Genomic DNA, 72,089 nt, shown 5'->3' with positions numbered 1-72,089 from the left:
GTGTGTTTATGGTAATTTGCATTTATGGTAATTTGGGGTTTAGGAGCTTGTGGGACAAGGATACAGGAAGTCTTGGAGGGACATTTGGAAATACATTTGAGGTCTGAGGCTCAGTTGAGCCATAGATTTTGCCCTACAGTTAGACAGTCCCTGAGCAACTAAGAGCCCAGGTCTGAGTCAGGCAGCCTGGGGGTAGTACTTAATACTGTGTGACCCTAGACAAATTACCTTCACTGTGCTCTAAATTGGGTGTCTATATAATAAATAAATAAATAAATAAATAAATAGTGTCTATGTAATGAGGGACATTGTGAATATCAAAAGGAACAATGTGCATAAAACACACAGAATACCACCTAGCACACAGCTAATGCACGGTTTTAAGTTGATATTATTATTACAGAATGAGCTGAATTAGATGCAAGACAGAACTAGCAGGATCCTTAGAATCATTTAGTCCAATGTACTAATATTATACTAAGGAATCCAAGCCCAAGGAAGGGACAGTACCTGCCTAAGCTTCCATAAAGAGGTGGGTGAGAAGCAGTCTGGAGGCCCCGTGAGGCTGGTGGGTACAGAACATTCCAGGCCCATCTGTTCTCCTGTGTCTCTCGAGGTATCAGCATACTAGAGCTGGTGAGGCCCATTTGTTCCACATCACTGAGGCCCATGTAGTTCTCTGTGGTCTTTGTAAATGAATAACTGGACCTTTGGCCAGGTCCAGCTGTGGGCTTGGGGTATGGGGTGGGGGTGGTGCAGACATAAGCTGGCATATGGGGTAAAGGTCAGGAGGAGGGAGAATGTTTCAGGCACCCAGGGATAGTGAGCTGGAGCAAGAGGCTGGAAAGGGACTGTCCTCAAATCCAAGCCCAATGATGGTGGCAGTGATGGTTTTCTCAAGGAAGCTGAGGGTTCCTATGTGGTGTGTAGGGTGTTTTCTGATTGGAGCCTCATAGTGATCCTTCTGGGTGGTTGTAACTAGGGTTGTTTTTTAGAGGCAAGAATACAGACTCAGAGAGAGGGAGGTACTTGCTCAGGGTTACATAGCCAGTTAGTGACATTGAACTTGGTCTTTTGACTAATCCTACCCCAGTATAGGGATCTCTGGTGTGTGTGTGTGTGTGTGTGTGTGTGTGTGTGTGTGTGTGTCTGTGTATGAAATGAGTAGCCACAGTGTGCGCTGAACTTTCAGTCCTTTTGGAAAGTTGACTTTCCAAAAGGGTCCCTTCGAGAATCTAAGAGTAGCTGTCAACATTTGCTGTTTTCATCTCTGTCTGTCACCCCCCCCCATGTCTGAGCCTTCTTTCCACCTGTGACATTCCACCAAGACTGATCTCATGGGGCTGGGGTTTTAGCTCAGTGGTAGAGCACTTGCCTGTCACGTATGAGGTCTTGGGTTCCATCCTCATCACCACATAAAAATAAATAAATAAAATAAAGGTATTGTGTCCATCTACAATTAAAAAATACTAAAAAAAGACTGCTCACCAGTTCCACCCCTTGTTGGAAGATGCAATGATCTCTCAGATTCTTCTAAGTTTACTGTATTAGATAGTACCCCATTTTCTCCAGGAAGATGTTCCTGAATCTTGGCTCCTCAAGCTCTTCCTGGCCCATTGATGGTGTTCTCCAGGGACACATTGTGAATTTGGAGGCAGAGTTATCTGAGCACAGGCCACATCCACTGGTTTATCATAATGTCCTAAGTGTCCAGCAAAGGCTTGATATAGTAAATATTTGTTGAATGATTGACATGGGGACCTTCACTCCATTCTGTTACATTACTTCCTGTGAAGTACAAACAGAAAAGCAGCACCTTCAGCCCCTTCCCTCCTGTAAAACTTCATAGGCACTTCAGGTTCCAGGTGGAATTCTTTTTATGGGGGGTGGGGTACTGGGGATTGAACTCAGGGGCACTCAACCACTGAGCCACACCCCCAGCCATATTTGGGTCTCACTGAGTTTCTAAGTGCCTCCCTTTGGCTGAGGCTGGATTTGAACTTTCAATCCTCCTGCCTCAGACTCCCAAGCTGCTGAGATTACAGGCATCTGCCACCATGCCCCACTCCAAGTGGAATTCTTAATCTTTCCCCACCTCCAGCCCCCAGTTCCTGTAAATGGCACCCATCCACCAAGACCAGAGACAGGGAGACATCTGGAGTGCCCCCCACCTCAGCTTCACCTAGTTTTTACTTTCCAACAAATCATCCTCCCGTGCCTGAGGGCTCCTTGCTTCATTCAGGTCACTGTCTTGCCTGGATATTTGCAGCAGTCTCCTCCCTCTTTTCCTGGTATGTATTCTTCCTTTATCCTGCCACATTCGGAAGTTTAGAGAGACCTCTGTAAAACGCAGATCCAACCAGGATTCAGCTCTTTGCATCTGCAGGGTGAATCTTACGTTTTTTGAGGCAGGTGTAGCCTTGGCTATGTGCATAGACTTGAAGTCCAACTTCCCTAGGCTAATTTTATATTAGCAGGATGATTGGTAAGTTATTAACAATGTACATAAGCACCTGAATATGCAATTAGGAATAAAGCTATGTCCATCTGATAAGATCGTGGTGAGGAGTAAATGAGTTCATCTACAGAAAGCCTATGGTCATTACTCGTGGAATGTTTACCTGTCTTGCCTGCAATATCTGAATCAGCCACTAGATGGCCACACTGCAACTCTGCCTCCTTCCTCCGCAGCCTTTGTTTTTCCATTCTTTGCCACACGCCTCATAGCAGAAGTTCTTCTACCTCCCCTCCCAGATCAGTGCCTCTGTTGTTCATATTCAGGGTTCATGTTTTTCATTCAGCCAGCTTTAACTTCATGTTGGGAACGTCTAGCAGAGGGACCGCAGCTACTCATATACCCTTGACAGAAGAACGGTGGTACTCTACCGCGGCGGGTTGATCTCTTACACTGGATGCACAACTTCGGGAGAGAAGCTCGCGGATGGGGAGGGAGGTAGAGGACATCTGTCTAGACAGCCAGACCAGCTGAGTCATCCCTGGTGATCAGTTAGGTGACAGACCTTACAACCAGATCGCCCTCACATCTGTCTCACCTCCTTCGGGAAAGGCTCTCCAACATCTCTTTGCACCCCACTATCACCATCTGGGCTATATTCTGGGTCTGTGAGGGGGGCTGGCCGTCTCCAGAAACACTGGCACGACACCTGCCTAGAGCACTTGCTAATGCATGTGTGTTAGTCAGTTTCTGCTCAGCCCTGTTTCCTGGCCCCACCAGGTGAAGAGTCCTTCTTTACTAGGAGTGGGACACAGCTGGGTCAGCTGAGCTAGGGGGCTCCTTAGCCTGGAAAGCATAGACTGTCTCCTCTTTCCTTAAGGCAGTAAACCTCCTGGATTACTGGGTGCTGAGGCCTCTTTTAGTTTACCCCAAGTAGGGCTGAAGGCTGTTTTCTGGCCATTCCCTGTGGAGCTCTGTGCCTATGTCTGGATGAACCTCATCATTGTACATATTACAGTGAAGCCCTGGAGCAATGGCAATGGCTAAGGACTAATTCCCAGGAATGGAGCCACTCCATCAAAGAACATGGGAGTTTCTAAGGCTCTTGCCAAATGAACGCTTTCTATTGCTTCCCTTAAGGGTTGAATCCATTTACACTTAATAAACCTGCAGTGTAAGAAGCATGTTTGTGTGTGATTTAAATCTGTGTTGAGGCCAAATATTTTTCAAAAGGTTATTCACAAAGCATGTGCTTTTTCTATGTGAAATGTTTCTTTTCTATGTATTGATTGCAGTATTTTGAATAGCCACCAGATGGCAGAGAGTACACAGTCCCTGGGAAGATGAACCAGCAACTCCACTTTACCTGTGCAAAAGGGGGAGTCTGCCCAGGCTTGAAGGAAGTGACCATTGATTAGAATTGCTGGGGGTGACCTTAATAGAGAGAGTCCTGGTTGGAAATCAGGCATTCGGGATTCTAGAATTGGCCCCACCCTGCCTCAAGTCTAGCTTTCATTTATTTGTTGAGGTAAAAAATAATGAGGATGCCTCATGACTGTAAGCACATTTTAGCCATTATTAGAAAATGTGTTCAAAGGATTTAAGATACGAGTCTGGGTAGTGATCCCCTCCCTTTTGTCTTGGAAAGAGATGTGAGATGACATCATATAAAATGCTCATCTGTATCTATCTGCTCCTTCCCTGCATGTCCCTTACCTTCTGACATTTATGGGCACCTTTTTGAAAAGCTTCTTTGGGTTACGAAGTGGGGAGAAATGGAATAAAATAAATGTTCTGTATAATTGCAGCTGCTGTAAAACAAAGCAATCTGCAAGTCCTGAAAGAATGCTGCATCTGATTTGCCTACCTCCATCAACCACATCACCAGGCTGTGAAAGTGTTTATGTGGCTGCCAGAAGATATTTTAATCCTCTTTAGCTGAAGATAATGCCAAGCAGAGCCTCTACAACACATCATACACAATGTTCAGCATTCAATAAGAACTCAGTAGGCATGCCAAGAAGCAGTCCAAATGACCCCAAGAAAGCAAAAGAAAAAGAAGGAGGGAGAGAGAGAATAAAAAAAGATAGCAGAAATAGTCCCACAGGAGATTCAGCTATGGAGTAGCTAGACAGAAATGTTCAAACTATGATTAACGTGCTTGGGAAAATAATAGGAAAGAAGATCTCATAAAAATTTAATCCATACAAATGAGTGAAATGGAAATTCTGGAATTATTTAGCAATGTTTTATAGTTTGGTTTATAGGCTTTGAACATATTTTGTCACTTATTCTCACAAATTTTATAATTTTGGTTGCTATTCTAAATGAAATTATGTTTTAAATTTTATTTTGCAACTGTTTGTAACTAGTATAGATGCTCCTTAATTTAGGTTATGTCCTGATAAACCCATCCTAGGATTAAAAAAAAATCCTAAACTCAACCATCTCAAGTCAGGACCAATTGTATATACAGATAGATAGATTTTTGTATATTTATGTTATTGTTTGCACCCAAAATGTTCCCCAAAGGTTAGTGTGTTGAAAGCTTGGTCCTCAATGTAGCAATGTTCAATGGTGGGGCTTTGAGAAATGATTGGATCATCTCCCTTTTTCTGTTCCAAGATGCCATATTACATTTTGTTTTCATGTATCTTAGGCTCCTCTTGGTGGAGGCAGTTTCTCAGATTTTCCTTGTTTTGATGACCTTGGCAGTTTTGAGGAGTACTGCTTTGGTATTTTGTAGGATGTTCGTTGGAATTGGATGCTCTTTTCTCCCTAAGACTGGGGTTATAGATTATTGGAAAGTTGACTACAGAAGTGTTTCATTATATCATATCAATCCTACTTTCTGTTTCTATGAACTGGACTACTTTAGATACCTCAAATAAGTGCAATCATATTGGATTTGTCTTTTTGTGACTGGCTAATTTTACTTATCATAACATATTCAAGATTCATCCATGCTGTGGCATGTAACAGGATTTTATTCCTTTTTAAGATGGAATATTAGATTGTCTGTATACACCACATTTTGTTTATCCATTCAGTCAATGGGCATTGGGTTGCCTCCACTTCTTGACTATCATGGATAATGCTGCTAAGAACATGGATGTGCAAAGAGTTCTTCAAGATTATGCTTTAAATCTTTTGGATGTATGCCCAGAAGTAGGATTTCTTGGTGGTAATTCTATTTTTAATATTTTGAGGAGACACAATACAGTTTTATATAGTGGCCATATTATTTTACATTCCTGTCAACAGCACACAAGTTTCCAATTTCTCCACATCCTCACCAACACTAGGTATTCCCTGTTTTGTTGCTGTTGTTTGTTTTGAGAGTAGCCATCCTAATGGGTGTGAGGAACACTTAGGATTTTTAAATGAATATTTTCTATGTGAAATAGAGATTTAGGTCTGGGGATGTGGTTCAGTGGTGGAGCACTTGCCTAGGATGCAGAAGGCCCTGGATTCAATCCTCAGCGCCACACACACACACATAAAGGTTTAAGTATTCCTTATTCATCATATATCTTTTCTTACATTTTTTTTGCAACAGTTAGAACTTCCAATACAACATTGCCAGGAAGTGATGAGAGAGGATATCATATTCTTAATCTTAGGGAAAAAGTATCTAGAATCTGTACCATTCAGTTGAATATTAGCTGTGGGTTTTTAAGATCGTAATAACACATGTTAAGTTTATAAATTTATGGGATTTTCTTTGGTATTTCCATACATGTATACATTATGTGTTGTTCATTCCCATCCTCCTTTTACCCTCAACCCATCTCTCTTCCCAGCTCCATTTCAACTCCCTACTAATCCCTCTGGTCATTTTATTTTTAAGTTTCCAAATAGGAGAAAGAATATGCAATACTTGTTTTTCTGAGCCTGGCTTATTTTGCTTTATATGATTTCCTCCAATTCCATCCATTTTCCTGAAAATTACCAAACTTCATTCTTCTTTATGGTGGAATAACAATACTCCACTGTGTAGGTATACTATATTTTCTTTACCCATTTTTCTGGTGATGGGCACGTAGATTGATTCCATATCTTAGGAATTGTTTTAGTCAGCTTTTGCATCACTGTGACCAAAAGACCCGACAGAACAGTGTAGAGGAGGAAAACTTCATTTTGGTTCACAGTTTCAGAAGTTCATTTCATGGTCAGCTGACTTCATAGCTCTGGGCCCAAGATGGGGCAGGATATCATGGCAGAAGGGTATCATGGAGGAAGGCTATTCAGGACTTGGAACAAGGAAGCAGAGAGAACTTGTTCCTTTATTCTGTTGAGATATTAGATTATTCTATATCTAATTTTTTTAGGGCTTTCATCTTGAAAAAAATGCGGAATCAAATGCTTTTTGTGCATTTATTGAGATGATAATGTGATTTTTTCCTTTAATCTATTTGTCAATTTGCATATGTTGAACCATGTTTCCATTTTTGGTATGAAACCAACTGGATCATGGCATAGGATCATTTTGATGTGCTGTTGGATTCAATTTGTTAGTATTTTGTTGAAGATTTTTGCATCTATGTTCATCAGGGATATTGGTGTATAGTTTTTGTTATTGTTGCTGTTGTGGTCTTGTTAGATTTTGGTGGTAGGGTAATGTCGGTCTCATAATTCTCTTCCTTTCAATTATATGGACTAGTTTGAGAAGCCTTGGTGATAGTACTTCTTTAAAAGTTTGGTACAATTCCTTAATCAAGCCGTCTGTTCCTGGGGTTTTCTTTGTTGCGAGAGTTTTCATTACTGATTCAGTCTCATTGGCTGTTTTTGGTCCATTGAGTTTTTTCTTTATAGTCTCTTGGTTCAGTTTTGGTAGGACATATGCACCCAGAAGTTTGTCATTTTCCTATTTGTTACCATATAGTATAAAATAATCCCTACTGAGCCTTTGAATTTTTGTAATATCAGTTGTAATGTCTCACTTTCATCTCAAATTTTATTGATTTGGTTCTTTGCTCTCTTTCTTTGATTAGTCAAAGATTAGCTAAAGGTTTGTCAGTTTTGTTTATCTTTTCAAGGAAAAATATCTGTGCTTCATTGATCCTTTGAATTGCTCTTTAAATGCTACTTATTTTTATTCTGATCGTTATATTCCTTTCCTTTTACTAATTTGGGGTATGGTCTGTTTTTGCTTTTCTAAGATCTTGAGAGGCATCACTAGTTGCTTATTTGAAATCTTCCCCCCCTTTTTTAAGGTTGGGAGAATATATTTGCAATATCGGAGACTGATTAGAGAACAATGCTGGAACATATGAGCAACTCTTGGGAATCAACAATGAGAAACATGATGGAAAACCTGATACATGATATAAACAGGACATTTCCAAACAAGGAGACCCAAATGAAAATTATGTAGACACTGCAACTACTAGAAAGTAGAAAAATGTATAGTATATTAAAATACTAGGATATTGGTTTAAAAAAAATTAAAAGTTTGTGAAATCTTCCTCTTTTTTAATGCAGACACACATGGCCACAAGTTTCCCTCTTAGCCCTGCTTTTGCCACATCCCACAGGTTTTGATATGTTGTGTTTCCATTTTCATTTGCTTCAATGAATTTTTAAATTTTCATTATGAGTTCTTCAATATCTCATTTCCATTTAAAGTGTGTTTTTCAGTCTTAACTGTTTGTATAATTTCTGAAGTTTCTCTTCCTACTGATTTGTAGTTTCATTCCTTTATGATCAGAAAGGATACAGAATATGATTTCATTCTGAAAAAACTTAAAACTTACTTATTTTGTGGCCTAATATAGGATCTGTTTTTGAGACAATTCCACATGATGATGAGAAGAATACATGTCTGGCAGATGTTTAGAAACATACAGATAAGTTTGGAGAACTTTCTATTTTGTTGAGGTCTTCAATCTCCAAGGAGCCTTAGGGTAATAAGAAAATAGAATACATAACTTATGCATTCTTCCGTCTCTGATTGCCACGTGGAAAATCTACAAAAACACCTAATGACTGACTCAACTTCAGTAGACTTCCTGAAAAAAGGAAAAGATTAATAATTGTCTTCAACTGCTCTGACTGTACATTCTTACCTTCTCTATATCTGTCTTCCCATCTCCAACTGATGTGTTCCAAAAATAATAAGTAATTCTGAGCAAGGGTCAAAATATTGCTTAACAAGATCAGTGAAAAAAGATTATGCACCATCCAGAAAAAAAGTGATAACTCTTTATGGAATCTCTATATTTTAGGGGTCACAGTCTGCCAATAGAAAGAATATCCTTTATTTTCTGCCAAAACAAGGATTCTTTAATAGTACCTAAGGCTCTAAAGAATAGTTAAAATAAAATTTTTAGCCTTTAAAAGATAAAATAAAGTCTTTTAGTATGGTCTCTTTGTTATAGGTGATGGGTGGATACTTTCCCTAAAACAGTCAGCCTTCCCAAACTTACAAGACCATGATTCCTGCACTTCTTCCAATGGGATTCAAATGTAGAGGCACCTTCTCTTCCCTGAAAGTTTCCCTGTGAGCACACGCTTTTTAATCTGGTAATTTCTCCTCCTTTCTTATTTTCACAAGTTTGTTGAAATCTCTTTTTATTGATTTGTTGGTTAAGTGTTTTCCCTCCATTCTTTTAATTTTAAGGGATTATTTCTTTTTGCATTTTAGTATATGCATATATACTAAAATATAAATCCAGTAGGATTTTAGGGTGGATCAATGGCCAACACAATCAGTCAGGTGGCCTTCTTGTACTGGAGTTTAGAATTTACCCAGGATTATGATTTTTCTCTTTTATAGGTAGATAGGTTGGTACATAGCTAAGTACAGAAATATAAAAAAATAGTTAGGGGACTCTGGTAGCATACAGTGAAAAAGGCAATAATAAATCATGAAAGCAAGGTTGTTGAGGAGAAAAGAGCTGAAATTCTAGGATGTGGATACTGTCTGGGTCAGAAAGAGGTGTTTAGGATGGTGATATAGGTGTTTAGGATGACTTCTAGTTTTCTGACTTAAAATCACACAGGGATGATGGTTCTATCCATTGATATAGGAATCCAGGAGAACGAACAGGTTTAGGGGAAGGAAGTGGATGATGAATTCCCTTTTGGAACTTTTGTTCACCAAAATATGCTCAGAACAAAGGAAAGTACCTTGAGTAGACACTCAGTGGACAATTGCTAGACAAAGGAATAAAGAGAAGGGTACATATAGTAGGTTTCCTGCCAAGAGTCATTGGGTGTGTAGCTCAGTGGCAGAGCATTTGCTTAGCATGTACAAGGTGCTGGATTGATCTCCAGTACAGAAAAAAAAAATGTGAATTGGGATATGGTGCAGTATCAGCCAGAGAGTGATGAAAACATGTGGCCAACATTGTGAGTTATGGGATAAAAAGCAGACATCATAAGCATGTTCTGTGTTTTCTTTGAGAAATGATCTTAACTTCTAATGAGGAAGAAACAGGATTTCTGGGTAATATAAAGAAAGAGGTGAGTCACGCTTTGATGTCCTATAGCCACATTCAATGGCCCATTAGCAGGGCAGAGAAAATACCTAGAATAATTAAACACTTGTTAAATTATTAATGAGTGAGAACAGTGAAGCAGGAAATATTCAGGGGAGTTGAAGGAATTGCTAAGAGCAAAGTTAAAGTGATGGGTCCAGGTATTCAATCTAAAGGGAGAAGAAAGTGGAGTTTTGGAGTGTTTATGAGGAGCAGGCATGGTGTGGGCAGAATGGCTTCCGTGATGCTCCTGGCTCTGAGTGTGAGGGAGGGGAGGAGGCAGGCTGCCTGCTGCTTCATATCTGCTCTTCTCTCTGCACGCTATGATACCTTTTTCACCTTTGTAAGGATGCAAATCTCCTGGATGTCCAAGGTCTAATGCTGAAACCATGGTGCTCCATTAAGTCCCCCAACCTCCCTGAAGTCGAGTAAGGATTCTACATCTTTTCACCTTGAAAATCCTGTGTCTGTGTGGATGGTCCTGAGAGCTCTCTCCTCTTTCCTTCTGGAACTTCACAGCCCTGGGTTCCACAGATTCTAAGGAAAAATGATGGTTGGAGACACAGTGTGCAAAGAAGTTTCAAGACTTCTGGTAAAGAAGGTCCATCTGAAAAGTAATGAGTTTGTTGAGCAACCAGAACAAGTTTGTTCCTGGTAGGTAGAGGCAGGCACTGTGTGATGCACGGGGTTCTGTAAGGTGCCTGGCCCCGGTGCTCCCTGGGTGAACACAGAAGGGAAGAGAAGTAACCCCCTACCCTGACAGGTGAAGCTGGGGGCCTCTCTAAGGCAGGCTAACTAAATCTTTATGTGTTTATTTCCCGCCTTTTGTCTCACTTCCTTGTTGCTGTGTCTTCTTCCTGCTTTCTCTCCTTTAAAAGTTCTGCTCAATTATGACATTTGCAGATAAATGATTGTAGCTGGAGAATAACAATCTAAGCAAAATAAGCCAAATCCAAAAAAACCAAAGGCCAAATGTTTTCTCTGATAAGTGGATGCGAATCCATAATTGGATGTGTGTGTGTGCAAATAATGAAGGAATTTTGGATTGTGCAGAGGGGAGTGAGGGGAGGGGAGGGGGTGTGGGGATAGGAAGGAGGGTGGAATGAGACAGACATTATTCCTCTATACACATGTAGATTACAACTGGTGCAACTCTGCACCATGTCCAGCCAGAGGAAGGAGAAGTTGTGCTCCATTTGTGTACAATGTGTCAAAATGCATTGTACTGTCAGGCATAACTAATTAGAACAATTCAGAAAAAGAGAGAGACAAAATTTCCCAAAACAATAACAACAACAACAAAAAAAGTTCTCAATTTCAGGAAATCCAAATGTGGAAAATTTTAAATAATTAGGTTTCTTCTATCTCAAAGCTGGCTTTTAATAAAGTCTATTTTCCTACCAATTTGACTCTGAATATTTTTGGGGCTGCAAAAGCATTGTAGCCTCCCCTCCCAGGGTGGGGCTGCATTAGAGCGTCTTTTTTGCAGACATAGGGCCTGAGTCCTGAGACATACTTATTTCAGGGGCTTTCTGATCACAATATCATGCACCTGTGAAATCTGATTAGATTTGTGTGTTCTAGAACGGTTTTTTTCCCATGAAGAACAAATAAGTATTTCTAGTAATAGTGTAATACATATCCAGTTTTTTTTGACTAAAAGAACTGAAAAAAGTTAGGAAACATTTAAAAATATTCTTAAAGCATCAGTGACTCAACCAGTTGTGAGGAGACTGTGGAGAGGATAAGAGTTCACAGAAGTAAGCAGATGCTTTTTGAGCCAGAGTGAACATCTGGAGCAACAAGTTGAGCTTTTGGGAAAACAGAAGCAAGGGGACATGAGCCTGTGTAGAAGGCTCACTGCTTGTAAGGACAGTGGCGGACCACACTCAGCCCTGGGCTGGGACTGCAAGGAAATGCGTCCTGGAAATAAGTACGTAGGAGGCAGAACAAATGCAAAGAATCAGAAGAAAAAAGAGTGAAATTAAGAGTAGCAACCTTGGAGATAGGAAAAAGCATAAACAACAAGGGCAGCAGTGCTACACTGGGATTCATTGAAAAGATTAATAAAATCGATAAGCCTTCGGTGAGAATGTTAAGAAAAGCAAACAAGCATAAATATCCAGAATTAGAAAAAAAGAATAACTTAGAATTTTGTTTCTGGTAATGATATACTAAATATGACAACCAAAGAATCTGGAATACATATGCATGTGTGCATACACATGCTTACGCGTGTGTGTGCGCGCACACACACACACACACACACAGCAATCTACTTGAGCACATCAGAGAGCTAATAATACAGTGAAGAGATGTTGGTCTTGGGGGGTGGGGAGGGGGATGGAGATTCAGGAATTTGATCCAGGGATTCAGAGATGTTTTTCTGCTGGGGGGCTTGCCAATTCCAGAGGGTTAACTCAGAAGTGCTTTGGGTAGTTTAGGGCTCCAGGGACTAGAATCAGATTCTAAGGCTTTCCAGGGGAAGGTGCCTGTGGAATTCATTTACTTTGTATTGGAAGCTCAAAGTTAACTTCCTACTAAAAAGAGTAAACTAGGGGGAGAAAAAAGACAGTTACCAGAGCAACGGCTCAGCTTTTAATTATCCAAATTCCCTACATTTGGATTAGGGGATTCTGAATTGGGTGATTATTGGTACCTGGCATAAACAAATGTAAATCTTCTCTGGAAGAAGCTTACATCAGCCCAAGCCTACAAGCAACTGGGCCAAAAATCTGGTGCACAGTACAAAGGAGGCAGGTACAAAATAAGCCCAGATGACATGGTGGGACCCCCCCCCCCCGCCTCCAGCAGAAACAGTACAGCATAAAATCAGATTCATAAGAGTTCCAGATATTGGGATTATGAGACTTAGTTTTAAAATAATTTTTTCTTACTAAGTACATGGAGATAAAACCCATGACTGAAAATTTTAGCAGGCAATCCCAAGTTATAGAAGATGAAATAAAAGTTCTACAACTTAAATTATTGATACCAAAAAAGAAGATTCCTGTGGGTACATGGACTTCAGATTTGACAAATTGAAGAAAATTAACAGATAGTATGTATATTACATTAAGATATTCTGATTAAGGCACAGAGAGACAAAAGATAGAAAACACAGGAAAAAGTGTAAGAGACATTGTGATAATGGGAAGAGGTCTAGTACCTGTGCAATTGGAGACCCAGAATTAGAGAAAAAATTCTGAATCAAAGTAATGTCTAAAGAGATAATATTTGAGAAATTTCCCCAAACCAATGAGATATAAAGCCATAACTTCATTGTGTCCTGAAACCAATAAAATAGGATATATCTACAAATTCTTTGACAGTCTTCTTTTTCAAATATGGGGCTCAATTCCCCAACCCTGTTCAACTTTCCCAGTTTCCCTAGATTTAGTGACTATCTTCTAACAACAAGAATAAAGCAGAAGTGACAGTGTGTGAGACTTCATAGGTCATAAGAGGTATTTTGGCTTCCTCCTTTCTCCTCAGTCTCTCCTGGATCACTTGTTCCAATGGAAGCCAATCAACATGTTGTAAGGATGCTCAAGCAGTTTATGGAGAGACCCAGATGGTAAGGAACTGAGATCTCCAACAACAGCCATGTGAGTGAGACATTTGAAAGTGGGTACATTAGCCCTTGATGAAATCCTGACCAGACTTCATGAAGGACTTAGAAGCACCCAGTTAAGTTTCTTATGAATTCCCGACCCTCAGAAACTGTGAGGAATAGACAATTGCATTAACGGGCAAATCTTGGGATAGTTGGGTATAGGATGCACATAATTAATGTAATCTGATAAGGAAATTTTATAAAAAAACCCAAAGCAACATTATACATGTTTAGTCAGTTTTTGTTCCACTATCACCAAAAGACCCGACAAGAACAATTTTAGAAGAGGAAAGTTTATTTGGTGCTCATGGTTTTAGAGATCTCAGTGCTTCGACAGCCAACTCCATTGCTCTGGGTCCAAGATGAGGCAGACTATCATGGCAGAAGGGCATGGCTGAAGAAAGCAGCTCAGGACATGATAATCAGGAAGCAGAAAGAGCTCTGCTCATCACAGACAAAATATAAACCCCAAAGTGACTTATCTCCTCCAGCCACACCTTACCTGCCCTACAGTTATCACCCAGTTAATCCATATCAGTGGATTAATGCATTGATTAGATTGAGGCTCTCATAACCCAATCATTTCACCTCTAAAGTTTCTTGCATTGTCTCACACATGAGATTTTTTTCATTTCTATACCATAATGATATTTAATGGTGAAATACTGAAAGATTCCTGTGAGATCAGGAGTTAGACAAAGATAGCCGCTACTATATCTACTTCCATTTAATATGCTGTATTTCCTAGGCAATGCAGAAATGCCAAAAAAAAAATCCACATACAAAAGCTGCTTGCAAGTACATGTGCACAGCATAAGGACTGGAAAGAAAGGAATAAAACATTATTTTGGGATGATGTGGAATAATCAGATAGAAGATCTAGAGAAATGGATAGATAAGTAGCTTAACCAGGTGGTTGGCTATATCATCTACAAACAGAATTAATTGTGTTTTGTATTTCAACACATTCTCAGAAATTAAACGAGCATATAATTTATTTTTTTTCACTAAAAATGTCAAATATCCATGAATAATGAATATGGTTTCTTCATAAAAGCTATCAAATATAATTGAGACAAACTTAGGAACATCAAAACAGGTGGAGGGATATTCCATCACTATGCATTGCAAGACTCAATTTGGTGAAAATATCAGTTTCTTCTCACATGTCTATAAATTCATGAAACTCCCACTCAAAATAGGAGCTATGATACTGTAGAATTTGGAAAAATTGATTCTATTCTTTATATGAAAGTATTAAGGTCTGAGAATATCAAGAATACTCTTAAAAAGTGACGAGAGATGATATCTCATCAGTTATCAAGTTTTTATAAAAGCATGGTACTCAAAATAATGTAATATTAGCATGAGACTATACAATAAGAACTTAGAACAGAAAGCCCAGAATCAGACCCAATATATATGGACTCTTGATTCAGAAAAATAAGCCCCTGGGAAGCACTGGGGAATAAATAGCTTATTCAATAAATGGGGCTGGGTTAGTTGATTATCCAGATGAAACAAACATTGAAATGTAATTCATACCTCAAAGTATTTAGACAAATCAGTTCCAGGTGACTTCTAAATCTGTAAGTGAAGGCCAAAAAATAATACAACCACCTCCCCAGGGTTTATAAAAGATCAGGAAGTGGAAGGACTTCTCAAATGGGTTTAAAAAAACATAGCTATAAAAATTTTGATTAATTTGGATATATGAGGTTTAAGAAGATATGTTAATGAAAGGATGCTCTTTGGACATGACAAGATATTCCACACAGTGAAAGGAGGTAATTGCAAGATATTACTAACAAATGGATCAATGTCAGACTGTATAACAAATGCCTAGACATCCATGTGAAGAGAAAAAACTCAATGGAAAATGGGCAGGACCAAACAAGGGCATTGCAAAGAGATTGCCAATCGACCTAACACATGTGAAAATGTTCAACTTCATCAGCCACCAGAGAAATAAAAATATCTAACCGTGAAGAGATACACTCTCACCAAATTAAGTTAAAAAAGTCAGGCAGCACCAAGTGGCAATGGTGGGGTTTTGTGGATCAGTGGGAAGTTCCATACATTGTTGGAAAGATTGTAAATATATTATATACTATATTTGAATATATAATTATGTTATTCCCTATCAATTCCACTGTTAAGGGTGTGAGTGTTTGTATACTAAGATACATATAATGAGGTTGCTTTATAGAAGCATTATTTATACTTTCAAAAGCTGAACCAAACCTGGGAATACCCTAAATTTTCATCAAGACTGGAAGGGATATATGAATTGTGGTGAATACATAATGGAATTCTATACTGCAATGAAAATGACTGAAGAACAGCTACTCTAAAAAAAAGGTGTGAAATGGATATAAAACAAGCCAAATTAAAATTATGATTTTATTCATGTGTACTTCAAAAGCAAGAAAAACTAAACTCCAGTAATTTGAAGTTGCATACTTAAGCATTAAAACTATACTCTAAAACAAAGGAAGGTATCACAGAAGTCAGGAAATCTTGACCTCTTGGAGAACACGAAGGGTTTTTGGAATTGGAGGAATATATTAATTTAGGTGAAGGTCAACTAGTAACAGAGCTCCGAAAGACCTGATTATTTCTCACATCATCAATCATCTGGACAGTCCAGGCTGGTGGAGAAGCTATGGCCCATGAAGTTTTCAGGAACCCACCTTTCTTCCATGTCTATCTACCATCCCTTAAAATATCAATGTCACCTCTAAGTCAAGACTGAGGTTTTGCCTTTCCAGCTCTTGGGAAGGTGCTATTGTTTGGGGTGTTCTCCAGAAAGTGTGTGTTGGAAACTTAAATCACTCAAATCATCTGTTAATGATATTTAGAAGTGAGACCTTTTGAGGGTAGTTAGAATTAGATGAGGTAATAAGAGTGGAACCTCTAAGATGCAATTAGTGGCTTTTTCAGAAGAGGAAGAGAAACCCAAGCTATCAAATTTGCTTGATCTACCACGTGATGTCCTGTGCTGCCTTGGAACTCTGCAGAATTGCTTTCAAAAAGAAGACCCTCATCACATGCAGTCCCTTGACCTTGGGATTTCCAGCCTCAGGACTTTAAGAAATAAATTTATTTTTTAAATAAATTACTTAAGTCTGTGATAGTCAATTATAGCAATGGAAGACAGACTAAAACAGAAAAGGAGAAAAAAAAATCCAGGATGAGCAGCCGGGTTGCACACATCAAATTTATTTATACCCATTGGCCTAAACTTGGTTACACAGTCATGCATAGCAAGAGCATTTGGGAAATATAGTTTAATGGGATAGAGTTGGGAGTTTTCACTGCAGTTTCTCTAACTTGGCTCTATCATGTATATTGGGAAAAGGGTGAAGATACCTTGTCTTTTTGTTCATAGGCCCCTGGAACACAAAGAGTCACATCCAGGCCTGATGAAGAGAAATGTGCATAAGTTAGAGATACTGGTCCTTTAGCTAGCTAGACATTTTGTTAGCATCCTTGAGGAAGGGGTAAATGTCTTATATTTGGGAAGAAAATAAACCCAGACATTTGGTGGCCCAAGGAATGAGCTGGTGAAGAGAGAGGTAATATTGTAGTCTTAAGGAGGTGGGAGGCCCAGAGGTAGGAAGGTGGTTTGTTCTACAGGGTCCTGCAATCATGAGGCTCCTTCTCTCTAGTTCTGTATCTTTAACACAAAGCCTCAGCTAATGGTCTGAGCTAGTTGTTCTACTCCTGTCACCACATCTGCCTTCAGTAAAGTAGGAAGGCAGTGGAGGGGAAAGAGAGATCATGGACCTTTTATTTTTAAGGTATTAGCTGGAAGTTGTGCATATCACTTCTGCTTACAGCTCTGCCCCAAATCTAATTCCAGCAGGCATCTAGTTAAAAAGGAGATTAGACAATGCAGTCTGTAGCTGGCAGCTTTGCATTCAGCTAGACCTTCTATTTCTGTAGGAGTGAACAAAGCGCGGGGAAGGACTGTTGCTGAGTCATCTCTGCCACAACCAACTGGCCATTGAAGAAGGGACTGAGATGGGGCTTTTAAAATAGAAATAGAAATAGTATCTGGAACAGGGTTCACCACATTCACAACATTTAGGGTTCAGTAACCAATAATCATCCAGATTTCCAACAGACATACAGGTTAATTTATAAAGGAAATCTCCATTCAGGTCCATCACAAGTATGATTACTGATGTAAGTTCCAGAATGCTTTAAGCACTCATGACCATAGCCACTGTGATCACATAAGCTCCTCTGTTGTCCTTGGCACTTGGCACTAACGCACTGTGCATAGATCACCAGTTAAACCAGTGAAGTTGGTAGTTGAGGGTCTTTCACAGTCATACAAATGGATACAGAGGAGACAAAAAGAAAGTAGGAACTATGTCAGAATTATGTGAACCTGTTAGATACTTTTTTTAGGAGGCATTTGGAATCACTATATTTGAGGGCAAAATCCTATCTATACCCTATATCTATACATCTTTGGCAGTATACGGATTTCATTAAATCCAAGATGGTGGATTTTCCATCTGGCTAAGGGAATTCTTGATGCCACAAGTTACTCTCTCTCACACTAAACTTTTGCTCTTATTACAGCTCTCAGGTCTGATATCCTTCACTACAGGATTTCCCTATATTCAAAATGTCAAAAGGCAAAGCACTGATGGATGTCCGGTGATCATGAGTGTTATCAAAAGTGTTTCCATGGTTGGATGTGATAGTCTTGTAACCAAGGCTTCACAAATCTTGGATTATCTCCCTTTACTGATTCTGTACTTTCAACCAATTAACAAATTCTATCTACTCTACCAAACACCATCAAAATCCTTCTCACATCCATTTACCTTCAACTTCACTGCCACCATCCTTGTCAGGCAGCATCATCTCTTACCTGTACCATCATAATACCTTTTTGACGGGGCCCTTTTCTTTGTTTCCACTCTTGTTCCTCCATATAACAAATGCAAACTTTTCTAACTTCAAGTCCTACCTGTGGTGCAAAACATTTAAAGGGCTTTCGTTACCCTTAAAAATTAGTCTAGATTTCTGAGTAGGCTTCAATGAGTGATGGATCTGGAAATTATTAAGAAATTCCCTATTCAGGCTTCACAAGAATGGCTAGCACCAGAAAAATATGTGGAATATTTTTGTAATATTCAAAATGAAGGCTTTCTTATTCAAGAATCAAAACTCAGAAAACATAAGGAAAAACTTGTATATGTCTTGGGTCATGAAAATGAAAAAGTTTTGCATGGTAAAAGACATTATAAATGCAGTTTAAAAGAAATAAAAAGAATACAAAAAGTTATAATCAAGGATTATTATCCACAATATATAAAGAAAATATATGAGTAAATAAGAGAAATACAACATCATAGAAAAACAAACAGATGATATGCAGACAAATCAAAGTGAACAAATCAAAGATAAATGGTTAATAGGCACATAAATGGCCAATAGATACATTTTTAAAATTATAATAACTTATATATATAATGAGGAAAATAGTCAAATAAGTAATAGAATATTCATATTATAGAAAACCATAAATCCTTGGAATGATAAAGACTTTTATTAAGTGAGAAAAGCAAGAACAATATTGATATGAACCCATTGGTAAGAATACATTCCTATGTGTATATATGTGAAATATATAGGAAAAAATATGAAAGAATACATACCAAATTATTCTTTTTTTTTAAAGGTAGTAGGATTGGTCAGGGCATTCAGTATGGGCGAGGCAAAATGAAATTTTTAATTTATTCTACATGCTTTTCTAATGTTGAATTTCTTTTACAGCAAATATTTATATATTCACCTATCGAGTAATTCTAAAAACTTTTTTAAAAAACAACAGAATATGTTTGGAAGTCACTTAGCAAAGTGCTTGGTATATAGTATTAATGATAGTTGGAATCACACAAACAAACAGTGTTAGGAGTTTACCTGGAAATGTCCTTAGGGAATGTGCAGCTCTACAGATATCTCTTAATCCATCTATCTCCAACCCTCTTACCGCATTTTGATTCTTCTCTATTTGCTTGAACCATTAGCTGTAAATGTAACTTAAAAACAAAGTATATTTAGTCATTATACTTGTGGATCTAGCACTCGGGGAATTTCTTCAGGTGCAAATGGATTCCATGCTTGGGTTTGAGGATAATGTGGTTTGAGAAGACAGGAGGCCTGGTGAGGTCTGGAGTCACTTTGAAGTGGAGCAGAATCAAGGCAATGGCCACCTTTAACTCCAGCATGGCAAACTGCTCCCCGATGCAGTTCCTGAAGATACAGAGGAAGAGAAAGTGATGCTTGGAGCAATAATATTCCACCTGACTCTAATAAATTCCTAGAATCACAAGTCTAAAGTTTATAGTAAAGTAACATTTTCACACTAAGTGCCACTGAAACTTTTGGACTCTAGCCTTACGTTGTTCCCTATAAGAAGATGAATGGGAGGCTCCAACAGGATGTCTTCCCTACATAAGATGGCAGTTGGAATTACCTACAGAACTGTTTCTTCTGCATTGATGATGGACTCCTTGGAGCAATAGTTTACATTGTATGGTCTCTTTTTGAGGCATGTGAAGATAATTGTGTTATCCTTTGTGAAACTAACTGATCTTTTCAGAGGTTTTTTGTAAAAACCAATATCTGCCTCATGAGACAATGAGGTTCCATGGAAGAATTTATAGAGCTGAGGGTCTAAAGGAAGTGACTCCTAACTGAACATTTTTGTATATTTTCAGCAACTTCATATTGTCCTCACCTTGGTCCAGATGAGAATGGTAAGAAGGCATAAGGGTGTCTCTGATCAGAATTCTCCTTTGTAAATCTCAGTGGGTCAAAGATCTGCAATAAGAAGACAACCCCACAACCATCCCCAAAACAATATTAACATATTTCTTAAAGTTACCACATACTGCTCAACAGAAACAACGTAAACCTCACATGCAATTTAAAATGCCTTGGTAGGCACCTTTTAAAAAGATGAAATTACTCTTTAGAGTAGAATTTATTTAACCCCCAAATTCTATTGTTCCAAAATATAATTAGTATAAATAATTATCAAGGAAATACTTCACATTGTTTTGGTACTATGTCTTTAAAGTACATATCTCAATCCTGATTAGCCACGTTCAAGTGTGCAGTAGCTCAGTGAAGGCTAGGAGCTGCTTCCCTCACAATGCACCTCTAGACCTGCAGACTTTGGCTACCAATTGACTTGTCTGCTAGTCAGAGTAAAGGGGAAGCAAAAATATGACAAGTGGCATTATTCTTACTTTGGAAGTGAGAATGCACTCATGTAGAAGTCAAAGCCACATAATTCCATAGTTATTAATTACCAGGACAGGTAGACCAGGTTAGAGCTGAAACCCTGATGGCATATGTAAAGATAGGACTGGTACTTGAGTACTTGAGTTTCAAAAATATTGAATCAAGGAACTCAATGCTGCAACACATCTCCTCTTCGCCTGTCTAGATCCCCCCCCCCCTCTCTCTCTCTCTCTCTCTCTCTCTCTCTCTCTCTCTCTCTCTCTATTTCCCAGACTATTCTGGGCCCCAGGAAGCTGACACACATGGTTTTCCATTGGATTTGGACAATAATAGACACTGATAAGGGCTCTGGAGAGTGGGAGGATAGAGTTCCCTGTATTTACTCCCTGGCTCCTCTCTGCCTGCTGCCTCAGCTTGGCTGCATCTCTACCACAGCTCCTATCTGATGGCCTTTCCCCTTGAAGTTCATTCTCTCCAGGTTCTATAACCCTCCCTCCTGGGTATCATCAGGCCTAGAAGAGATAAACACTTCTGGCAGATGTCCTAATTTGCTTTTCCTAAACCCCGCCCACATTCTCATAATAGTTCCTTACAACACATGACATCCAACTTGAGTGTGTCATTGATTTTCTGCTAGGATCTATATTGTTCTGTCCTGCAAAAGAGAGCCTGAGTTTCCTGAATAACTCTATTGTCAGGCCTCAGTCTTGGAGATATCTAAGTAAATGCTTGGTAGAGCTTTACAGGGAAATGGCTGAAATAGAAATTACAGCAATTTAGAGGAGATTGTGTGACATTATGTCAATCTGTTCATTCAAAGCAAAGGTAAAGCAGGAGTGGGGAAAGAGGGTAAGTTCCCATTAGTGGTCAAGTTCTATTCATTTTGGAGTTTTATGTCTATTTTTGATTGCTTTCAGCTATTTGCTTAAACTGTAGAGCCACGTTCATGCTCAGCTGCCCCCAAATAAATTGGGTAGCGTTTGTACTCTGAAGTATGTCTGTTGGAAGAGAATCATACCTTTGGGCTTTTCCAGACAGCAGGGTTGTGATGAAGACCCCAAATACTGAGAACCACGGTGATTCCTGAGTCAGGAGGGAAATAAAGAAGAATACAGGAGAAAGAAAAAACTGGACTACTGCTATACTGTTCCTCTGAAAGATTTTTATTCTGGAAGGAGAGCTAGCTCCTGGCAGAGCTGTGTGGCAGAGTTGATGCCACCAGAGAGGGACACAGGGAAAGAGGAGACTTGGATTTATACTCTAGTTTTCAGGGCAATGATTTACTTAATTCATGATTTATTCTAGGGAGCTCTTGGTGTCATATCGAAGTGCTAAACTATGCTTATGTTTTTTTCCACATTTGGAAATTACTTAAATGTCTGTAAATGGAATATGTTGCACCCACTAGCAACAACTTGGGTATGTTAAGAACAGAACTATAATTGTATCATGCAGATCCAGTGGGCAATTTTTGTTGATGCAGTTCAGACATGGAAAATGGGGAATTTTGGCAAATGTTCATATAGTTTGGGGATAAAAAAGACAAAGGAGAATTTGAGACTTATTTTGTTACTAGAAATAATTCTGGTAAATTAATTCTGGATCTATCAAACAAGTTACAGGACAAGTTGTAGGTGTTTGCCACAAGCAATCCCGTTGACTAGCTTCCTAAGGCAGTTAGTGGGGCACTAAAGCAGACAGTGAAAGAGTGTCCTGTGTGATCCCACTGCATCTTTCATGCCTGGCCCAGAAACCTAAACTTGAAGTATGGGGCCTCTGCATGAGTTCTAGTTTTGCTTCTATCAATTAACCCCATCTGTACATTGGCGTTCTCCCAGTGGGTTATTGGTGACATCAAAAGTATTTTAAAGTGTTTTTAAAACTGTAAAACACTGTAGAAGTGTCTGTTAAGATCACATTCCAAGGGGTGAAAATGAGAAAATGTTTGAAGGCCCTATATATATGAAGTGTTTCAAACTTAGGGTGATATTACGATGATGAAGCAAAAAAATAAATCCCTCTGAGTCTCTCAGAATAAGATAATGATGCTCAACTCCCACGAAGTCTCATCTGGGTCTCAAACTCAGCCTAACAAATATTATCTTAGAAACAACACCTTACAATGGGAGAAAGCCTGGGCTGGATTCTGGAAATGTAGGTTATGAGCTTAGCTTTGCAGTACTGGCTGCGTGCCTTGGGAGAGTCACTGAAACTGAAATCTGACCAAGGAATTATCCTCCGAGCTATTGATAGATGCCTAACCATAAGCCAGAGGCCCTGAGGGTAGAAACCCACCAATCATTGTCATTGTGGTCCCCAAGATCCCATGGTCTCTAGGAACTGCTTAGGAAAAGAATACAAAGACCTGCCGGCAAGGAGCGTCCATCTGGGAAGGTAAGGGGCTTGCTGAGTTCTCTGGAAATGGACGGGACTGGAGGAATCAATCGGAACATCTCCTTGATGCACATTGTGGTGTATGACATCTCACCCAGCTGGTCCCTGTGAGGACGAGGGAGGGAGGGAAGGGTCTCAGACTTCATATCTGGTTGTAAATAATGATATTTTCCTATCTTTTGTTTGTTCCTAATACACACTACTCTCAGGTTAAAGTTATTTGTCATAGGTTTATGTATAAGATCATTAAAATGGGACTTTCTACCTCAGGATCAAGTGAGGTAGAGGAAAAAAAGAGGGGCCACGTACCCTCATTATATAATAAGGTGTTTATCTAACAGCAAAAGGCTTGCCAAGGAGATTTCTGAAAACCAATTTTGCAACCCTTAGCTCATCATATTGGCCATTTGGTAATGTGAAATTCTAGTTTTAGTTTTGAACATTTTCTTTTTTTTTATTAGTTGTTCAAAACATTACAAAGCTCTTGACTAGTTTTGAACATTTTCCTTAAGCTTAGGATTAAAAAAAAAAAGAGTAATTCTTCTTACCCTGGCAAGAATGTATAAGGAATAACTAAGGATTGAGGAGAAAAGGCTAGAGAAGTTTAAGGGAGAAAAAAACATCCTTTAGAGAGAATTGTTGGAATACTGGAGGGCCATGGAGAATGGAAGAGGGTGCTGGCCCATCTCCAACACACAAAGGGAAGCTTCACTAGGGCAACTCAGATGGTCTGATGAGTGCTCGCTGGTGTCTGGGGAGCACAGGACTGATAGGAGAGGCTCAGAATGGACAGAGAGGCAGGGGAGAGCAGCTGCACTGTAGAAATGTGCCAATGTGTCCTATGGACCAACAAACCGACCAGAGGGAGGGAGGGAGAGCTCCAGATTCAGCTGGAGAAAGGCTCTGCCCAGGACCAGAATTCCCTGGGAATCATAGAGTCTACAAGAGACCCACAGATGTGAGAGAAAGGGAAACATTAAATATCCACCAACCCCACTGAACAGATCACGGTAGTTACAGACCTTTCCCCTTCTTTCCTCCCCAGCCCCAATCCTTCCTGGAAGAGTCAGAAAGAGCAGCTTCCGGGTAGGGGAGGAGCTGATCAGTAAGTGTTAAGGTCTGTAAACAAGTCAGATTGGCACCTGTTATTTTGCCAGAGAAATGTTAGAGTCTGTAAACAAGTCTGCAGGGTGCCTGGCAAAAATACCAGAGGGAGTGGTTTGTGAAGTAACAAAAGCGAGCCATTAAGTGTGGAGATTCCTTATTGGTTGACTGCTGTATCTATTTTATGCTAATTAGAAAGGCTGTGTAAAATGTATAAATACCGCTCTTATTCTACAATAAACGGTCCTGCTGTATCAACGTACACAAGTTATTCGTCACCCCCCCCCCCCCCCCCGTTATTTTGCTGCAGCCAGACTGCGGCAAGTAAGGACAAGACAGCAATAAAGTCCTCATTCTCTATTGGCTTCCAGGCCCAAAGAAGTGCCAAACTGGGATGGAGGGAGATGCTCCAAGGGGATGAGTATTTGAAGGTCTCACTATTATATGGGGCTGGACAGTTCAATCTTGGACATGAGACTACTCTTGTGATTGGATGAAACCTCTATGCGATCTCAGGATTCTGTCCTGGAGATGAAAGAACTTGCTCCATAGAGCAAGTTTGAAGTGTCACCAGAAGAATAAAGTTGTATTTTTAATTTGCATTCTAATTAGTCAGTTTGGTTCAAAAGTAACAACTGCAAATATTTAGTCTAGTCTTTTTATTGTATTTGTATTTTCTTTTCTTTTTTTAAGTATATTTTTAGTTGTCAATGGACCTTTATTTTATTTATTTATATATGGTGCGAAAATCAAACCCCGTGCCTCACACATGCTAAGCAAGCACTCTGCTACTGAGGTACAACCCCAGCCCGTATTTTCTTTTCTTATTACTTACTGTGAATGCAGAATTTGTCCATTTGGTAATATGAAATTTTAGTTTTGAACTCCTTCCTTAAGCTTAGGATAAAAAAATAATTCTTACACTGGCACTTTGTATAATTAAGAATAAAAATTTCGCCCACCTCATGATGGTGCAAAAAAACCCAAAAAAAACTAGGAAAGAATTTTAATCAACATAGAAATGGTCTGACAAGGAGCCAAATGGAAAAACTTGAGACAACTATCCAGCTTTCCCAGAAATTGCTTTTTGCAGAATGATTGCAGCACCTGTCTAGAGGAAATGTAAATTCTCAGAATACCACATCCCAATGTCATTATTATAAATACATGTGACAGTAAAAAAATACATTTTGTTCTTTGTAATATTTTTGCCCTTTGTCTCATTAAAATAATTGACAATTAACACATCATCTAGACTTTGTTTTCTCAGCCAGCAGAGAGTTACTTACTATTTTCCCATTTAGGCCAAACAAGAATGAGAAATGGTGATATTTTAGTTGTGTAGGTATTTACCCTAGTGAAGGTTAAAATATCTAAGGCATGTTGGAAAGTGATATTCACTGTTATTATATCAATGAATAAATAAAGAATGATTACTCAGCAGGATAGGAGAATAGGAAGTTCCCACAGCCATTCACAGGCAAAAGTGCTGCAGTATTCCACAGCCATTCACAGACAAAAGTGCTTTGTGAAAAGTATTGCCTTATCTGATGACCACCATAAAGTTTACTAATCAAAACAGCATGGCACCTTCTCAAAAACCAATAGAACAGGTTAAAAAGCCCAGAAATATATCTACATATTTATGGACAAGTATTCTTCAGCAAAGATGCCAGGAACACACGGTGGAGAAATGGCAGAAATGGTATTGAGAAAACCAGATGTGCACATGCAGAAGAATAAAATTAGACTTTTATCTCACCCCATGTAAAAAAAATCAACTCAAAATGGATTAAAGACTTAAATTTAAAACCTGAAACCCTGAAACTATAAGACTACTAAAAAAACAAAAGGGAGAAGCTTCTTGACATGTCTTGACAACATTTTTTAAAAATATAGTTTTCTAAACACAGACAACAAAAGCAAAATCAGACAAATGAGTTTGCACCAACCAAAAAGCTTATGCAAAACAAAGGAAATAATCAACAAGGTGAAGAGACAGCCTAAAAAATGGGAGACAATATTTACAAACCATATATATGATAAGGGAATAATATCCAAAATGTATAATAACTGACACAACTCAGTATCAAGAAAACAAATAATCCAATTAAAAAATGGGCAAAGAACCTGAATACACTATTTCTCAAAGACATACAAATGGCCACAGGCATACAAAAAACATTTTCAACATCACTAATCATCAGAGAAATGCAAATTAAAACCACATTGAGATATCACCTAACCATGTTAGAATGGCTATCATAAAATAAAAAAGAAAGATAAACATTGGTGGGGATGTGGAGAAAAGGGAACATTTGTACACTATCGGTGGCAATGAAAATTAATGCAGTCCTATAGGAAGAAGTACGAAAGTTCCATTAAAGATTGCAAATAGAATGACCATATGATCCAAAAATATCATTTCCAGATATACATCAAAAGGAAGCAAAATCAGTATGTCAAAGAGACATTCGCATTCCCATCTTCATTGCAGCATTATTCACAATAGCCCAGATATGGAGTCAACCTAAGTGTCCATCATCAGATGAATGGATAGAGAAAATGTGGCATACATACACAATAGGAAACCACCTAGCTCTTAAAAAGAAGGAAATCTTGGGCTGAGGTTGTAGCTCAGTGGTAGAGTGCTTGCCTTGCATGTGGAAGGCACTGGGTTCAATCCATGGCACCACATGAAAATAAAATAAAGGTATTGTGTCATCTACAATTAAAAGTACATTAAAAAAAGAAGAAAATCTTATCATTTGCAAAAACATGGAAAAACTTGGAGGACATTATGCTAAGTGAAATAAAACAGGCACAGAAAGACAAAGACCATATGATCTCAATCACGTGAGGAATCTGAAGAAGTTGAATTCCTAGAAGCAGAGAGTAGAATGGTACTTCAGGGGTCTGAGGACTAGGAGATACTAGTCAAAGAATACAAAACTTTAGTTAGATAGGAGAAATAAATTCAGGAGATATACTGCACATCATGCAATTCTATTGTAGCATTGCAAGTACAACATACAATTTGTTGTATACTTGAAAACTGCTAAGTGGATAGGTTTGAAATGTCTCATCACCAAAAATAAGTATGTAAGTTAATAGATATATCCACTGTTTGATTTAGTTATCCCACAAGTTATACAAGTATCAAAACATCACGTGCATATTTGTCAGTTAAAAATGAGCTGGATGAGGTGGTGTATGCCTTAATCCCGGTAGTTTGGGAGGCTAAGCCAGGAGGATGGTGAGTTCAAAGCCAGCCTCAGCAAAAGTGAGGCACTAAGCAACTCAGTGAGACCCTATCTTTTAATAAAACACAAAAAATAAGGCTGGGGATGTGCTCAGTGGTTGAGTGCCGGAGTTCAATCCCTAGTACCCTCCCCTGCCCTGCAAAAAGTAAAAATGACTGTCTAATTTTGTATTTTATGCTATATAAATTAAGCCTTTAATTTGTGTTAAGAAATCATTATAATTCCTTATAAAATGATAGCTCTACTATACCTTTATTACTTCAAATTTTGCTTTACAAATATTTCAATTGAGCTGATATTCTCATATCAAATACGATGTTTGTTTTCCTAGTCATGTGGCTCAGTGACCCTTAGAATTTCTATCTTTCTGCTCCTTTTCACCAGGCAGGATGAAGGGTGTGATTTATGTCAGAAACATGTTGTTTCTTTGCAAACAGCATATTTGAGGAGCAAATTCATAAGCTGGACTTTATTAATAACAAGATACGCTTAAATGTAGCAAAGCAGAGTTGAAGTTTTCCATGTGGTTAACTTCTAGTCATTCTAAGGAAATCACTTTGAGCCCCCATGCCAGGCTAGGTGCCTGTCTGGTGGATAGCACATATCTCTATTATTGTCCTTATCATGCTATATTTCAATTTGTTCTATGGAGGTCTGTGTCCACATTAGACTGTTAGCTCACTGAGGGCAGAACCCATATCATATCTTCCTACTGAATACCATGTTCAAAGTCCAAAGTCACCTTGAGAAATGAAACTGATGACAAGGGGATGGTTAGAGTGTCCACAATGAGCCTTAAATGATGCAGCTGTTCATTCAGCTCTCTCAGGAATCCCACTTGGGCCCAACCATTCAAATTCTAAATGCTAGCCTCCGGTCAGGTCCTCATTCCAATGTGCCAGAGATTGGGTGAAAGAAAGAAATGGGTCATTTTATACACCACTGAGTAGAAAAGCAATGACAATTTCTGGATGAATGAACTTTTGCAAAAGACAAGGCACTTACTTGGGGCTTTCTTGAGAAAGAACAGAGAAACAGCCTACCTCTTCTGCTTCCACATACACATATCATGAGTCACTGTCATTATTAAGGAACCAGGGCAAAAAATACCCCAAAATCCCAGGGGGAGAACTAGAATGAAATGATTAGAGAGGTAGATCTTACCAGGTGATGGAAGACCCGTCCCCTGGGATGCTCCTGATCTCTTCCCGGCATCTCTCCTGATGCTCAGGGTTCAGAGCCAGGCAGTAGAGGAGCCAGGAGAGGCTCACGGCCAAGGTGTCATGCCCAGCCAACATGAATGTGTTCACCTCGGACCGCAGGTCAGCATTGGAGAAGCTGTCTTCATTTTCAGCCTAGAATGTACAGTAGTTTACAGATCTTTGGAGACCCAATTAAAATTAATGGCTCTAGGGGGAAACTTAGAGATTTAAAAAAAAGTTTTAATTTTAATTCAGTTCAACAGATATATTCTATGAGTGACACCTCACTCAGAGCATAAAGGAGAACCAACATTAGATAGGAAAAGCAGACTGCAAAGTGCTTTCCACTCATCAGACCCAAGGAATTCTCTTCAGACTCCCAGATCTATCCAGATTTTCCAGTGCCAACTCCTTCTCTTTTTACATGCTCACTCATGTGACCCATTTTCCTTTGATTACCTAAACTCCATGTATCTATATAATCCCCAATCCTGTCAAATACATAATTTAGTCTTCAATGACCATGTCTAGTGACAGTTGCAGAATTCTATCCTTACCCCAACCTTCATGGAGCCAACCTCTCAATTCAAAGTACTGTTAAATTTATTGGATCAGCTTTGCTTTTTTCCCCACCCCATCCCCTCTTATCCACCGACACACATAGTTAACTGGATGATTAATTAGGCTAAGATATTTGGAAGATTTACCTGGGCAGAAAGGATAATATCCAGGAAATCCTGGTACTTATTCTTTTGAGTGTTATCCTGCTTCATTCCAGCCTTGAGGGTTTTTTTTCTGTCCTGGATTACCTTTTCTGGGTAGAATAATATCTCTCCATTACTAAAGTGGCAGCAAAGTCAATCAAAGTCAAGTAAATTATAAAGTAAGTCAGGGCCCATGAATAACTTCAGATTTTGCTGGCTTTTCAGAGACCAGACTGGGTACATTACATTTAAGTTGATTAAATTTTCACAGATGATTTATTTTTCCATCAAATGGACAACTTTTGATCAAAGTTCCAAAATAAAATACAACAAACCAAAGACATAGTTTATATAGTAGGCAAGCAACTCCATTTTAGATTTAAATGATCAATCATTCTTCTCTTCCTCTAAAATCTCATCTTCTTGGAAATTATCAGATGAAATAGAAGATAGGCAAAACAATGGAAAAATGACCAAGAATAAACAAATAATTCTGCACCCTCAACATATGCATGTTTGAAGGGACCAAAAGGAAAAACACAAAAACATATGGAACAGAGCTATAATTAAAACGTAACCCAAGAAAAATTTCTAGAAATAAAAAATTGAAATCTATATATTAAAGGACTTAGTCTCTGCCTGAAAAAATTGGAACAGAATGACCAATTGTGATATATACCTAGTAAAAATATTTGACATTAAAGACAGAGGAAAAAAATCCTCAGAGACTTCTGACAAAAATATTAAATGAGTTTTAAGGAAGAGAAACTTGGGCTAGCTCAAACTTGAGACAAGCAGTAAAGAAATCAAGACAATAGTAGAACATTTCCAAGAAACTCAAGGAAATGAAGTATGAGATAAATATTTTATATGTAGACAAACTGTCCTTCCAGTATCAAGGCTATAGAAAAAAATTTGTTTTAAACATGGAAGAACTCAGGGAATGTTGTGCTCATGAACCCATTCCGAGAAATCTACAGAGATGACTACTTCATTAAAAGTGAAGATGGTTGCTCAACTATGTCAATATACTTGAAGTCACTGAAGTGTACACTTGCAAAAGGTTAAGATGGCAAATGCTAAATTATATACATTTTACTACAATACAAAAACTGGCAAGCTAGACCTTTTAGAACAGTAAAAGGTTAAATAAAGAAAAGTAGGAGACTAAGGATTCTACAAAGGAAATAAATATTATGGTAACCTCAGAACAAACACATAAACATATTTATACTCCATGTATGTATAATATGTCAAAATACACTCTTCTGTCATGGGTATCTAAAAAGAACAAATAAAAAATTAAAAAATATAGGGGCTGGGGATGTGGCCCAAGTGGTGGCACGCTTGCCTGGCATGCATGCGACGATGGTTCGATCCTCAGCACCACATACAAACAAAGATGTTGTGTCCGCTGATAACTAAAAAATAAATATTAAAATTATAAAAAAATAAAAAATATAAACAACTTAAATATCAAAGACAGTATATTTAAAAAGACCAAGATGACATGCTATATAAAGAAACTATATATAATGTCTCCCCAAAATTCATATCTACTAAGAGCTGTGAAGGTGGCCTTATTTCAAAAATATAGTCTTTGTGGAAGCAATCAAGTTATGATAAAGTTATACTGGATTAGAGTAGGACCTACCTCACTGACTTGTATTCTTAAAAGAAGAGAGGAATTTGGAAGCAGAGAGAAATCAACCATTTGAATACAGTCAGAAATAATAATGATGTATTTGCAAGCTGAGGAATGCCAAGGATCATCAGCAGACACTAGGAGGTAGAAGGAGAAGGCAAGAGCCTTCTCTAGAGCCTTCCCTGCCAATACTTTGTAGTTCTAGCCTCCAGAACTGTGATAGAGAAAAAGTCTGTTCTAAACATCTATTCTAGTTTGTGATCACTTGTTATGACAACTTTAATAAATAAATACAGTTATTATACCATAATACACACAATAATGATAACATAATTATATGACAGCATTGTGACCGTGTATAACAGTCATTTCAATGAATGAGAATGAGAATGATATGGTTATTGAAATAAAAAGATTTCAAAACTGGCTCATAAAATAAAATCCAACTATGTGCTGCATAGAAGAAACATACCTAAAACAAAGTAATTCTGAATGGCTAAACATAAAAGGATAGGTGAGATTATATCAGACAATCATAAATGACAAGAAAGCAGGGTTGTAATCTTGATATTGGACAAAGTAGAATTTGAACAAAACTTATTAAACAAGACTCAGCTTTTAGTACTAAAAGTCATGATATCACGAGACAATCGCTAAAAAGATATATACTTCAAGTAACAGACCATTTTACCTTGTGCTTGCAGCGTTGGGTTCACCTCCTTCAGCTGGGGAGTGAGGGCTGAGGTTGTAAAATGCTTTGTATTTTACCCAGAGTTGCCTTTCCTCTGTTTCTATGCATTTTAGGCTTTTTGTCAGTCATTTATTGATTCCTGGAGTTTCTCTTCTTTCTCTCCTTGGAATAGTTTCCCCTTTGTTGCCTTGACTCTTGTGACTTGCCAAATTCCTCAAAGGGTTCTTCTACTAGGCCATTTTGTCTCATGCCCATCAGAACCAACTCTTTTATTACCTAAATAATCTATAATTACAACTCCCATCAGACAGCACAAAGATAAATCTGCCTGCATATGTTTAAGTCAAAGGCCTCCAGCGTAATAGGAAAATAACTTATATTTGCAGAAATATTTTTGAGTTACAATTGACTATTTCCTGCTACTCACGTATATTTTAAAACTCAAATAAAATGGAAATTAAATGTAACAAAATCGACTGAAATAGAAACAGAAAAACAAATTACTTTCATAGAAGAAATGGATAAAAATATGAAGGTGCTACCTACCTCTACACACACACACACACACACACACACACACACACACACATACATGGAGAAGGAGGAAAGAAACAGAAATATTTGAAGCAATAAATGACTGAGAACTTTCCAAAATTAATAACACCAAATCACAGATCCAAGGAACTCAGAGAATGCCATATAGGATGATATTAAAAAAATACACAGGGGGCTGGGGATGTGGCTCAAGTGGTAGCACGCTTGCCTAACATGCGTGTGGCCCAGGTTCGATCCTCAGCACCACATACAAAAACAAAGATGTTGTGTACGCCGAGACTAAAAAATAAATATTAAAAAAAGTTCTCTCTCTCTCTCTCTCTCTCTCTCACTCTCTCTTTAACAAAAAAAAAATACACATTTGCACAGCATATTCAAACTGCACAAAACAAACAGGAAATCATTAAAGAAAACACAGGAAAAACACCTTATTTATAGAGGACCAAGCATAAGAATCACATTGCACTTCTTGTTAGAAACCATGCAAGCAAAAAGAAAGTGTAGTGAAATGTTTGAAGTGTTAAAAGAAAAAAAAAAATCCCATTAACCTAGAATTTTGTACCTGGAGAAATCATCTTTAAAAATTAAAGAGAAATTTCTAAGGCATATAAAATTGAGTAAACTTGTTATAGTAGAAATATTTTGTAAGAAATGTTAAAAATAAGTTCTTCAGCAAGAAGGAAAATGATACAGACCAGAATTTCAGATCTGCACAAAGAAAGGAGCGTTAGGGGATAAGTGAAGGTAAAATGTAGGTCTTTTGATTTTCCTGTTTTTAACTGAGCTAACAGATTACAGTTTGTCTCAAGTAATTTCAGCAACAATATATTTAATGATTATATTTTCCAGATAAGTGGAATAAATGACAAATAATGCCATAGAAGGACAGGAGGGACAAGTCGGGAATACTCCGCCAGAAGGTGCTTGCACTACTAGTGAAGTAGTGTAGTGTTACTGGAAAGTAGACTTGGATTAACTGTGGATATGTATGGCCACTGACAAAAGCAAGATGTATGATTGATATGCTGACAGAGTAGAAAAAAATTGAGTCATAGAAAACACTGAATTAAAAACTACAGAAGGTGGGCTGGGGTTGTGGCTCAGTGGTAAAGCATTTACTTGGCATGTGTGAGGCACTGGATTTGATCCTCAGCACCACATTAAAAAAATAAATAAATGTAAAAAAATAACTTTATTAAAAATCCACAGAAGGTAGAAAAAGAATGGAAGACCAAAGAGCAAAGAACAAAAACAGTGAGTAGAAAGCAGTAATAAATCTGGTAGCTGCTAATCCACTATATATAACATTTATCTCTTTTAAGCACCAGTGATCTGAATGTACCAATTGAAAGACGGACTGTCAGAGTACATAAAAAATGAGACACAGCTATATGTTGCCTATAAGAAACTTACCTTAAATATAAACATTCATACAAATTAAAAGTAAAGGAATGAAGAAAGGTAAACCATAATAAATAAGCAAACGAAGACTGGAGTATTTATATTCATTCCAGGCAGAATAAACTTCAGAGCAAGGAAAGGTACCAGATAAAGAAGGTATTTTATAACGATAAAGAGGTTAATTCTCTAAGAGCACATGAAAAATCCTTAAAGTGTATGCATAACAACAAGCATCCAAATATGAGAGGCAAAAACTGATAGAATATTTGGATACTTCATTGTCTCTCTATTATAAATCCAGTGTAGAAAAATCAGGAAGCAGACAGTTAAAACCAACAACATCATCTATCAACTGAATCTAATTGACATATGTGGAATACTTCACCCAATAAAGAAACAACCCAGATGAAATGGACCAAATCCTGGAAAGATAAAATCTTCAAAAAACTCACACGAGAGACAGATTAAAATAGGTCTGTATCCACTAAAGAAACTAAATCAATCATTAAGAACCTTCCAGAACAGGAAAAAAAAAACAGGCCCAGATAATCTCACTAGTGAACTCTACCAAACATTTAAGGAAGAAATCAAATAAATTCTATAAGTGTCTTCCATAAAATAGAAGTAGAATACTTTAACTCATTTTATGAAGCCAGCATTACCTTCATACCTAAATAAGACAGAGATATTACAAGAAAGCCACAGACTGATATCTCTCATGCACATAGATGCAAAAATTCAACAAAAGTGGTATTTACTCCAGGTGGGCAAGACTGGTTCAATATTTGAAAATCAATCAATGTAACTTATTAATTAACAGCGTAAAGAAGAAAGAGTACGATTATATCAGTAAATACAGAAAAGCCATTTGTCAAAATTTAACACTTATTCATGTTTAAAAGAAATCCCAGCAAATTGGGAACAGAAGGAAAACTTCCTCACCTTGACAAAGAATATCTACAAAACCCCTATAGTGTATATCATAGATAATGATGAGAAACTTGATATTTTCAATACAGTCAGGAATAAAACAATGTCGTCTCCTCTCACCACTCTTATTCAACATCTTTCTGGAAATCCTTGCTGATACAATAAGACAAAGTAATATAAAGTATATAAATTAGGAAAGAATAAACAAAACTATGTTTATCCACAGATGATATGATAGTAGAAAAATCTCCAAGATTCAACAAAAAACACCTGAAACTAGTAAGTAATTATGACAAGGTTGTAGGATATGAAGTTAATAAATAGAAGTGATTTTTTATATACTACCAACAAACATGGCATTTGAAATATAAAACAGAGTATTATGTACATTAGTTCTGAAAAACATAATACTTAGTATAAATGCAACAAAAGATGTGCAAATCCATTATGAGGAATGCTTTAAAAACCTGAAGAAAAAAATAAAATTTATCTAGATAAATGAAAAAATATTCCATGTATGTATATAGATAGGAAGACTCAATATTGTCAAGATGTCACTTCTTTTTCCCTACTTGATTTTTAGATTCAACATACTCACAATTAAAATCCCCAACAGGTTATTTAAAAAAAATTTTGGGGGGCTACCAGGGATTGAACTCAGGGGCAATCAACCACTAAGCCACACCTCCAGCCCTATTTTGTATTTTATTTAGAGACAGGGTCTCACAGAGTGCTCAGCACCTCGATAAGTTGCTGAGACTGCCTTGAACTTGCAATCCTCTTGCATCAGCATCCTAAGTTACTGGGACTATGGCATGCATCACCATACACAACTGAAAATGTCTTGTTTTTAAAGTTTTCAAAAACCTGGACACTTAATATTTTCTCTAATACTTTTGATTTTGTTTTTTCATCATAATTATACATAATGAAAATGTAAAGAATCATCTAAGTCATATGTAGCTGTCCTCAAATCCACTCCTATTTACTCCAATGAATCATATAAAAGTTAATACTTTCTGTGATCCATGATGCAAAAACATTTGAGGACTATTGCTATAAAGATGTAATGCCCACTTGTATCTTAAATTGTTTCTAACCTGCTTCACTGAATGTCCTCCTTATAGTATCTATGTGTATATGTAAGTGTGAATATGCATGTATTGGTGAGTCTTGAAAGTTTCCTGGGGGCAAAGATATTTGATAAGTAACTATACTTTATATTTAATATTTATACAGTGCCAGGTATCATCCCAAGTCTTTTACATTTATTAGCACACTCATCATCACCAGAAACCTATGAGATAGGTTTATTTTTAAATCACCATTTTTCATATGCCTTTGAAACAAAGCAGTAACTGTCCAAAGTCATGCTGCTAGTTAATGATGGAGCCCATGAGGGATAAATTTCTGGGTGAGTATTCTCTATTATGATACTTATGAAAAGTAATGTTGAATTGCTTAAAAATTTATTCTATTTTAATTTTTGAGTTTACACTTTGCTAACATAAACATATTTTTGAATCAAGCTTCTTTTGAGTGCATTTCCATGTCTACTCTTTCTCCCACCCATTCCTACATTGCATGAGTACTTTTAACTTATAATTATTACTGCAATAATTGCACAAAGCTATATGTTATATATGTTTTGAAATCTTAAGTGTCCACTTATTGTTTTTGTATTAATAACTGTACATAATAAAAATTGCATAACATAACAAGAATACTGAGAAGACTAATTACTACTATGGATGTAGCAAATTCTTCTAAAGGACTCAAACTGTATTTCATTTGAGCAGTGTCCATATAAAAGCTCCATTAAGAACAATAATTTTTTTCTGTTCACACTGAGGCTTATCTCTCTTGATAGCCACAATACAATTAATGGTGATATATGGACTTGGGCAAATCAAATCCAAGAAATACCCATGTATTTACCTGTGTGTTGATGTAGCACTTTGCTTAACTCTTGGAAGAGGTGGCCATTAGGGCTGAATTTGAAAATTATGTCATGGTGGTGCCAGAAATTGTACATGCGATAAAATATAATTTTGCCGAGTTCAACCGTTGCTTTTACATAAGGATCAAGGGAGCTAGAAAATAAAGTTAGGACACTGTGTCAATAATTGACTTAGATAATGATGAACAAATATCTGTTTTGCTCTCCTGTCACTGACCCATTTATCTGGCAGTTGGTTTCCTGGCTGAAAGCACATTTCAAGATTATGTCCAGGGCCATCAAGTTGATGTGTTCAAAAACCTCCACGGCTGTGTCCTGAGTGCTGCAAATCTTCTCCCACTTAGCCTGGCAGAGGAGGTCAAGATCAACATCATCACTATCATCAAAATGCCTTCATTTGCAGTCTCCTCCATGACCTTGCCCTTATAACGCAAGAGACACAATCTTTGGCCCCTCAGGAACCAAAGTTAAGAAAGCAAATAAGCCATGTACTTATTTTGGGCTTGAAGAAGAAAAATATGCGCCTAGCTGAGTGATAAAGAACATATAATAAACTGCATATCTGATAAATGGTCCTTCAAGTGTTACTATTTCCACATAGATCAGAGTTCTATAGAATAGGCATCGCTAGTGCAGGCCCCATAAGTACAAAGAGTTTGTTCCTTCACTTTCAGTTCCCAGCTTGCTAGACACCCTGCCACTACTCTCAACCACCGTAACTGCACTTAAAAGATACTTGCAACATTTTAAAAAAACATTTTATATTCAGAAACTGGTCTAGGGAGAAGCTGGGCAGGAAGCTGGCTCCAGCCAGGTGCAGCCCGTGCCCACCTGACTTCCCCCACAAAAGAGACCTATATACACTGCTTGAAATGCTTTTCCTGACTTTCTTAAACTGGCACAGAGTCCCCAGTTGTATATGAAATTGTCAATATAAATATTCTTTGTGTAAAAATGCAAATAAGTGGAAATGTTTAAGTTTAAGTCAACCTGCATTTGTTGAGCATCTACAAGTGCCAAGCTAGGTCCCAAGGACTAGGAGTCTGAATAAAAGGTAAAGTTTGAAAACCTTATACCAAAGTGTCAATTGTTTAGTCAAGTAGCTTGAATCTGAATTAGCTACTTTAAAAATATTTTATTTTAGTTAATTTCAATTAGTTGAATCTATTCATGGGGCTCAATGTGATATTTCAACACATGCATACAGTGTGCACATTGAGCACAAATGTTACATTTAGAAGAGATGAGAGCAAGAGCAGTCTTTGAAGCTCAGTGCCCTCTGGAACCGTTCTGCAGGGGGAGGAAGTATGAGAGGAACTCATGGAAATGGACTGAGAAACAGGAAAAGCAGAAAGAGCTCCTAGAATTGGAGGTTAAAATTGTGTTGGTCATTGAGCAGCACCAGAGTTGGAAGAGGGTGCCCTCTTCTCTCTCTAACTCTGTACCTGATAGTCTTTGGGTCTTTGTCTCAAGACCTCACCAATGACTTCACCACCATCCAGGCAGGGGTTAAATGGGGTTCTGTGAACTTGGCTGAGAAGCCAGTAGAGGAACCAGGAATAGTGATTCCTTGGGAACAGAAATGATTTTGGAGATGATGGTGAAGGGAATTTGGCTTTTTGGTGTTTGAAGTATTTGCGATGAAACTGTATTAGTGAATTATTCATCCAATTAAAAGAAATACAATTTAAAAATTAAAAGCTTTTTAAAAGTAGAGCTTGGGCACAGCTAACTATAAATCAGAGATCATCCCAGGAATGTTCCTCTGCAAAGACCTCCTTCCCCTTTGGGGTGTAGGTCACCTCATAGTGATCCTTCACTATCTACAAGGGGAAACTCATATCTGGGATTTCAATGAAGACATTTAATCCTCTGATCAGTTCTTTATGGCCCTCATACAAATCCATTCCAACCTACAAACCTTTTTTCCATGCTGAACAGCTCCATCTAGAACTCTCTCAATCATATTATCTACATATACACATCCAATTTATATTTCATGGTAAATTTTAGTCTCCTCTGGAATCAGAAGCTGCCATAGCTGGTCTTGGCTTTCTTACTTGTCACCTACAGCACTTACTGCATGAATATCACTAGTTGGTACTTGGTGTATTGCTATAGAATCTCAGAATATATCTAAGACAGAAGACTAAATCTTCTCATTATTATTTTAATCGCCCAAAGAAAATAGCAAAAGCTTAGACAAACGTCTGCTTTTCAGTGGGTACTTATACATAGATTAATTTCAGAAATTGACTTTTGATTTTCACTATCCATGAAACGTATGCCTAATACAATTTCAGTTGGAAGCCCCTTGCAATGCAACAGAGCGTCACTTTCCCACCCTACTTACCAACATCGTGTTAACAGAATGGGCCATCATATCGACATATGTTTTCAGGATATCACAATGGAATCCAGGAGTCAGTAGGCGACGATGCTGGAACCACTTGGGCCCATCTAGATTCAAGAGTCCTTTTCCTTGAGAAATAAAAGACATAAATGCATGCCACTTATTAGATCAGAGGAAAAGGAAAGATAAAGAATAGCATTCGGTGAAATAGTGGAATATCAAAGAAGGGCTCCTAGGTTAAGATGGTAGTAAATTTTGTTGCTTATATCTGGGATGGATGAATTTAACATCCTGAGTTTCAAAGTCTGATGAGATGAGAGTGGTAATAAATACTAAAATCACTATGTAGTAATTGAGGAAGTTGATTAAACTTTCTGAGGCTTAGTTTTTTAAAATAATAAATTATGATAATAAATACCAATCTTACTGTGTCATGCAGATTCTATGGAGATGTATAATAAGATACAAAACCTAGTCCTGCCCTGGCTCACAGTAGAAACACAACAAATATCCATCTCCTCTCCACTGTAAACCAATCCATAAATGACTGAAATACAAATTCACTAGGAACTCTATTTCCAGATACCACCCTCTTGAGCCCTGGTATGTGAATGACATACATGTAAACACTTATCAAGGCTAATACCCCACCATAATCTATTGCCAGAGTGTTCATTAAGGATTTATTTTTAAAAGGACCTTAAAGTCTGAATGACACTATTCATTGAGTGCTTAAAATATGCCAGGCTCATAATGCATAGTCTGGCTCTGGTTCAATGTTGGGCATTACATAAAGTGCTAGAAATACACATTAATTTGTCTCATAACAGCTATAACAGTGATTCTTATCCTCATTTTCAAAGATGAGGAAACTAAGGCATAGGGAGATTAAATCACTTCCTTAAAATCACATTCAATTAGTCTACTGGTATGGGGGGCAGGATTCAAATCTAAGGAGATCTGGATCCAAAGCCTAGATCTTTCAATTAATTCTTTCCTGGTCTAGCACACACATCGATTATGTGACTAAAGAGCTTAATTTATCTGCTCATAGAATATTGCCAAACTGTACTTCAGAATAAAATTTATTGATTTGTATACAAAAAAAAAAAAGAAAAAAATCCAAGGAAACAAGAGAGACCAACCGAGTCTCTCAGAGTAGGAATGGCGAAGCTACAATTTTAAAGAAGGAGAAGGTAATGTAGGTTAGATACACAAAAACAAAATATAGATATTCTGATTTAGTTTAAATTTATGTCTTGTTTGGAATATATTATATTATTTTCAGTTGCTTCATTCAAATTAGCAATGTCACGGATTAAAAAAAGCTTTATTAATATAAAGTGCTTAAAACAGTTCTTGGAATGTACCTGGTCAATGAATGTTGGCTAAAACAAATAATAAAAATGTGATGTCTCTATTAAAACAAAAAAGAAAGTGAGGAGACAGGTTCATCCCTAGATGCCTTGAAAATGGGACTTTGAGGAGAGAAATGGAGAAGAAGGCTTTCCAGGAAGTTCTGAGTTGACCTTCAAGCTCCCTTGTGACCTTCCCCTAGACAACTCCCAGTATATATCAACCTTACTCTTAATACTTTTGAGGTCAGATTTGAGTCTCTGAAATGCTCTACCATGCAAAGTGGACTTAGTGGGAAAGCGGGTTACAAGTTGGCACATACATACCAAGACACGGAGTCATGAACCTGTATGGGTACTGGGACTTGGGGTCTGCAGAGTCAAGAAAAGGAAACAAACAAAATACAGCATTAGAGGGAGCACTCATTACCAGTCAGTGAAGGTTTTTTTTTTTTTTTTTTTTTTTCCATTTGCTGTGTTCAGCACAAACAGGGAGCAAATGGGAGTCCTGGGAGGTGGGGGAAACACAGGTCTTGGTTCAGTACCAGAGAACAGCAAGTCTCGGGAGACACACAGATACCCAAACCCAGATTCTTCCCTCATTTTCACTTCCACCAGAAGAAACAGTGGTTTTCAGAGGATTGCCACATTTCCAGAACAGGAGTAGCACAACATATGTCCTTTGTGAAAGGTATATTAAATATGAGACACACCAGCAGTCACCATAGAGTGAGATACGAACGGCCCCTGTTGCTCTTGTGACACTGACATGGAGTTCCTTAAGAGCTGAACTTGAGACAAATCAGAGGAGAGGGATGGGAAACCTGGAGACTTTCAGGGAAAGGCTCTTTTCTTTTATAAGGTTTTACTAAGGATGAGGAATATGAAGAACAGAATAGAATATGAGTCACTTGTTTTGCAAAGTTGACAGAGCAAACACTGACCATGTTAGTTCTGTGCTATGCATAATTCACGGTGGAGGCCTTGAAAAGGGGTGGGTAGAGGAGGCAGCTGAATCATGGCCCCCAAAAGAACAGAGTTGAGTACATACATAAAGGTTAAAAAAAAAAAACTGGATCATAATCAAGAGGTTGGGCTGGTAACAGAAAGATACAGATCCAGAATTACGTACTGAGCCTTCAGAGGCAGGGCTACTTCTGATTTCCCCCAGAGGTTTATGTTCAGGACAGATGGGAGTCTGGAGTATTGATGAAAGGGAAGTCACAAAAGTGAGAGGGGCAAAGGCCAGTCTGGTAATGACAGCTCAGCTTTAAAGGACTCTGGAGTTGGGAACTAGACTAGGGACTGAGAAGGACATAAGGAGTTCACTTGGTCAGAGTCCTGTCCCCTCTCCACACTTGCTCCAGGGTATCATAAAGACCCAATATTCCCTTACCTCTGAATGGAGCCTCCATTGCCATGGCTAATATCCAAAGCCTTCGCAGTATACTGGGCCCATAGACCCTGGATTGGCCTATTTTGATCCCCAGCAAGCAGAAGAAATGTTAGAGTCTGTAAACAAGTCTGGATGGCTCCTGGCAAAATGCCAGAGGGAGTGGTTTGTGAAGTAACAAAAGCGAGCCATTAAGTGTGGAGATTCCTTATTGGTTGACTGCTGTATCTAGTTTATGCTAATTAAGATAAGCTGTGTAAAATGTATAAATACCTCGGTTGTCCTACAATAAATGGCTCCTATTCCTGCTGTATCAAGGTACATAAGTCATTCGTCACCCCCCGCCCCCCCGCTTATTCTGCTGCAGCCGGACTGCGGCAGATGGTGGCCCGTACGGGGGGTAAGTGACGAAAAAAGCTGCCCGTCCATAGATAGGACGGGAGCAATCTGCTCGTCCCTAGGCAGATAGGGCGAGAGGAAAAATGGCCATTTTGAGAAAATGGAAAAGATTGATGCAGTATGTTTGTGTCTTGTTTTGTCTTGAAATGTTGTATTGTCTTTGTGATGAAAATATGGAAGGGGTGAGAAGTAAATTGATAAGAGAAAAAGGCACCCCAGTGGAACCAAGAATAGTTAGGGCATGTGTTGATAAAAGCCCAGAAACTCTAGTCAGAAAGAAAAAGAAAGTTCAGAAGAAGAAGGATTATCAAGAAAAAAGTTGCAGCAAAAGGCTACTACTGAATACTTTTCGATACCGGAGGGTACGTGAAACGACAAGGCGGCTACCACCTGCCCAAGCCGATCATGGCGCAGCAAGAATTTTCCAAGCGGCAGTTGCCGGCTCTTCCCCGCCCCCCTGCCCAGGGGAGCAGATTGCCACTGCGAGCCCAAATCTAGACCTGACCTGGAGGCACAGTCTTGCAGGCTTTTGCTCCCTGTGCCCGGAAGCAGTTTGAGTCTGGGACTCTCCCCAGGGCCATCTGGGGCTGCCAGGGATGCTACAGCTGGCAGAAGGCTACTGGCGTCCCTGAAGTTTGATCATTTCCAAGGCCAGTAACTACAATGGGTCTCCCACACCTGGAGGCTGATGAGTAATGAGTACTATTAATGCTTATTTCAAATGTAAAAAACCTTGAGATAATGTACTAAATTGTTCAGAAGGTTGTTTTCTTAGTAGAATGCTACAGGATTTTCTTTAGCCATCCGGAGTTCCTGCCTTCCTCCCAGTGACAGTAAAAACAAAGGTGAAAGAATTTACAATGTTGCTGAGAACCTGAGGAAACTTCGGCTGAGAACCCGACAAAACTTCGGAGCTGTTGCTGTTTCTGCTGCTACAACTTAAGCTAGCTGCCTGCAGAACTTACCTGGACTGTGGTTTACCTGGACTGTGAGTTAATCTATTGAGACACTGCTTTATCTGGACTGAGACAACAAATTGTAATCTACAACAAATTATAACTCAGTATCTTTGCTAAGGGTGTCATTGCTGGTATAATTTTTCCAAGGGCTTCTTGCATGGAGCCATCAATTGGCTTGGAATTGTAACATTTTGTATCCTCCCTTTCTGTTTCTAGCAGGTTATTTATGGTGTTTGTGTAAAAAACACTATGGTCGTTATTTAAATTAAACAAAAGGGGGATATGTTAGAGTCTGTAAACAAGTCTGGATGGCGCCTGGCAAAATGCCAGAGGGAGTGGTTTGTGAAGTAACAAAAGCGAGCCATTAAGTGTGGAGATTCCTTATTGGTTGACTGCTGTATCTAGTTTATGCTAATTAAGATAAGCTGTGTAAAATGTATAAATATCTCGGTTGTCCTACAATAAACGGCTCCTATTCCTGCTGCATCAATGTACACAAGTTGTTCGTCACCCCCCCGGTTACTTTGCCCAGCCAGCCGGGCTGCGACACAGAAAAAGGAGCTAGAAGCACACTTCCTGAAGGATCCCTTTCCATCCGTGGGTGCCCTGGTGCCCCTGGCCTCCACCTTGGCCCAGAGGAGCAACACGTGAAGAATTGGTTTAGGGTGCAGCAGTGTTCATACCGGTACTGGGAACCAGGCTGTCACCGCTTTGAATTCCACCCCTACCGGCCCTCACAGCCCTCGAGTTCATGCTGGGCACACTCAACCTGGGCAAGCCCAACCTGGGCAAGCCCCCCCCCCCCCAGTCTGGCCTGTCTTGTACATGCCCATCTGCCAAAGACGCCCACTTCCCCAGCCCAAGAAGCCCAGAAGCTTCTCCATTCAGGGCCAGGCCTGTGGGAACCTTCCAGAGAGTGCCCAGGAGAGTGTCCCAGCAGCAGCCTTTCCTGGGGAGCCCCACGGCTGGGGCCTTGGGGTATATAGCAAGGAACTAGAAGCCGCCTTGAAGAGACTTGCACATGACCTTCAAAACGGCCTTGAAGACGAAGACAAATGGGGTCCAAGAGATTTCTGAATGGATAGGGGTCTGCACCTGCCACATTCCACGGGTCTCACAGGTCCTCATTCTGGCCACTATTCCATCTAATTGTTGTCCCCACCTGTCATTTGAGTCACTTGGGAGTGTGTCTGGGTCTCTAGGAGTGGAATGGGGTTTCTGGGTGTATTCCCTTCGTACTTCCCCCCACCCTGCAGGTGGACACCCTGCAGGTGGCTTGTGTCCTAACCATGGTTTTCCCTCATGAATAAAATCCTTTTTTTTTAAAGGCCCAGTACTAATCTCTGCTTCAGTTCCTGCTTGTGGGTCATGTCCATCTCACTCCTAGGAGGATTAGGTCCTTGAGATTTGCCCCTTGTCTTGCCTGTTCTGCTCAGAAATGTCTTTGCATAGTCTGGGTCATAGATAAAGAAAAATGCCTGAAAGGGCCCAACCCAGCAAGGAAAGGCACAAGGATACTTTTCAACAGTCTCCTCAAGCTTCTCCATTTTATCTTCCTGAAGAAACTGCAGGGAAGAAAAGAAGAAAAAGAAAAAAGAAAGTAGAGGAAATTAGAGAACTGGCTGGACTTGTCCTGTCTCAATAACTTCCTTAACAGGATTGCAAAACTCAGGAAATAATACCAAGGATTGACAAATGTTATGGCATCAAACTGAAAAGCTTCTGTACAGTGAAAGAAATAAGTGTGTGAAGAGAGAAACTATAGAATGGGAGAAAATCTTTGTCAGTTACTCTTCTGACAGGGGATAAATATCTAGAATATATAAAGAATTCAAAAAATCTAACATCTCCTGGAAAAAACCAAGTAACCCAATTAGTAAACAGACAAATGAATGAAACATATTCCTCAAACATCAGAAATAACAATGGACAAGAAATATATGAAAAAATGCTTGACATCCTTAGCCATCAGGGAAATACAAATCAAAACTTTATTGTAATTCCATCTCACTTCCATTAGAACTGCAATCATCAAGAATACCAATAATAATAATTGCTGGTGAGGAAGTGGCAAAAAGAACACTTACATTTTGTTGGTGGGATTGTAAATTAATATGTCCACTAAGGAAATTATTATGGGAGGCTCCATAATAATTTATTTCTAGTCAAAAGACTAGAAATAGAACCACCATATGGCCCACCTATTTCACTGCTTGATATTTATCCAAAATAATTAAAGTAGCATACTATAGCTGTACATAGAAAGAAGTACATATATATGCCATATATATATATATATATATATATATATATATATATATATATATATATATATATATAAAGAAATAAGTGCATATATATATACCATATATATGTATACCATTTTTTTAGCATTATAGTTATACATAGTAGTTGTGTTCATTTTGACAAAATCATACAAGCATGATATTTAATTTATTCCATTTCAATCCTTATTTCCCCCACTTTCCCTTCCATCCTCCCTTTCTCTATTTTCCTTCCTTTACTAATCTTCCTTTGCTTGTTTATTTATTTTTGATTGTTTGCTTTCTATATATTTATAAACATTTTTCTATAAATACTACACATACTATACTTGAAATTCACTGTGGTATATTTATACATGCACATAGCATAAACTTAACATCACTTGTTAAGTTTATTTTGCTTTTCCTCTCCTTTCCAGTCCTTCCTCCCTCCATCTCAATTTCCTTCTTCTTCTCCACTGATCTTCCCCATATCCTTATGATAGCTGATCCTTCCTTTTTTCCCCTTATTGTGTTCTAGCTTCCCTATGTGAAAGAAAACATTTGACCTTTGATTTTTCTGAATCTGGCTTATTTCACTTAGCATGATGTTCTCTAGTTCTATATATTTACTGGAAAATGCCATGATTGCATTCTTTTTTTATGGCTGAGTAAAATGTGTGTGTATGTGTGTGTACCACATTTTTTTTAATCCATTCGTCTATTGATAGCATCTGGACAGGTTCAATAATTTGGCTATTGTGAACTGTGTGGTTATAAACATTTATGTGGCTGTATCATATAGTATGCTGATTTTAGTTCTTTTGGATAAATACTAAGAATTGGGATAGCTGGGTTCCTTTCCTAGTTTTTTGAGGGGTCTCCATACTGCTTTTCAGCGTGGTTGTATTAATTTTCAGTCCTACCAACAATTGCATACTTACATTTATAGCATTGCAATTCACAACAGCCAAGTTAGGGAAGCAGCCTTAGTGTCCATCAATGGACAAGTGAATAAAGAACATGATATGGATACCCATGGAGTTACTCAGCCATGAGGTAAGATAAAATCATATCACTTATAAGAAGGAACTAGAAAACATTATGTGAAGTAAAATAAGCCAGACTCAGGAAGTCAAGGGCCATATGTTTGTTTTTTTTTTCTTTCTCACATGTGGAAGCTAGAGAGAGAGGAAAAAAAAGGGGGGAGAGGGGTGGGGTTGGAGTGGAGAGAAAATCTTATAAAAATAGGAGGAAGACCCTTAGGGTAGAAGAAAAGGATCAGGAAGAGGGAGGTACTGTGGAATGAAATTGATCAAATTTCATGCATGTATAAATATAACAGTATGAATCCCACTATTGGGCTGGGGATGTGGCTCAAGCGGTATCTTGCTCGCCTGGCATGCATGCGGCCTGGGTTCGATCCTCAGCACCACATACAAACAAAGATGTTGTGCCTGCTGAAAACTAAAATAAATAAATAAATAAATATTAAAATTCTCTCTCTCTCTCTCTCTCTTTTTAAAAAAAAAGAATCTCACTATTACAAATGATTATAATGCAGTAATAAAAAACTAAAGGAAAAGAAAAAGGAGTTGGGAGGGGATAGAAGAGAAAGAAAAGAAGAGAAGGTGACTATATGAGATGATGGAAATGCTAATTTGTTTGACTATATTAATTTCCTTACTATTCTTATGCCTATCAAGATAAATATACTAAAACATCATTTTATTAACCTTAAACATATACAACTAAAACTTGAAACAAAATAATCAGAAAATTATCAGCATTTTCAATAGTCATCTTGAAAGGTAGAGACAATGAAATAATGCCTTCAAAATTCTGAGAATAAACAATTTTTTCTTTTTTTCTTCTGGTACCAAGGATTGAACCCAGGGGGCTAAGCCACATCCCCAGCCCTTTTCTATATTTTATTTAGAGACAGGGTCTTGTTGATTGCTTAGGGCCTTGCTAAGTTGCTAAGGTTGGCTTTGAACTCATGATCCTCCTGCCTCATCCTCTGCAGCTGCTGGGATTACAGGTATGAGCCATCCCCCTGGCTTGGGAATAACCAATTTCTTTCTTCTTCTTTTTTTTTTAAGTTGTAGATAGACACAATGCCTTTATTTTACTTTTATGTGGTCTGTGGATAGAACCCAGTGCCTCACACATGCTAGGCATGCGCTCTGCCACTGAGCCACAACGCCAGCCTTGAGAATAAATAATTTCTAAACAATTCTATACCTAGCCAAACTTAATTCCATTCATGTTTGAAATTAGAATGTTTATAGCCATTTAACAGCTCAAAAAAAAATTCTTCACTCATTCCCAAGAATCAAACCATAAAAATGATGAAATAAATAGGAAACAAAAGAAGCCATACTGACCAGGAAACATGAGATGTGACACAGGACAGCATCAATAGGAGGTCCTGGAACAACAGCTATGTACCAGGCCTAACTGGATTGGAGCAGGAGGAGAGGGCTGTGGGAGAAATGCCTCCAGAAAAGCATTTGGCCTGATAGATTACTTGGTATATTTTAATATTTGAAAATACTGAGATGTGTGTGATAGCCCTATTAAAACTATTTCCACAAAAAGCATAACAGATATTGAAAATCTAAGCACCTGGGAAACAGAGGAAGTTAGCCATACTATAGGGGAGGGAGCTCTAGTAGAAAAGGGTCAAAATCAGCCTGGACCATTTAGATCAGCAGTAAATAGCATTCACATAACCCAAATAATATAGAACACCAAAGAAAGAAACTGAAGAAGACATTAGAAGATGAAAACACTACATGCCCCACCCATCCTTTTAAGATTCTGCACAGCCCTTCACAGACATTCTTTCCTCTCCTAGGAATTCTCCAAGACTCCATGTGCCTCCACTGAAGCACTCTCTACTTTGTATTTTCATTTCTTTTGGTGGCCTAAGTCTGCACCTGACTTGGGCCCCTTGAAGGTAGGGACCCATTTTGTTTTTTGTAATTCTAGTATCTATCACACAAATGCCACTCAAAATTGGTTGAATTAAAAAAAAATCAGGACTGGGAGCAGATTTAGAGAATATTTGATAAATTTCAATCAATCATATTTCTTAAGAGGTTGGCTGGGGTAGCTTCCTGCTTCACAAGAATCTTAGGAAAAGAAAGTTAATTTTCTTTGGTTAGAATGGATTAAAGGGTGCCAACCATTGTGTTTAGTGTGGCACATTTTATGCAATTAATAAGTATTGTTTATAATAACTATACTATTTTTTTTACTTTTATTTTTTTCATTAATTTTTATTGTTGGTTGTTCAAAACATTACATAGTTCTTGATATATCATATTTCACACTTTGATTCAAGTGAACATACTATTTTAAACAGTATATGTGGAAGGCATTTTATAATGTAGTAAATATATACACAGAAGCTCCCTCCCGACCCCCCACTATTTCTTCTCTAGTGACCTTTCCCTGTGGGGCTGCTGGAAGTCTCTAGAGTAATGAAAAGGTGCTGAGAGTCAAGGCTGAGCTGGGGGGTCCGTGCAGGACCGAGGGTCTGGAGATAGGAAAAGCAGCAGACGCCTCGTCATCCGCAGGCTGTCTCTGGCATCCGCCTATGACCCCTTCCCTTCCATCTACCTTCTGGTGCCCGTAGAACCAGTGCGTGGGAGGCGCTGGGAAGGGGCGGAGGTCCCGCAGCAGTCGCTGCCTTCTTAGGTAGAGTTTGATGGCCTCCAGGAGTCCCAGGGCCAGGCAGAACACCAATGCCAGGTATAAAGGCCGCGCCCATCGCGTTTCCAGCCAGGAGGCCTCCATCGCTCTGCGCACGCCAGACTCACTCCAGGGACGGGGAGGGAGGTCGTGCGCTTTCACAGTTCAGAGCTGGTGAGCATCACTCTCAGCCCAGCATTTCCCCGGGAAGGAGAAAGGGCGGTGGGAGGAGCGGCTCAGGCGTGGGGAGAGGAGGCAGGAGCGTGTTCTTGATTCCTAACCCTTTATCCACTGATGCGCATCTTGCTTTAGGCGAATTTCTTTCACTGATCTGGGGTGCAGTATTTCAATCATGGAAGATCCGAATTTAGATTTTGAAATAACGCCTAGGCTGAGCTAATTGTTTTTTTCTATTTGTCATCAATAAATAATAAGCTGCTATGCAAAAAGACCTTCCTTCCCACTCTGGAATCCTATCTAAAGCTACAGGCGCTGGAGTGGGGGAAGGGAGGTGTATGATGATTTTATGTATGTAATGTGGGCTTATAGAGAGTGTGCTGGTGAATGTTTTACAATTGCTTCTCACGCCAATTTGTGACTAGTACCAGCGTCTACATTGTTTCATACTGTGGATATGAGGGCACTGAATCCTGAATTGGAAAGAGACATAAAACAATACATTATCATATAGCATTTCCACCATTCAGATATAATCAGGGCTTACTACATAATTTATGGCTCTCAGTTCAAAATAAACGTAGGATCAAAGTTTTATTATTTTTAAGATAACAGAAAAACTTTAAACCAAGCAAATGCCCTTCAAAGTTTAGGGTCCTGGGTACTGTTCAGGTCGCAATCCATGAAGTTGCCAGCCCTGGATGCAAGAAACAACCTCAAGAGCACAGAAAATAGTAAACTGTTAAATATAGTCAGCCCTTCATAGAATGTGGCTTGTTGCACAATAATTAAAGAAACAATCAATGACTTTTAGAATGCTTTAATCAACTACCAGATATTCCCACCCTTTCTCTACTCAGTACTCTAGACAATGTCTTGTGTTCTCTTCGTTCTTTTTTATGTGAAATTTTTATATTTTAAGTTTTAGTTTCAGAAGACATTAGAGTCCATTTTGACAAATTATACATGCATGGAATTTATCTTATTCTAATTGGAGCCCAAATCTTGTGGATCAAGGGTTTTAAACATAATTTGTTGAAAGCCTATTCATTCAACAAATATCGATCGCTTATAACACATGAATCAGTGTTCTCAAAGCTGGAGATAAAGTAGTGAGCAAAATACCATCTTTGCCATCACAGTGCTTCTGTTTTTCTGTCCTTTGTACCTGGGTCCTAAGCTATGAGCTGATGGGTGCAGAATTATTCAGAGTCCAACTGCAGCTGCAACCAATGCTGAAACCAGTTTCTACAAGCAAGAATCTGTTGATACATGTCGTATATAAAGCTATATGTACAGTAAATCCTCTGTGGATTGAAAATATTTTTTAAAAATTGCATCAGTACTGAAGACTTTTTCTCTTGTCATTATTCCTAAGCAGTACAACAAGTATATACACAGCATTTACATTGTATTAGGTATTACAAGTGCCCTAGAGATCACTTAAAGTATTCAGGAGGATGTGGTAGGTTATATGCAAATACTATGCCAGGGACTTGAGCACCTGTGAAGTTTGATATCCTTGATTTTGGAACCAATCCCCCATGAATACTGAGAGATGACTGTAATTACAAAGTGTGAGTTTTTAGAATTTATTTCCTATTAGATGGTGAACAAGAATTTTACAGGCCTGATTTCCCCAGTTTCTGTCCCTCCTCTCAGCCTTCTTTGTAGGCATTGCCCACCATCTATTCATTTGTTCATTTACTTATGTGAAGGCAGGCATGATTCAGATGTTGGGTTTACAGCTAAACAATAAACCCAATCTCCGCTACAGTTTCCTAGTCTCTTTTCTGTCAGTGCCCACCCCATCGAACTCGCCTCCTAGTCTTTGGAATTTTATTTGGCAGGTACATGGTTAAAACAGTCTCTAGGGCTGGTAACTTCATCTGGACCAAGTTCTGGCCTCTTGCATATTGCATTATACCATGTCAGTAAATGTTCCAGCTTCCCAGACCTTTCCACCTCCTGCCCACCTCCATCCCTCAATTGGACATTGAGATATATATATATATATATATATATATATATATATATATATATATATATATATGATGTGGACACAATATCTTTATTTTGTTCATTTATTTTTTATGTGGTGTTGAGGATTAAACCCAGTGCCTCACATGTGCAAAGCAAGTGCTCTGCCACTGAGCCACAACCCCAGTCCTGGACATTGATATTTGACAGTGTCTGAGAATCTTCTGGTTTAGTTTCTTCTGGGTAACTCAAGACACCTTAGTATCCTGCTTCTTGCCCAAACCATGATGGGTATATGGTGACCTTCATGTGACCACATGGTGATCAATGTTCTACCTCAGGGTCCTGAATATTCTCTTCTTCATGATATTTAGCCTTGTCTGGTCCTTGTATCCCTTGTGCTGACTGGCCAATACAGGGTGTGACTGGTGAACTTCTAGTTAGTCCTCAGGGTCAGAGCTGGTCTCACCCAGGCTCTTGCTGGTGGTGTGAATCCCTCTGAGGCCTTCACAGTTGGTGAAGTAACCCCTCTGCTCCAGGGTCAATTTCTCCCACCCAGAATCACTCCATGTTCTTTTGGAGGTAACAAAGTTACTTTGTGACTTTTTGCAGTGTACACAAGTAGCCTATGAGAAGCTTGAAGGTGTTAACTCAGGTCTTCTCTCTTCTTCACTCCAGTGTCACTCTGGTTCCTTCCCCGAAAGGAAGCAAGTCAAAAATCTGTGCTTTTAACTTTTCCTTCTATCTATCTTCTATAGTTTGGATGTTTAATGTTCCCAAAAGGCAGTGTGCTATGGGGTCAGAGTCCCTGCAAGCAGTCCCCAACAAGGCCATGTGTAATAGAGCCATAGAAGCAAAACCAAAGCTGTAATGGAGAACCAAGAAAGGAGAGGTGCCAGGGCGTGCGACACTTGTAAAGGGAAGCTACGGGCAGTGTGCAAAGCCCGCCTGAGAATGTGGCCATCTGGGTTGGAACTAGCAAGGCTGCAGGGGTGGGGCTGTTCAAGCCTTTGGGAGCCCACCTTCTGTCACAGTGTGCCTTGGATGTTAGACAGGGAGCTTTAGGATTTCGTGTTTGCCCTGCTAGATTTCAATCTTGTTTGAGTCTGATCTGTCCTTACTGTTTTCCTATTTTTTTTTTTTTGAGAGAGAGAGAGAGAGAGAGAGAGAGAGAGAGAGAGAGAGAGAAAGAGAGGTAGGGAATCTTTTTTGTAGATGGACACAACACAATGCCTTTATTTATTATGTGGTGCTGAGAATCGAACCGGGGTCCCGCTCGTGCTAGGCGAGCGCTCTACTGCTGAGCCACAATCCCAGCCCTGTTTTCCTATTGTTAATATTTACTTTGTGCCTGTGTGGAACAGGCATTGCATTTTGGAATTATATAAACTCCTTTTTTATTTATATAGGAACTCATAGCTGACTTTGCCTTAGGATTCAGAGGAGACTTTAGACAGACTTTTAAAAAATATTTATTTTTAGTTGTAGGTAGTCACACAATATCTTTATTTCATTTGTATGTGGTGCTGGGGATCACCACATAAAAATGATCTGAGCCACACACAACCCCAGTCCTAGACAGACTTTTAGACGTTGCTGTAATAGAAGATTTTAGGGACTCTTGGGTTAGAAAGAGTGCATTTTGCATTGTGTAAAGGTGTGGTCAAGGAGGGTGCAGTTGCTAGTATCGATATAAAGAAGCCAAGATAGATATGAACCCCAAAATATATATGAAACTTTAGAGACATTGAGAGGAATGATATGGCTTGGAAGTTGAATGTCCCACAAAGATCTGTGTGTTAAAGACTTAGTCTCCAAGGCTGTAATATTGGGAGATGCTGTGAACCTTTAGTAGGTGGGACCTAGTCGAAGGTCTTTAGGTCACTGGGCGAATGCCTTGAGGAGATTATAGAACCCTGTCTCTTCTTCTTTTTCTTTGCTTTCTGGTTCATAGGTGAGCAGTTTGTTCTTCCATGTATTTCTTTTTTAAAAAAATATTTATTTTTTAGTTGTTGTTGGGCACAATACCTTTATTTTATTTATTTATTTTTATGTGGTACTGAGATTCTAACCAGGGCCTCACACATGCTAGGTGAGCGCTCTACCGCTGAGCCATAACCCCAGCCTGAAAGAATGATCAAGGCTTGCCATAGGAGAAAATGCCCATTTATTGAGGAACAGATCTGCATATTTATAGGGGGGGGTCGGTTTGTCAGTTGGCATGGGGTACTTTTTGATTGGTAGGTAAGGATCAGGTGAGCCAGCAGGGCTAGTCTGATTGGTGGGTAAGGATCATGTGAGCCAGCAGGGCTCACCATTGGACGGCTCTTCTTGGGGGATAGGGAAGTTAGTCTTTGGAGCCGGGTCGACTCCCAACACAGCCAATGTTCTTCCATGTATTTCAACCATGATGTGCCAACTCACCAGAGGCCCGAAGAATTGGGACCACCTGATAGATGGGTGCTGGGGCCCCTTCAGCTGTTGGGTAAGTAAACTGCTCGCCCCTGAGGGCAGGGCAAGAGGATGGGTAGCCATTTTAAGATTCCTCTTTTGTTTTGCTTCACTTTTGTTTTAAGTTGCCTGTCCCTGGAGATGTGTAAGATGGAAGAAAAACCGCTCACATCTGAGGAACAGATAGGGAGAAAGGACGGATGGACATTTCAGGAGGATAGAAAGGCTATAATGATTTTCTGTTGTTCCAATTTTGTTTCACTCTGTTTCAGTTTTGTCTGGCGTTATCTTCTTGGGTTGTATTATAGTTATAGTAGAAATATTCAAGTAAAATAGAAGGTCTCTCGAGCTAGTCAGACAGAGGAAAAAATTCAAGTAAAAGAGAAGGCCTCTCAAGGTAGTCAGACAGAGAAAGAAAGTGTAAAGCAGAAAAAGCCATCAGGGGGAAAGTTACAAAAGGAGACTGCTACTAACACCTTTCTATCACCAGAGGGCTTAAGTGTCCAACCAACAGCACCACCTCTACAGGAGACTGCTACTAACACCTTTCTATCACCAGAGGACGTAAGTGTCCAACTGACAAGGCCACCTCCATATGCTGGGAGGCCCCCAACCCCCGCAGTTGATAGTTGGGATCCTGAGACAGGATCTTAAGTATTAACATGCCCTGTATTTGAGGTAGGAGGGCAGCGAATTCACCATGCTTTAAATTTCAAAACAGTGAAGCAGCTAAAAGAGGCTGTAACAACCTATGGTCCTCAAACACCCTTCACTGTAAGCTTGGTTGAATCCATTACCAACTTGAACATGATGCCAGCAGATTGGGCTAATATGTGTAAAGCTGTGCTAAATGGAGGACAATACCTGTTATGGAAGGTTGCCAATGAGGAATTTTGCAGGGAAACACCCCAATGAGCATCACCGCAGAGGAGCCAATCAGCTAGATGTTGCTAGATGTTGCTGGGGCCGCTGTGAGCCAATCATCAGCTGGTAGTCTGAAAGGGCAGGGAAACAGCTCAATGAGCATCTCCACAGAGGAGCCAATCAGCTAGATGTTGCTGGGGCCGCTGTGAGCCAATCATCAGCTGGCAATCTGAAAGTTTGCTGGGGCCCCTTCGGCTGTGGCTCTCAACAGATGGGAAAGTACAGAACGGTAAGTCAATAGTCCTTTTCTCTTTATAAGTTACTTGACTCAGGAATTTCATTGTAGTAGCTGAAAGCTGATAATAAAAATTATCCAAACCTCCATTTGTAGGATTTTAGTCTCTACGGGAAAAAGAAATCCTCCTATCTCTAAATACCTGACCTCTGCCTCTCCTTACCTTACTGCAAGAGGTGTACTTTCCTGCCATCTTCATTTCATGTGATAGGAAATGTACTTTTTCTACTTGTTCACTCTGTCCCTTATCGAGAATGAAGATCTATAAGCTACTCCAACAGGGCATGCTAATGGAAGATAAATAAATTTTGAAAATTATTTTTTCTTGATAAACACCAGCTTTCAATATTTACCACAACTCAAAATCCTATTCTGAACACCAAAAGCCGAGCAGTGACTCCTTACTGCTCTTGGCACTGAATTGAATTACCACTAAATTTAATTGCCTTGCCTACAGTACAGGGGACTGGGAATTATGAGAAGTCCCAGAAATATAGATAATGAGCTGCGTCCCTTGATGAAAACAATGCCCTGAGATTGCCAGAAGGAGTCCTTCAACCTCTTCCAATGTGCAACTCATGGCTTCTACCATGTGACAAACAAGAGACAGGAAGTTAGTGGCATCAGGGAACTACCTCAATACTGTACAAAATCTGCAGAAAATTATACATTTATCTACAAATATGGCAGTGCAAGGTAACAAGCTTTTGACCAAAGTTATAACTCAGCACAGAAACACATAATTTTGATCCATTAAAACGTGGAAATATATTATTACTCAATAATAAGTAAGTTTTTAGAGATAAACTCTTTTTGGAACATGGAACCATGGGATAAAAATCTAGAGATTTGTGGTGCTGGTTCCCAGGACAGCATTGCTACCTACCAATGTGGGATTCCAGAGATTCACTCATTTGCTCAGCTAGTAGACGTGTAGGATGTTCACTGTGTCTTAGACCCCACATAGCTACATGCTGGGAACTCAGGGTAGTGGGGAGATGAGGACTGCTTATGTACTCTTAGGTAGTCATCCTATAAATGGTACTGATATTCAAGGCAGGCAAAGGAGAATCCAAACTGTCTAACAAGGTGAAAGGATGCAGGAGAGAATGCAGGAAAGTTTCACAGCTAAGGAGATATTTTCATCTGTGTATTTATAGATATTCACTGAGCAATTACCCCCTCATCCATTGCTCTTACCACTGAGTAAAATAGACAAGATTCTGCCCTCATGTGGCTTAAACTCTAGTGGGGATATGCCTTAGAATGCCACAGGTATCCCATAGGTGGACAAAATGGGAAAAGGTGTTCCACATGGCAGGAAAAAAATGTGTGAACAGAGCATGAAGCAGTCCAAGCCAACTAGCTTGTTTAGCATGGCTGGATTTTCAAGTCTCAGTAAGTAGCATAGGTGCTAAGACTGCATATAGGGCAAAAGTCAGACTGCAGTAACTTGGGAGGCCCATTTAAGGAGTTTGAACCTTACTTAAGGCAATGGGAATCCACTATAGGATTTATAATGGGAAATGACATGGTTAGATAGTTGATCAGCTAGATATTCTTATTGTGTACTTACTATGTAAAAATCACTAAAGTAAATTATATCTAGTAACTTATTTAATCTTCATAAGAAATATTTGAGGTAGGTATTACTATTGTCCCATTTTGCAGATATGAAAACAGAGACACAGAGAAATTGTGGAACTTGCCCCGAGGATATCAGAGGGTAAGAAATGGGGTCAGTATTTGACTTCAAGATGTCTAATTCCAGGTCCTGAGACCTTAACATTTATGAGAATAAATTGGAGGGTAGTGGCACAAATGGACCTCAGGAGACCAGTCCTAATGCTATTGCAGTATTCTGATAAGACTTGATGGTGGCCTGGACTAGGGCGTGCAGAGGGACAAAAAGTCAGAATGTGTGGAAGAGATATTGGGGTATGTTTTTCATGGGAGTTGGTGAAGTCCAGATTTCCCTGGACTTTTCCCCTGTCACACCCTTGTGTGACACCCACGTGTGACAGGGAAGAAGCCCAGGGAAATCTGTCTCTATTCACTGAGATAGGAAGAGCAAAAAGAGCCAGTCTTCCCTAACCCCAACCACATCCCCCCACCTGCCCTCGTGTGGCTTCTGCATTTCTCCAAGTGATCCTCAAGACTTACCTCTTCCTCAAACGCTTCCCTAACCACCCAGCCCAGGGGAATCTGTCTTGTGGACAATTAAAGCGTGTACTCTGATGCCTTTCATTTGGCACTTCATTCACTCATGTTCTCATTTATTTGTTATTCTTTCCACATTCAGCAATCCAATGCAGACTTACAATACATTTCTTTGTATATTCATTTTATTCTTTTCTTTTTTGTATTCCTTTTTTTTTTTGTAGTATCAGGAATCAAACCCAGGGCCTCACACACAGTAGGCAAGGTGTGATTATTTGCTGAGCTTATTATAAATACAATATAGATGTAAATTTTCCAAGGTACAATCTTTTTTCTAAATTTTTTGTTCTTTTTAGTTATATATCACCATCTATCCAAGCTGGCGACCTAAACTGGGTTCATAAAATCGGATTATTCCAAAAACTTAAGAAAATGGTAAAGAAAGCACTCAAACACACAGAAGTACCTTTTCAAAATCCGGGGATGGCTCTGTGACCTTAGAGGTCCGTGGAAAGAGAGTGAGCCACTCAGTAGGTATACCACTGAGCTATACCCACAGCTTTTTTGAAAAAAATATTACTGAAAGAGGGGCTCACTAAGCTGCCCAGGATGGTCTCAAACTTGCTATCCTCCTGCCCCAGGCTTTGGAGAAGCTGAGATTATAGGTGTGCACCACTGTGCTAGGCTTCCACTTATTTTTCTAATCAGGTTTTAAAACTGTATGGCATCTCAAATGCTGTTTTTCCCCATTTATTGGATTTTCTCAGAGCCCATGTTTGTGGTAGGCACACAGAAGCTATTTCATGAAGTTGTTTAATTCACTTGACTTAGGGAGACATACTGGATCTAGGGAAGATATAAGAAAGAGCAGGTGAGAAACATAAATCAGGAACCTACAGAACAAGTGGGCAATGAATAAATGGAGGTGTTTCAGACCAAGAAGTTTGTCTGTTAAGAGGATAAGTATAAGGCAGCAGGTGGGAACATAGGTGAAGAGAGAATAAAAGTAAAATGATGGTTATTGTAAAGACAAGAAGTTTGGTGCTTGCTCTGAAGGAAAATGGCAAGAGAAAGACTTTCAAGTTCTCAGAGAGGGTCAGTAAGAGAGAAAGTATAAGGCCAGGGAATCCTTCAGGAGGTGAATAAGGCATCAGGTAGAATGGATGGATAGGATGGGGCACAGGAATTTCATTGTGAGTTCTAAGCACTTTTATGAAAGTATCAAGGGTGGGAAGTGACCACTTTGTTCTGCTCCTTAATCAACACAGAACTAGTTTTGAAGTGATCCAAGTTGGGAAAAGCAACACATTAGAAACATAAGAGGAATAATGGGAGGAGAGATGGACAGATGAGATCACTGAGGCCAGTGGATCTCAAGGCATCTTCTTCCCAGGCAGAAGGTTGGGTGCCCTAGCAGAGGAGAAATTTGGAACAGTTGCTAGATATCATCATCCCATTGTGTTGCTTCAGTAGTTCTTAAAATTTTAATATGGAGAAGGATACTGTGCTAAAATACAAAGATGGAAATTGTCAAAATAAATTTAATTAATTGGAATGAAGGGAAGGCGGAGATGGGTATTGAAATGATAATAGATGAATGGGACATAGCTCTCCTGTGTCCATGTATGAATATATGACCTGAGTGACTCCACATCATGTACAACCACAAGAAAGGGAAGTCACACTCCATGTATGTATGATATGTCAAAATACATTCCTCTACCCTGTATGACTGTCAGGAGCTGCTCTCGACAAAAGCTATGTGCACACCTGTAAGTCCTGAGTAAAGGGGTGCTGAACAGTTAGTGCACCCTGCAATACATTGGGCTTTACCTCCTCTTAGATAAGGAAGGTGTGGCTCCAAGAGTGGGTGTCACCCGATGGGGTTGAATTACACCCACCTGTTCCTTTGTAATCCTACCTCTTTGCCCTTTTTTTTTGGGATAGAATGTTCCATGGAACCTTCCCTTGTGTGTCCCCTATAAAAGAATAAAGAATTCCAGTGGTTTGCTCTCTTTCCACGGACCTCTGAGGTCACAGAGTCATCCCCAGATTTTGAAAAGGTACTTCTGTGTGTTTGAGCGCTTTCTTTATAATTTTCTTAAGTTTTTGGAATAGTCCGATTTTGTGAACCCAGCATAGGTCACCAGCTTGGATAGATGGTGATATATAACTAAAAACAACAAAAAATTTAGAAAAAAGATTGTACCTTGGAAAACTTACATGTGTATTGTTATTTATAATAATCTCAGAAAATTTGCAGAAGTATTACTTTTTCAATTTCTTTTTCAATGATTTTATTCAAAGTGTTAATTACTTTGGTAATAGTTCTGATGGGTCACTTGTTTTTTCTTGCCATCTTCCCATTTTTAACAATAGGTTTTAATTCACTTGAAATAATTAGGTTAGAGGAAGAAATGCAGGTATGTTTAGTTGCATACTTGCACTAGAGTTTAATTCTAGAAATAGTCTAGAATTTTATAATATATTTTATATATATTTTATAATATTATAATTATAATTTTAAATAATCATTATCAATTACATAAAAAACAATGCTTTATAATTCATTTGATTAAAAATTTCCTCAGAGTTGGGATCACATGATCTAAATCTTAGTCATTAGGAAAACAAAAAGATGGAAAGGAATTTGCTTTCCCTTCTTGTCTGCCCTACATTAAGCCTTCCTTGTGGCAAGAAAGTTAGAGAGAGAGAGTATCCTTAAATGGGAAAGAGAAATTGGAGTATTATACTGCCTTGTGTTCAATTTGTTTATAGATCAAAGGCTGCTGATCTATTGTTTGCAAGTGTGTCACATCTGTGACGAGAACATAACCCTTGGACTCATGTGGTGCTTGGGCAAGTAGCAACCTCTCTAAGCCTCGGTCACCCCAACTGTGAAAAATGGTATACTGTCCACATCCCTGTTGTGCTAGGGCAGTGGGAGAGGTTGCTGAGAGATCACCAGAAATGGGATGTGAGGCATAAGGTTTATTGAAAAATGCTTACAGAGAAAATCCAGTGGCAGCAGGTTGGATAAGTGTTTTTAACCAGAAAGTCTAGGGGAAATATGCTGGATAAGTACTTCACCAGAAGGTCTAGGGGCAGTAGAATGAACAGTAGTACTTCATCAGAAAATTGTGCTTCCATTCCCCCATGATTCTTTGTCCAGTGGCAACTGGATGAACAAGGACTTCCTCATCCATGGTGCTTTTGCAACAGGGAGCAAGGTTTTTGTAGGTTAAGTTACTAGGTTACAGAGGTAGTGACATCATTAACTTAATTTGCTTTGCTCCATTGTGCAACCAGCATCCCAGGGAACTTGACATGCATGCAAGAAAACAGCTTTCTTCAGAGAGCACTGTTATGGTTTGTGAAAGAACAATCAAGGCTTGCCACCAGAGAAAATGCCCATTTAGTGAGGAACAGCTCTGCATATTTATAGAGCCGGGAGTGGTTTGACAGTTATGACAGTTTAATGGTTGAAGGGTTTGACAGCTGGCATGGGGTGCTTTTTGATTGGTGGGTAAGGATCATGTGAGCCAGCAGGGCTAGTCTGATTGGTGGGTGAGGATCATGTGAGCCAGCAGGGCTCACCACAGCACAGCAGGATCATGTGAGCCAGCAGGGCTCACCATTGGACCGATCTTCTTGGGGTATGGGGAAGTTAGTCTTTGGAGCCGGGGTGACTCCCAACAGTTTGGATGTCAGGTGTCCCCCCAAAACTCATGTGTGAAATAATGCAAAAAGGTTTAGAGGAGAAATGATTCAGTTATGAAAACCTTAACCCAATCAGTGAATTAATCCCATGATAGGATTAACTGAGTGGTAACTGAAGGCAGGTAGGATGTGGCTGGAGGAGGTGGGCATTGTGGGGTGCCTTTGGGTGTATATTTTGTATCTGGTGAGTGCAGTCTCTTTCTGTTTTCTGATTATCATGTGAGCTGCTTCCCTCCACCACACTCTTCCTCCATGATGTTCAGCCTCCCCTTAAGCCCTGAGGGATGGAGCCAGCTGCCTATGGAATGAGACTTCTGAAACCCTGAGCTCTCAAATAAACTTTTCCTGCTCTACAATTGTTCTTGTCAGGTCTTAGTCATAGCAGTGAAAAAGCTGGCTAAACCAGCACTAATTGCCTTACTTCCAGCATACATAAGAGCAAGTCAGTGCCCTTCAAAATAATATTTATCTGGACATTCCATCCCAGACTTGCTCTCACTGTAACTTTTCTAGGTTTTGGGGAATGGCTCTTTAGGGACATGGGTCTTATTGTACTCCTTTTTTTTTTTTCCAGTAATGACATACAGTGGTAGCTAGCATATTCAAATTCATAGAGTTAAAAGTATGTTTGATCTTGAGGTTTATTTGTTTAATATTTACCTTAAGTTGCTCAAATACTGCTATATTGAACTTTAAGTGTAAGGGACCGGCGAAACGTCGGAGGAAGAGACCACCAAGAAACTGTCTCATGCAACAGCAAAGGGTTTATTTGGGGACCAGCATGCTGGGGCTCAGAGCTCACTAGAGCAAGAAGAGATAGAGCAAAGAGCCCTGAGAACAGTTTAAGCAGAGCTTATATACTTTCCTTGGAGAGGGCAGGGAGGGAAGTTACATTCTGCAGTTTGGCAGTTGGGGACAGCACATTCTGGGAACAAGATTAGCAAACAGTTCGCAGTTGGGGACAGCACATTCTGGGGACAAGATTAGCAAACAGTTCTTAAGATTTCAATAGTGTTTTGTTAAGCAAGAAAAATGGAGTGACAAGTACCTATTTTATTAACCTTTCATAAGAAGAAAAGTATAGTGGAGATTACCAGGGAGTAGAGGAGTTCAGCCTCACATTGAGGTGGCAGTGAGGAGTTTTTGCTTAATGGTTATAAATTTCCTAGTTGAGTTATTAAAAAGGTTTTAAAATAAGCAGCAATGATTACACAAAATTGTGGATATAATTTGTGTCACTGAATTGTATTCTGGTTAAAGTTTAAAATTTTATACTACATGTATTCAACAATAAAAACGAATTACATAATATGTCCAAATCATTGAATGTTAAATAGGTGAATTTTATGGTGTTATGGTTTAGATATGAGGTGTCTTATGAAAGCTTCTGTATGAGATGATGCAAGAATTTTTGGAGGTGAAGCACAAGAAATAAAACCAACAATCAACAAGTGGGATGCCACTAAACTAGGAAGCCTCTGCACAGTTAAGGAAATTATTAAGAGTGTGAAGAGAAAGCCTACAAAATGGAAGAAAATCTTGACCAGCAACTCCTCATTATACAAGTTAGCAAGTAGTTTTTTATCAGCATCAATAGGCACAGCTACTTCTCCATGCTATGGGAAACATAAAGACATATAATACCTAGTTACAACCTTCCAGGGGTCTTTGGTGGAGGTGTCTGGGTACCAGAAAGGTGGGAAGATGTTTATTTGTTAATAAGTCTTGACAATAGCAAGCACAATTTCCCCAAGATTTTAGCTCATACTCTACATAAAGTTCTATATTATTTGTTATTTTTATAAGTTATACCCATATTCTTCCAAATTCTCTGTAAACATCATTTTCAATGGATATATGCACCTAGTCACCTAGTTTGTCATACATCTTCTCTAGGAGACTCCCTCGATAGTGAAGCTTTCATTTGTGCCAATATGTGGTGTAGATAATCTGTTACATCTTCCTGCTACTAAGAAAAGTTGGATGAAACATAAAAAACAAGAAATACTCTCTGGAAAATTTGTTGCTGCCATATGAAATAGAGGTTCAATCTAATCATTTCCTCTATTACATTATATTTTTTTGTGGAGTGTTGGTAATCGAACCCAGGGCTTTGCAAATGCTAAGCACATGCTCTAAAACTGAGCTACATACCTGGCCTACACCAATGTTTAACAGTAAATTCTCTAGAGCCAGATTGCCTGGGTTGGAATCTTGGCTGTACTTTTTACTGGCTGGGTGGTCTTGGGTGAGCAGCTGACCTCTTTCTACTTTGGATTTCCCATCTATACCATGAGAGTAAAAGAGACAAACAAATAATTTTGTATGGTTGTTGTGAGAGAAAGCAAGTAAAGTTCTTTATTCTGTGCCCTGTACATAGTAACAGCTCACTAAATGTTAACTATCACCATATTATGAGCCCCCAAAATGGTAAGAACAAACCCAGGATTCAGAGAGAGAAGAAAACAGCCACAATTAAACACTAGGTTCTGACTCCAGACCTTCCCCATTCTAGTCCCGCATGTTGTGGGTGAAAAACTGAGATTAAGGCAAGTAGACCAGAATGATGGCCCAAGGGTCCCTGAGGATAGAAAATATCCACAAAACAGGGGAAAGTTTAGGTGGGATGGTATATAGGTAGTTGAATTCCACTGCTCAGCAGTGCCCAGGATTTAGGGGAGAAAGAAAAGAATTCTTGCCACCTGGGTTGTATAATAAATAACCTGTCATTAGATAAGGCAAAGGAGGTTAAGAGCTTACCTGGGTGACGGAACCAGTCAGGAGGAAACTCATGGCCCTGGGAGAGTGATATACTAGGAATTCATCTTGAAAGATCTTTAAAGTTTTACTTATTGAATTCTGGGCATTTGATTATTTCTTGGGGGAGATATCATGAAAAAAGTTAGGATGAGGATGATGTAAACATGTTAACTGCTGCTCTTTTATGATCTCTGTGTCCTTTCCCTACCCAGCATTCCTCACTTGATAAACACCTATTAATCTTTTGAGACTCTATTTCTTTGAAGATTTCTCTTTTCTTGGGGAACATTCCATTTGTCCAGTACAACTGTACACTATTTTTTTTTGTACTGATGTACCTTTCTAATTTTAGCTACTAGACTGTGAGGTCAGGAAATATTAGTTGAATGAGAAGTCCTATAGGACATTTGGGGAAAGGATTGTTATTTCATCTTGCAAAAGAAGACACTGAGGACAGATCCATCCCAGGACCCAGCCCCAGGGCTTGGACCAGATGCCAACCAGCAGACCCACCCCGGAGTCTCCCATTGGGTTAGCTAGTACTATACACCACCTCCAGGACCCACACCCCCAAGACCAAACCTCCCACTCTAATAACCTTCACCATCCTCAGGGAGGAGATAGCAGCAAGTAACTGACAACCCCACCTATTGGATGAGAAGGGAAGCTGGAAAGATACTGATCTCCAACAAAAGCTATCCTTATATTTTTCTTCAAGATTTTTTTCTCTCTCTTCTTCTCCCGCCCTCACACCCCCAACATTTTTGAAACCAAGTAATTTTCAATAATTAGGCTACTGAGGACTGGGCTGTCTGAATAATATATTACAGTGGTGCTCTATATTCTTTTATCTTCTATTTTTACTTTTCATAATATTCATGTTTGTTTGTTTGTTTGTTTACTCTACTGTCTGGCCACTTACTTGTCTCTCCAAAATTACTTTCTCTCTCTTCTCCTGCTACTAACCAATTTCTTAGATTCTATTTCACACTTTCTAAGATCTAATTACTCTATATCCTCACCTCCTACCCCCTTAACATCTCATCCTACACCTCACCCCTGGTTCTATGTTCACCATCAGAAACTGTAGACCCTTTTGCAAACCTACTGTTTATATTGTAGATAATAATTGAACTCATCATTTCTGTATATTGTGACAAAACTGTAAACACCTTAATAAGCAGCTATTTGGTTTAAAGTGGAATATTGTTTGTATTGGGATCTGTTCACATTGTTCTCCCCCTTAAAGGAGAGGTATTAGAAACCTTCAGGGACATACAAGCATATAGGGTAAAAACAATAATGCCCCAGATCCACAGTGCTAGAAGGGAAGACATACAAAGAATATGAAAAAACAAAGGAAGAAAGTGCCCCCTCAACAATCCCAGATATTACATTCTTAAAATACATGGCCAGCACAAAAGAAGAAATGATAGAGAAGGAGTTCAGGATGTATATAATTAAAATGTTTTGTGAGTTAAAGGATGATATAAGAGAGCAAATATAGGCAGCAAAATATCATTTCAATAAAGAGCTACATAAGCAAATAAGGAAGCAAAAGATTACTTCAATAAGGAAATAGAAGTTCTGAAAAAATACCAAACAGAAATACTTGAAATGAAAGAAACAATAAGCTAAATTAAAAGCTCAATAGAAAGCATCACCGAAAGATTAGATCACTTGGAAGACAGGACCTCAGACAATAAAGACAAAATATATAATCATGAAAAGAATGCAGACTACACACTGAGGATGATAAGAAACCATAAGTGGAATACTTAGAATTATGGGATAACATAAAAAGACCAAATTTAAGAGTTATTGGGATAGAGGAAAGCATAGAGTTCCAAACCAAAGGAATGAACAATTTATTCAATGAAATGATATCATAAAGTTTTCCAAACATGAAGAATGAAATGGAAAATCAAATACAAGAGGCTTGCAGGACACCAAATGTACAAAATCACAACAGATCGACACCAACGAACATTATAATAAAAATGTCTAACATACAGAATATGGAGAGAATTTTAAAAGCCACAAGAGAAAGAAATCAGATTACATATAGGGGGAAACCAATTAGGATATCTACAGATTTTTCAACCCAGACCCTGAAAGCTAGAAGATCCTGGAACAACATATACCAAGCTCTGAAAGAAAATGGATGCCAACCAAGAATCTTATATCCAGCAAAATTGAGCTTTAGTTTTGATGAAATAAAAACCTTCCATTATAAACAAAAATTAAAAGAATTTACAACTAGAAAGCCTGCACTACAGAACATCTTGGCAAAATATTTCATGAGGAGGAAATGAAAAACAACAATGAAAATCAGCGAAGGGAGGTATTACAATAAAGGAAAAACCAATCAAAAGAGAAACCAAGTCAAGTTAAATACCAAAAATAAACAAAGATGACTGGGAATATAATCATGTCTTAATAATAACCTTGAATGTTAATGGCCTAAACTCACCAATCAAAAGACATAGACTCGCAGATTGGATTTTTAAAAAAGACCCAATAATATTCTGCCTTCAAGAGACTCATCTCATAGGAAAAGACATCCACAGACTGAAGGTGAAAGGTTGGGAAAAATCAGACCATTCACATGGACTCCAGAAACAAGCAGAGATTTCCATCCTCATATAAATTAAAGTAGATTTTAAGCCAAAGTTAATCAAAGGGGATAAAGAAGGACATTTCATACTGCTCAAGGGAACCATACACCAACAGGAATTAACAATTATAAATATATACACTCCCCTAATTGGAGCATCTACATTCATCAAACAAACTCTTCTCAAGTTCAAGAGTCAAATAGACCACAACACAATAATTCTGGGTGACTTTAACACTCCTCATTCACCACTGTATGCATCTTCCAAACAAAAGCTAAAGAAAGAAACTATAGAACTCAATAATACAATCAATAATTTAGACTTAACCGACAAACATAGAATATTTCATCGTTCAATGAGCAAATACACTTTCTACTCAACAGCACATGGATCCTTCTCTAAAATAGACCATATATTATGCCACAGAGCAACATTTAGCAAATACAAAGAAATAGAGATAATACCCTACATTCTATCAAATTACAACAGAATAAAATTAGAAATCAATGATAAAATAAAAAATTGAAGCTACTTCAATACCTGGTGACTAAATAATATATATTGAATGAAAAATCAGTTGCAAAAGACATCAAAGAAGAGACTAAAAATTCTTAGAGGTAAATGAGAACATTGATACAACATATCAAAATCTCTGGGACACTATGAAAGCAGTTCTAAGAGGAAAGTTAATTGCATAGAGCTCATTCCTTAAAAGAAGAAAAAGTCATGTTTATACAAACAGCCATACTAGTGTCTGTTGTATTCTGTATAAACGTGGCTGTATAACCAAAGTGATACTGCAATCTGTACATATGGAAAAATAAGAATTCATTCTTCATTTGAATCAAATGTATGATATGTCAAGATCATTGTAATGTTTTGAGCAAATAATAAAAAAATTTAAAAAAGAACTCCCCCCAAAAGATAAAGTCAACAAATTAATGACCTAACATAAGCCCCAGAAAAAGAAAAACAAATCAACACCAAAAGCAGTAGAAGACAGAAAATAATTAAAATCAGAGCTGAAATCAATGACATTGAAACAAAAGAAACAGTTCAAAAAATTGACAAAACAAAAAGTTGGTTCTTTGAAGAAAATAAATAAAATTGATAAACCTTTAGCCATGCTAATGAAGAGAGGGAGAGAGAAAGCTACTAACATCTGTGATGAAAAAGGAAATATCATGCTGGACACTACAGAAATACAGAAGATAATTAGAAATTATTTTGAAAATTTTTACTCCAATAAAACAGAGAATATAGAGCACTGACAAATTTCTTGAGTCATATTATTTGCCCAAACTCAATCAGGATGATACATGATTTAAACAGATAAATTTCAAACAATGAAATAGAAGATGCCATCAGAAGCCTACCAACCAAGAAAAGCCCAGGACAAGATGGATACACAACTGAGTTCTATAAGACCTCCAAAGAAGAATCAATATCAATACTCCCGAAATTATTTCATGAGATAGAAAAAGAAGGAGCACTTCCAATCTCCCTCTATGAGGCCAGTGTCACCCTGATTCCAAAATCAGGCAAATACACATCAAAGAGAGAAAACTTCAGATCAATATCTCTAATGAACATAGATGCAAAAATTCTCAATAAAATTCTGGCAAATCAAATACAAAAACATATCAAAAAGATAGTGTACCATGATCAAGTGGGGTTCATCCCAGGGATGCAAGGTTGGTTCAACATATGAAAATCAATAAATGTAATTCATCACATCAATAAGCTTAAAGATAAGAACCATATGATCATCTCAATACATGCAGAAAAAAGCATTTGACAAATACAGCACCTCTTAATGTTTGAAACAATAGAAAAACTAGAGATAATGGAAACATATTTCAACATCATAAAAGCTATCTGTGCTAAGCCCCAGGTCAATATCATTCTAAATAGAGAAAAATTGAAAGCATTCCTTCTAAAAAAACTGGAACAAGACAGGAATGTCCTCTTTCACCACTTTTATTTAACATAATTCTTGAAACACTATCCAGAGCAATTAGACAGATGAAAGAAATTAGAGAGATATGAATAGAAAAAGAACTCAGATTAGCACTATTTCCCTACAATATGATTCGATACTTAGAAGACCTCCCCCCAAAATTCCACCAGAACACTTCTAGAACTAATAAATGAATTTTGCAAAGTAGCAGGATATAAAAACACTCATAAATCAAAGGCATTTCTGTACATCAGTGACAAATCTTCAGAAAGAGAAACTAGGAAAACTATCCCATTTACAATAGCCTCAAAAATTTGAAAATACTTGGGAATCAACTTAATGAAAGAGGTGAAAGACCTCTGCAATGAAAACTACAGAATACTCAAGAAAAAAATTAAAGAAGATCGTAGAAGATGGAAAGATCTCCCTTGTTCTTGCATACGCAGAATTAATATTGTCAAAATGACTATACTACCAAAGCACTATACAGATTCAATGAAGTCCCAATCAAAATCCCAATGATATTCCTCATAGAAATAGAAAAAGCAGTCATGAAATTCATCTGGAAAAATAAGAGACCCAGAATAGCTAAAGCAATCCTTAGCAAGAAGAGTGAAGCAGGTAACATCACTATACCAGACTTTAAACTATACTACTGAGCAATAGTAACAAAGACAGCATGGTATTGGCACCAAAATAGACTGGTAGACCAATGGTACAGAGTAGAGGACACAGAGATTAACCCACCTAATTACAATTATCTTATATTAGACAAAGGTGCCAAAAACATATATTGGAGAAAGGATAGTCTCTTCTACAAACAGTGCTGGAAAAACTGGAAATCCATATGCAACAAAATGAAATTAAGCCCCTATCTCTCACCATGTGCAAAACTCAACTCCAGTTGGATCAAGGACCTAGGAATTAAATGAGAGACCCTGTGCCTAATAAAAGAAAAAGTAGGCCCAAATCTTCATGTTGGATTAGGCCCTGACGTTCTTAATAAGACTATAGAGCAAGAATTAAAATCAAGAATCAATAGATGGGGTGGATTCAAACTAAAATACTTTCTCTCAGTCAAAGAGGTGAATAGAGAGCCTACAGAATGGGAATAAATTTTTACCATACAAATATCAGATAGAGCACTAATCTCTAGAATATATAAAGAACTCAAAAATCTTAACACCAAAAATCAAATAACACAATCAATAAATGGGCCAATGAACTGAACAGACAGTTCTCAGAAGAGGATATCCAATCAATCAAAAAAAAAAAAAAGTTTAACATCTCTAGCAATTAGAGAAATACAAATCCAAACTACTTTAAGATTTTATCTCACTCCAGTCACAATGGCGGCTATTGAGAATACAAACAACAATAAGTGTTGTCGAGGATGTGGGGAGAAAGGCACACTCATATATTGCTGTTGGGACTGTAAATTGGTGCAACCAATCTGGAAAGCAGTATGGAGATTTCTTGGAAAATTTGGAATGGAATTACCATTTGACCCAGCTATCCCAGTCCTCATTCTATACCGAGAGAATTTAAAGACAGCATACTGTAGTAACACATCCACATAATGTTTACCGCAGCACAATTCACAATAGCTAAATTGTGGAACCAATCTAGATGCCCTTCAGTAAATGGATGGATAAATAAACTGTGGTATATACACACAATGGAATACTATTCAGCATTAAAAGAGAATAAAATCATGGCATTTGCAGGTAAATGGATGAAGTTGGAGAATATGATGCTAAGTGAAGTAAGCCAATCCCCAAAAATCAAAGGCTGAATGTTTTCTCTGATATGGGGATGCTGATCCATAATGGGGATGTGGGGAAAGAATGGGCGGAATGGAAGAACTTTAGATCGGGCAAAAGAGAGAGAGAGAAAGGGAGGAGGTAGTGGGCTAGGACAGACAGTGGGATGAGATGGACATCATTACCCCAAGTACATGTATGAAGACATGAGTGGTGGGACTCTGTGTACAACCAGAGACATGAAAAAATTGTGCTCTATGTGTGTACTATGAATTGAAATGCATTCTGCTGTCATGTATTACAAATTAGAATAAATAAATAAATAAAATTTAAAAAGAAGACAGTGAGGCTCAGAAAGGATAAGCTCCTGGCTACATATGAGTAGATATGAAAAGACTCAGGGAACATTTTGGAAGCAGGTGGAGCAGGGATTTTGGGAGTCCAACAAAGAAGGATTCTAACATCATCTTGGACTCTCAGTGCCTCATTTCCCTTGACCACATCATTTACCTCTGTCTAATCAGTTTCTCATCACTGAAATCATGGTACTGGTACAAGCCGTCACACCCACTGAACATTTGATAATCTGGATTAAGATTTCCTTGAGGTTGGGGCTTTTGTTTGTTTTTCTTGAAGGTTCGCCTCATCACTTAGCCTCCTGTTTGGCACATAATAGGTACTCACTAAATATTTGTGAACAATATAGAGAAGGTGAAGTGTGTGTGTATGCGCATGTGTGTATGTGCGCGGGTATGTGCACGCATTACCCCTGTCAGCTGCTAAAGCTTTGCTCTCACTGACTCCCAAGGTGGATCAAGAAGGTTAATCAACTCTGGACTTTGAGGTTGAGCTTGGTCCTTACCCTTCTTATCCCACAGGTAGGTAGGACAATCACCCCAAATCATTAGCAGTGGGGGTCAGAAGTCAGTGACACTGGGGTACAGTGAGTGACCCAGAAGCTGCTGCTCCATCAGCATCTCTGCATTGAGCCCTTCCAAATTCATGAACATCATCTCTGGGCTCCTTCTTGCTTGGCCTGCTTCTGCTGCGGTTAAAAGCAGCCCATCACTAATTGCTTGAGTGGGGCCCCTCAAAGCCCGCCAGCACTTCCTATTTGGCCCCACCCACTGGCTCCTTGAGCATAACTGGCTCTTTGAGCATAGGAAGGTGGATAAGGGGAGTGGAAGGCTTGGGGCTCTTAAAGCCTGGGCAGCAAGTCCACAGGACAGGCTTTGGCATGAGGAGCACATAACCTCCAAGGAGTATCCACCTTACCTCTCAGGTGAGGCTCTTCCATCGTGCCGTTACTCAGCTCTGTCATGCACTCCTTCCCAAGAAGACCTGACTTCACCTATGAAGGGCTGGGATTGGTTCTTTCCAAGTTTCTTTCTTTCCAGGCTGAGCACCTCTAGTTCTCTCAGCTGTTCTCAAAGAACCAGGCTTTCCGACGTTTCCTTGCCCTAGTCTCTCAACCATGTCCTCTTTGCCTGGTCCTGTGCTTCCCTGGGTGCACAGACATCAGTGTGATGGAATTCCCTTCCCTGTGGGGTATGTTGTATGTGGTGATAAAGGGACGTGAATTTAGGAGGTGTCAGAACACAGGAAAAGAGCTTGTTCTGCCAGGGTGGGTGGGTGATGTTGAGGCAGGAGAAAGGTTAAAATGAAGAAGAAGGAAACTTGAACTCCTTCAAAATCCCAGCAGAGCTGAGAAACTACAGACACAAGACAGGCCACATCAAGGTCAGGCTGACTCCTGCACAAGCAGGAAAAAAATGGTAGTGAGACATCTGCCATCCAGGACCTGGAGCCCCATCAAAAAAGAGGGCCATGATAACCTGATTGAACCAAGAACATGTGAAGAACTTGTGGTTGCTGAGCACCTTACCCAGAATTTGGTAGGGGGCTAGCTCCCTTAACTCTGTAGATTCATATAAACTCCTTGACAATGGCCACTCAGAATATCCCTCTCTTAGGGCCCCTCTGCTTTGGGGAGATCTGCTTTCTTTCTTAATATTACTCTAATAAATCCTGTTACTTTGCCCTTGCGTCTGTGGATTTCATTCTTTGAATTTGGGAGACAAAGAACCCAACCCCAGGCTCTGTGATAAAATGTTGAGTAGACTTCCACCATGCGACCAGCGCACTGGTTTCATTAATGAGGTTCTTGGCATAAAAGTTAACTAGTGAGATCGAAATAAACACACAGACTCAGTTACCTTTTTCTATGACCAGGTCCCAGACGG

The 72,089-nt window shown here is 38.8% G+C and overlaps 1 protein-coding gene across 1 annotated transcript; it reads right to left on the bottom strand.

Annotated features, from left to right (window-relative positions):
* Nucleotides 1–19,656: 19,656 nt before the first annotated feature.
* LOC143389876 (cytochrome P450 4X1-like) lies at nt 19,657–49,203 on the bottom strand. Its single transcript, XM_076842629.2, has 12 exons — nt 49,027–49,203; nt 44,559–44,700; nt 40,712–40,756; nt 39,030–39,157; nt 36,894–37,021; nt 36,655–36,809; nt 29,498–29,604; nt 28,753–28,943; nt 23,193–23,326; nt 21,846–21,910; nt 20,319–20,401; nt 19,657–19,831 (listed from the first exon to the last, which is right to left on the bottom strand). The coding sequence occupies exons 1-12, from the start codon at nt 49,201–49,203 to the stop codon at nt 19,657–19,659; spliced, it is 1,530 nt and encodes a 509-aa protein (XP_076698744.2).
* Nucleotides 49,204–72,089: the final 22,886 nt, after the last annotated feature.

This window comes from Callospermophilus lateralis, unplaced genomic scaffold (genome assembly GCF_048772815.1).
Source record: "Callospermophilus lateralis isolate mCalLat2 unplaced genomic scaffold, mCalLat2.hap1 Scaffold_130, whole genome shotgun sequence".
NCBI lineage: Eukaryota > Metazoa > Chordata > Mammalia > Rodentia > Sciuridae > Callospermophilus > Callospermophilus lateralis.
The sequence above is the reverse complement of the archived record's forward strand: the minus strand, read 5'-3'. Positions and strand labels throughout refer to the sequence as shown.

What these genes read in the sequence shown, in the direction of transcription:
- LOC143389876 (XM_076842629.2), bottom strand. Translation starts at nt 49,203, where the DNA reads ATGGAGGCCTCCTGGCTGGAAACGCGATGGGCGCGGCCTTTATACCTG. An exon ending in GACATTTCTGAGCAGAACAG is followed by an intron (nt 40,757 to 44,558) that starts GCAAGACAAGGG and finishes TTGACTCTGCAG; the next exon opens with ACCCCAAGTCCCAGTACCCA. An exon ending in ACCAACTGCCAGATAAATGG is followed by an intron (nt 36,810 to 36,893) that starts GTCAGTGACAGG and finishes TTTATTTTCTAG; the next exon opens with CTCCCTTGATCCTTATGTAA.